General features: G+C 53.1%; 4 protein-coding genes across 8 annotated transcripts in view; all 4 read left to right on the top strand.

The window, feature by feature from the left end:
* Positions 1–5,894, top strand: part of LOC111144004 (ATPase 13A1) — a 16,268-nt gene extending 10,374 nt beyond the window's left edge. The window contains exons 17-26 of the mRNA XM_022498061.1: positions 216–324; positions 1,803–2,002; positions 2,089–2,185; positions 3,366–3,526; positions 3,599–3,713; positions 3,804–4,000; positions 4,812–4,954; positions 5,150–5,261; positions 5,345–5,488; positions 5,574–5,894. Coding sequence (XP_022353769.1) covers positions 216–324; positions 1,803–2,002; positions 2,089–2,185; positions 3,366–3,526; positions 3,599–3,713; positions 3,804–4,000; positions 4,812–4,954; positions 5,150–5,261; positions 5,345–5,488; positions 5,574–5,684 — 1,389 coding nt within the window. The 3' untranslated portion in view covers positions 5,685–5,894. The remainder of the gene's footprint in view (positions 1–215; positions 325–1,802; positions 2,003–2,088; positions 2,186–3,365; positions 3,527–3,598; positions 3,714–3,803; positions 4,001–4,811; positions 4,955–5,149; positions 5,262–5,344; positions 5,489–5,573) is intronic.
* A 1,774-nt stretch (positions 5,895–7,668) lies between these two features.
* LOC111144131 (GEM interacting protein) lies at positions 7,669–17,199 on the top strand. Of its 5 annotated transcripts, XM_022498286.1 has the most exons (21): positions 7,671–7,787; positions 8,725–8,809; positions 9,286–9,361; positions 9,474–9,531; positions 9,840–9,965; positions 10,049–10,113; positions 10,229–10,336; positions 10,756–10,836; positions 10,946–11,116; positions 11,205–11,342; positions 11,696–11,892; positions 12,209–12,315; positions 12,389–12,478; positions 12,825–12,902; positions 12,978–13,132; positions 13,355–13,543; positions 13,640–13,777; positions 13,879–14,075; positions 14,415–14,805; positions 16,199–16,262; positions 16,392–17,199. In XM_022498286.1, exons 1-21 carry the CDS (start codon positions 7,769–7,771, stop codon positions 16,763–16,765), a joined length of 2,907 nt encoding a protein of 968 aa, XP_022353994.1. In that variant the 5' UTR covers positions 7,671–7,768; the 3' UTR covers positions 16,766–17,199. The 5 variants fall into 5 exon arrangements, with proteins under 5 accessions (XP_022353996.1, XP_022353995.1, XP_022353994.1 ...); XM_022498288.1 differs by lacking the exon at positions 12,825–12,902 and having other exon boundaries at positions 7,669–7,787; positions 12,398–12,478; XM_022498287.1 differs by lacking the exon at positions 12,825–12,902 and having other exon boundaries at positions 7,670–7,787.
* A 1,515-nt stretch (positions 17,200–18,714) lies between these two features.
* Positions 18,715–21,613, top strand: LOC111144147 (lysophosphatidic acid receptor 2). Its single transcript, XM_022498311.1, has 2 exons — positions 18,715–20,006; positions 20,721–21,613. The coding sequence occupies exons 1-2, from the start codon at positions 19,265–19,267 to the stop codon at positions 21,032–21,034; spliced, it is 1,056 nt and encodes a 351-aa protein (XP_022354019.1). The 5' UTR covers positions 18,715–19,264; the 3' UTR covers positions 21,035–21,613.
* Positions 21,614–24,620: 3,007 nt separating this feature from the next.
* LOC111144185 (PBX homeobox 4) lies at positions 24,621–61,158 on the top strand. Its single transcript, XM_022498379.1, has 8 exons — positions 24,621–24,772; positions 38,233–38,306; positions 54,442–54,689; positions 54,962–55,152; positions 55,627–55,762; positions 58,228–58,384; positions 58,591–58,697; positions 60,937–61,158. The coding sequence occupies exons 1-8, from the start codon at positions 24,621–24,623 to the stop codon at positions 61,027–61,029; spliced, it is 1,158 nt and encodes a 385-aa protein (XP_022354087.1). The 3' UTR covers positions 61,030–61,158.
* Positions 61,159–67,798: the final 6,640 nt, after the last annotated feature.

Here is a 67,798-nt window from a genome sequence, read left to right as displayed (position 1 = left end):
AAAGGCTGTGGGTGTTCTCAGTCACATATACGTGTATCCATTTGCATAAAATGCTACCAGGTTGGGGTGGATTGTGGCCCCTGGAAGCCCATTCTGCATCGGAGCCAACACCTCTTTCTGTGGCTCTCTTCAGGGGGGCCTCAGCTACCAGGTCTCCAGGCTGGAGCTCTGACCTGCTGGGCCCTGCCCCCATTGAGCCTCTGTCCTCTCCGCAGGTGGTCATGATCACCGGTGATAACCCGCTCACTGCCTGCCACGTGGCCCAGGAGCTGCACTTCATTGAAAAGGCACAGACACTGATCCTGCAGCCTCCCACAGAGAAAGGTGAGGTACCGTGGGGCTGTAGGCTGGGGGGAACCTGAACCCAAGAACAGCCCCTGTCTGGTGGCCCGCCGGCATCTCAGGCCTGAGCGAAAACACCCAGTGTCATCCGGAACCTGTGACCCCAGCCTGTGGAACACAGCCACGCCTTGTCAGCACGCTCGGACCCAGGGCCCGAGGAGCTCCACACCTGCATGCCCAGCAGCGTGTGGGCCATCACTGGGTTTGGGATCAGGGACGACTGACGACCGGAGTGCTTGGTTGTCATCAGACCAGGCCGTGTTTCCTATCCTCATGCCTGCTGTGGGCCTGGCACGCTGCCTGTGCGAGGTGAGGGCTCCCCTCCTTAGCACAGGGATGCTGGCATTCTTGCTCGGCATGGCCAGACCCCAGGCAGAGGGCTTGGTATGTGTGACTGTGTTGATCTCTCTGCCCCATATGGGAGGCCTTATCATCCCTGTATCACGGAGGAGGAAACGGAACAGGTGTGCTGTTGGGGCCCCCACTTTATAGACAGGGAGATAGAAGTAAACTCACCCTACCTCAGTCACTCAAGTGACACTGTGACTAAGGATTTGAACCCAGATGTCCCGACCCCAGAGCTCACGGCTCTGGTCACTTCTGAGTACCCAAACTGGCTGCAAATGGTGGCCCAGAGTAGAGCCTACTGAAGGGCAAAGACAGCCCCAGCACCTCCCAACTAGTGGAGTGTGGAGTCTGTCAGATGCCGATGGATGGTGCCTGGCTGGAGAGCCACACAGACTGCAGGTCAGAGGAGGGTGCTAGCTTCTGGAACGATGCCAGGTTCTAGAATTTTCCAGCCCTTCTAGTCTGCACTGTTGGTCCCAGATCTCTCTCATCTCTGTCTCGGCTCCAGGCACTAAACTCTTGCGGAGCCTGGAGATTGTAGACAGGTGGCCCCGAGGTGGTTAGCAGGACCACCGATTGGCAGCTGAAGCTGCTCAGCAAAATGGCCACAGCAGAAGCCAGGTGGAGATTGGTTTCCCTCCTGGCCAAGACTGCCCGGATGAGCCACATAGTGCCGGAAGGCGTCCCTCAGTCCTGCTTTAAGCTCAGCGTCCGTCCATCTAGAAAGAGGAAGTGGCTGGCAAGCAGGGTCTGGCCTCAAGGAAGTGACTCAGGGGGCCCTGGCCCCGGAGGAGCAGGGTTTCAGGCAGGCCCCAGGCTCAGGGGTGCCTTGCCCCTGAGGTTAGGCCGTCTGGGTTTGAATCTGACCATCGTCTGGTCTCAGGCCAGTGGCCTAGGCTCTGGGTTCTCGAATCCTTTATAGCAGAAGGTTCTGTGAACGTCAGGGGTTCCTGGGGTCTAGGGTGCAGGTGTGGACAGGGATTGCTAGGGCTAAAGAGGGGTGAGGGCCAAGAGGATACTTCAGAGAGATGAGACTGGGGCGGCTTAGGTGGGGTCCACGTGAGGGGGACTTGCTGAACACCTCTCTCTGACCCTGGGCTCTGGCCCTGCAGGCCGACCCTGCGAGTGGCGCTCCATCGATGGCAGTGTCGTGCTGCCCCTGGCCAAGGGCTCCCCAAAGGCGCTGGCCCTGGAGCATGCGCTGTGCCTCACGGGCGATGGCCTGGCCCACTTGCAGGCCGAGGATCCCCAGCAGCTGCTTCGCCTCATCCCCCACGTGCAGGTGTTCGCCCGTGTGGCCCCCAAGCAGAAGGTGTGTACAGAGGAGGCAGTGGGGGAGGCAGGCAGTGCCCTGGGGACGGCGCACAGCCCTCACTCAGCCTGTCTCTGCGCATGTAGGAGTTCGTCATCACCAGCCTGAAGGAGCTGGGCTACGTGACCCTCATGTGTGGCGACGGCACCAATGATGTGGGTGCCCTGAAGCACGCTGATGTGGGTGAGTCCCACGAGCTGATGGACTGTCCCTTCCATCACTGTTCTGCCCACGCGGGCTTGGTGTCAGAGATGCGTCACCGAGGGAGTTCTTTGAGGAGGCAGTGAGGGCATGGGGCAGGCGCCAGTGGGACTGGGGATCTGAGGAGCTGTAGGCCTGGAAGGCACACTGGTATCTGAGCAGCAGTGCAGGGGTATGGGCGTGGCGGGCACCTGGGCTTCTGGGAGCATCGGGAGCCAGCGAGGCTCCAGGGGCAGACACAGCTGGGTTCAGGCCTCCTGGCCTTGTGTGGGGACCAGTTGGGGGGCTGAGGCCAGAGACCAGGGAGAGCTGGGACAAGTGAGGATGCACAAATGGGAGCTGAGGCATTTGCCAGTCCTCCATAGCCTTGGTTAGCTGTCAACAGAATGAGGTCAGCAGGTTGGTATTTACAGACCAACCTGACCGTATGTGGTGGCTCAGTCTGTTAAGCATCCAGCTCTTGACGGTGGCTCAGGTCATGATCTCGGGGTTGTGAGATCAAGGCCCGTGTCAGGCTTGGGATGGAGCCTGCTTGAGATTCTTTCTCCCTCTGCACCTCCCCTCCCTCCACCCCTCACCCCACCCCTGTTCACATGCACACTCTTGTGGGGACACACACACACACACACACACTCTTTTCCTCTTAAAAAAAAAAAGAAATCTATCTGATGTACTTAATAGCGTTTTCCAAGTCCTTAACTGGTTTATTAATTGACAAATACGTCCTAGAATATGATCCTTGGCAGTAGACATGGAAATCAGCATGCGTGCATGTGTGTGTGTGTGTGTTTGTGTGAGAGAGAGAGAGAGAGCGCGCGCGCGCACAAACGGGAGCAACAAGCAGAGGGAGGAGAAGCAGACACCCTGGTGAACAAGGAGCCCAGTATGGGGCTCGATCCCAGGACCCTGAGATCATGACCTGAGCCGAAAGCAGAGGCTTAACCCACTGAGCCACCCAGATGGCCCTGGAAATCAGTTGGGTGTATTTGGGTTTTGCTTTCCAAATGCAGAAAGTAAGGTAGATGCTCTCTGAGGCACTCTGTGGGGAAATCAGCTGCAATGGGGAGGTTTGGCTCCTGTGAGCAGACATCTCAGCACAGGGCCAGCAAGCCTGGGGTGACAGGCCCCTCTAGGTCCAGACACACTCACATACCTCCCCTAGGTGTGGCGCTCCTTGCCAACGCCCCTGAGCGAGTTGTTGAGCGGCGCCGACGGCCCCGAGACAGTCCTGTCCTCAGTAGCAGCGGCGGCCGGGCCCCGTCCAGGGCAGCCAAGCAGAGGTCAGGGCTCCCGCCCCCCGAGGAGCAGTTGGCCTCTCAGCGGGTGAGTCACAGGAGGTGGGGGTTACTGGCCCCCTTTGGTGGCCAGGTCTCACCCCTGCTGCCTGTGCCGCAGGACCGCCTGAGCCAGGTGCTGCGGGAACTCGAGGATGAGAGCACGCCCATCGTGAAGCTGGGGGATGCCAGCATCGCTGCCCCTTTCACCTCTAAACTCTCCTCCATCCAGTGCAGTGAGTCCCCCCACCCCGGTCCCTCCCCCAGGCCCATCCTGATGTGCCCCCACGCCCACACCTTCCTCCCCTCCCATGCCCCCGCTGCAGTCTGCCACGTGATCAAGCAGGGCCGCTGCACACTGGTGACCACGCTGCAGATGTTCAAGATCCTGGCACTCAATGCCCTCATCTTGGCCTATAGCCAGAGTGTTCTCTACCTGGAGGGTGTCAAGTTCAGTGACTTCCAGGCCACGCTGCAGGGGCTGCTGCTGGCCGGCTGCTTCCTCTTCATCTCCCGCTCCAAGGTGGGCTGAGGCACAGGCAAAGCAGGGGTTCCCTCCCCAGACCAAGAATACCCTCTGCCTCTTTGGGCCGGCTAGGGAAGACGGTTAAAGGCACCACCACGTGTCACCCGTTTGTCTTCCCAGCCATCCTCAGGGTGGGAATTGTAATCCCGCATGTTACAGATGGGGATCAGGGGACAGGCCAGGTGCACGCCGAAGCTCCCCAGAATGACACGACTTGGCCCCCAGCACTGTCCACCAGCTGGGGCCTCAGGTGGGCTACACAGAGCCTACAGGCAGATAGGACAGATGGGGAGATGATTATCAAGACCACTCAGAAAGCATTCAGTGTCAGTGGAAATACAAAGTGGGTCACAGGCTACAGGGGTCAGCCTCGGGATCATTCAGGGGAGCCTTTGTGATGCCCGAAGAGCTAGGTAAATTTCTAGGAAGGAGGCAGAAAGGGCATAGATAGGGGTGGGCTGATGCAAGAAGCATGCAGGGGCTGGAGGAGGTGGGAGGTGGGTTGTGTTAACCATGAACACCCACTGGGTCCCAGGGAGGGCTTTGGTTTGTTCTAGAACAAGGGGAGGGGGATGGATTTTAAGCACCCTGTGGCTGCTGTGTGGAGTGTAGGTCTTCAGTGAGGGTGTGGTGGGATCCCAGCTAAGGGGCTGGGGAACCAGCAGGGCCCTGGGGTCTGGTGCTGACTTGTAACCTCCAGGATTTGGTGACTGCTCTCTACATGAGTCTGGCTAGGAGGCTGGGAGTGGCAGGTGGGTAGGCCCAGGGTGAGCCTGGACCCTGAGCCGCCCCCACCCTGCCACTGCAGCCCCTCAAGACTCTCTCCCGAGAGCGGCCTCTGCCCAACATTTTCAACCTGTACACTGTCCTCACGGTCGTGCTCCAGTTCTGTGTGCACTTCCTGAGTCTTGTCTACCTGTACAGCGAGGCCCAGGCCCGGAGTCCTGAGAAGTGAGTGCTGTCCTGGCCCAGGCCTTGGGGTGGGGCAGGGTGCTCCTAGGGGCGGCAGTGTCCCGATGGTGGTGGGTACAGGAAGGCGAGCACGCAGATGTGGCCTGACCGGAGGGGTCGGCCAGGCTGAGACCTGGCTTTGTGCAGGGATGGTGCGGGTCAGAGAGTGACCCTGTCCCCTCTGTGTTGCTGCAGGCAGGAGCAGTTTGTGGACCTGTACAAGGAGTTTGAGCCGAGCCTGGTCAACAGCACCGTGTACATCATGGCTATGGCCATGCAGATGGCCACCTTTGCCATCAACTACAAAGTGAGGCCCCGCCCCTGGCGAGTTCGCCCTGCCCACTTTTGGGTGCCTATAGCACATGACTGTCCATCTGTCTTTCCCCACAGGGTCCACCGTTCATGGAGAGCCTGCCGGAGAACAGGCCCCTAGTGTGGAGCCTGGCTGTGTCACTCCTGGCAATCGTGGGCCTGCTGCTTGGCTCCTCGCCTGACTTCAACAGTCAGTTTGGCCTCGTGGACATCCCTGTGGAGGTGAGTGGCCCCGTGGGTGTGGCCCCAGGGCTCAACCTGGGCCTGTCCGCGGGCACCCAGCTCACCAGTGCTCTTTACCCCGCAGTTCAAGCTGGTCATCGCCCAGGTCCTGCTTCTGGACTTCTGCCTGGCGCTCCTGGCCGACCGTGTCCTGCAGTTCTTCCTGGGGACCCCGAAGCTGAAAGTGCCTTCCTGAGATGGCAGTGCTGGCACTTGCTGCCTGTGTTAGTGCCGCCGGGCAGGAGCCCCAAGAGGGAACACTGCCCCCATGGTGAGGTGGGCCCGGCCTTGCCACCAGGACAGACCAGAGCTGGGACCGCCCCACAGCCACCTGAAGGCCTGGCTGGCAGAATCAGCCCTGATCCGGCCCCTTTGGTAAATAAAGCCGCATCCACCATTTTAAGAAGCCCTGCCTCCACCTGTGTCTGCACTACTGGAGGGGTTGCGGTCCTGGCCCCCTCCCTGGGAGCCACGAGGTCATTAACAACAACCCCTGCCGTCCGGATATTCAGTGCTTAGATGGGCTGAGCTCCAACCCCAGAGGGTTGTGATATTTCCTAATTTGACAAGCGCCTCCCTACATCTGTGGTGTTTCAGCTTCATCTTCTCTTCTCTTAGGCACTGGTGGAAAGTTTTAGGATCAGTGGCATTTTCTTCTCTTCAGTAATATGTGAAATAACAGCACTCCTTCCTCTCACGTGTGTTAGATGTGAGGAAGTTCAGTTCAAATTGTTGCAGATGCTACTACCTCTGGTCACGTTTGCCCGGAGGGCACCATTCATCATCTGTCCGCCCAGCTTTGCAGCCCGGCTCCGCCCTTGTACCGACACCATCCTTCCTTTCAGAGGGCACGCACTCATTGCATCTCAGGAATTGTGAAGTAGGCAGCATGAAAGCAGAGTCATGGCTGTGGGAGATGTCCTGCCTTCTCAACAGCTAAGAACTTTAGAAAGTCAAGTTATAAACCTGTTTCTATTTATTTACTTACTTATTTATTTAGAGAGAGATAATGGGTAGGGGTAGGAGTATGGGTGGGAGAAGGAGAGAGCCTGAAGTGGGCCTCGATCCTAGGACACCGGGATCATGACTTGAACCGAAGGCGGATGCTTAACCGAGTGATTAACCGGGTACCCAGTAAATCTGTCTTTATTTCAAACTAGGAGTTCCACTAGGGGTATGGATGCATTTTTATGACTTGGACAAGCTGCGTGTGAGAATATGAGGCCTGGTATCCAGGCCCGGGCTTGAAGACAAACTGCCTCACCACCCTCACCCCCTCACCCTGAGGGGCTCACCACCCTTTCCCATCTTCACTCCTTGGTCATCCTCAGCAGTCTGTCCCTGTCCAGCTTCCCTATCAGGAGGACTGTATCCCATGGAAAGCCCTGGGTTCCAAAGCAGGAAAAGGGCAGGGACCATCAGTGAATGACTGTGATTATCACATGGGCCGTGAGCACAGACCAAGGTGTATGGAAATGTAAGGGTGCTGGAACCCACCAGGCAGAGGGACTATTGTGATCACTTGGAATCCCTGAGATAATTTGAGCCAACTGGGAGGCAAGAACTCTGAACTTGGGATTTGTTTGCTGGGAATGATTCTTGGGGTGCTCAGGGTGGAGATCTGTGACCCCCGTTCCTGAGAGAGGTGCTAGGGGCACTTCTGGCTGTACTGTAATGAGGGGCTTCAAGAGTCTGATCCAGTTTCCAAAGTCACTGGGGTTGCCCTAGAGCACTGGGGGAACTTAAGATCCCACTGGAATAAGGCCTGCCATCAGGCCTCTCCACCAGGGGGCACCATGGACCCAGTGGAGCCAATATGGGTTCAGGATGCAAGAAGCCCCTGGGCAGGGAAGTCGCTACGTCGCGGAGGATAGAAGATACAGGGATAGGCGCCCCGGACATGAGTGTGCTGGGGCTTTAGAGCCGCGCAAAGATTTGGCGGGGATGGAGCCATGGGGTGTCCAGGTCTGGGATGATCACACTGGAATCTCTGGTCCCACAGCATCTCCCCCTGTCTGTGCAGGGCGCGCGGTACGCGCTTCCGGGCCTCTGGGGCGTGGCCAATCGGCGGAGGTGTAGCTGGGGGCGGTGCCTCTGCTGAGCAGGGGCGTGTTCGGTCGCGGGGCGTCGCTCCGCTGGGCGGGGCTACGCGGAACCCGGGTGGCGGTGGCGGTGGCGGTGGCGGCGGCGGCGGCCGCGGCAGGAAATCGGGGCAGAGCCCCGCCGGCGCGAGATCCCGCCCCAGTCCCGGACCCCGCCGAGAGATCCTCGGGCCCGGCCATGGACGCAGCAGAGCCGGGTAGGCGGTCCGGGATATGGGATGCGAGAGGGACCTCCCCCAACCGTACCCCACTTCCTAAATTGAGTGGTCTCGCCTGCCCTTTCCGTCCAGAGAACGGGGAAAGGAGTCCCAAACGGGAGGGACGCCAGCATCCTCCACTGTGGGGACCCCCAAGCCGAGAGGGGCCCAGAACATCATTCCCTGACCCCCTCCCCCTTTGGAGTCTTCACCCCGGATGCCTGGGGGAGGGGGCCCAGGAAGGGGAAGTGGCCGCTTCTGCTTCTGATATTTGTGATGGGGGCAGGGTGTCACGATCGCTGATGGAGAGGCCGACGCGGCAGAATCTCCACCCGGCTCCTCCATAATCAGGGGAGGGGGCATTGCTGATCTGGAGCCCACAGAAGGGGGGCTGTGGCAGAAGTGTGGCAAGGTCTGACTTGTATTTCCGGCTGTCTTTGTGTCTCTGCTGTGCATGTCTAGTGTCATTCGGTCTTTATGTTCCTCTGGTTTCATTCTGCCCATATGCGTTTGTGCCACAGGCTCTGTGCCGATCTCTCCCACGTGTATTTCCATCTGTCTGGCCTGAGGTCCATGTGGTTCCATTGTCAAGCTGGCTCTCTCCCCAGGGACAGTGTGGCTGCATCTGGGGCATCTGTTTTGTCTCTTTGCTTCTGGGCCCATGTGTGTGTGGGTGTCTCTGTTCCTCCGAGCAGCTGTCCCAGTGCTGGGTTGTGCCTGAGTCCATCTGCCTGCCCCGAGTTGGCTTCACCTCAGGCAACACTGCCTCAGTCCTGACTCTGACATCAGCCCCCATCCCGGACTCTCTACAGGTCCAGAACACTCTCTGTCTCTCTCTTCCCAACCTCCAAACAGCTGGCTAAGAGCCATGGTGTCGGGGCCTCCGTGGGTGGAGGGAGGCTTTGATTGGCCCATGTATGACACTCCCCTCCCCCAGGGCTACCCCCGGCTCCAGAGAGCAGGAAGAGGTACAGTGACATCTTCCGGAGCCTGGATAACCTCGAGATCTCCCTGGGGAACGTGTGAGTCTGAGCCTGGGCCAGCCCCAAATCCCTAACCATTTAGGTGCATTAGGAACCTATAACATCTGGATCCACTTACCTAACAACCAGAGAAGTCTAAGATGAGTCCTTGCAAAACACCTGGAAAATCCCAAAATTCAGCCCCCAAATCCACTGGAAATTCCCAAAATGGTTCTAGGACCCCCATATATCCTTGTGACCACTTAAAACATTTGAGATCCTTATAATCTCACTCTGTGGACCCCAGATTCACCTGGGACCTTTCAAACTCAAGTCCCATTTAGAAAAAAAAAGGAAAGAAAACAAACTCATTTAATCCCCGCCCCCCCGCAGTACCACTCAGACCTCCCAGATACAAGAGATGTCCCAGAGGTGAAATCCAGGACCATCACTCACACTGCTCTGGGCGCCCCCCAACAACCCCTAGGCAATTCCCACTGGGTGGAGGGTGGCATCCTGACGCCCTTACCTCCCAGGACCCTTGAGATGCTGCCTGGAGACCCCGTGCTCTCAGGAGACCCAGAGTCTGACAAGACCCCCACAGCCAATGAGGTGAAGGGTGGGACCAAGGAGGCAGGGAGGAGGGTGTCTCCAGGGGGAGGGGCTCTAGGGGGTTGAAGCCCCTCCCCCGCTTGCTCCTGAATGCTGTCTCCCTCCCCCTCAGACCAGTGAAACCAGCCTTTGGAGTCGCCCCTCCACGGAGGGTCCGGCGCCCTTTACAGGTAGGGGACTTTGAGGTTGGGGAAGTGGGGGCAGAAAGGAGTCCTTCCTTCAGCTAGTCATCAGCCCCTGCCTGTTCCACACACCAGGGACACGGCAGTATACACAACAGAGCTGAGCCCCTGCCCTCAGGGAGCCCCAGGCTCGGTGGAGAAAAGGTATAAAATTGCAACTGGACAAGATCATAAAGGGCTGTTTTGGGGAGCCATAGGGTGTAGAATAGGGGTCACTGGTCTGGTCAGTCTTGGGGCTCAGGGAAAGCTGCCACAGGTCAGGGTTCAGAGGTCAGAAGTCCAACCTCCTGCCCCAGGGGAGGAGCTGGACTTGCGGCTCATTCGGACCACTGGCGGCGTGGATGCAGCTCTGGAGTATGCCAAGACCTGGAGCCGCTATGCCAAGGAGCTGTTGGCCTGGACAGAGAAGAGAGCCAGCCTTGGTGAGGGCCCCTTCTGCCCGACCCCAGGCCCCAGGCAGTGCCCACATCCTGCCCAACTCAGACCCCTGCTGTCTCCCCCCCAGAGCTGGAGTTTGCCAAAAGCATCATGAAGATCGCCGAGGCTGGCAAGGTGTCAATCCACCAGCAGGTAGCCATGACCAGACCCCTGCCCCAGGGTCTGAGCCCTCCAGAACCCCAGCCCTGACCCCCTAGATCCTCAGCATCCTCCAATGCCAACCCTCCCCCCACCCCCACCCCCTCAGAACCACATGCCACTGCAGTACATCTACACCCTGTTTCTGGAACACGACCTCAGCCTGGGAGCCCTGGCCATGGAAACAGTGGCCCAGCAGAAAAGAGATTACTACCAGGTGAGGGGGCCTTGCTGCCCTAACTATCCCATTCATACCTCCCCAGGGGGAAGGCACTTAGCATCAGTGCCATTTTGCTGATGAGGAAGCTGAGGCCCAGGGATGCTGAGGAACTTGCCCAAGGTTACCCAGCAGAGATTCAAACCAGGCTTCCTGTGCAATTGCAAAACTGCTTCTGTTCCTTTGCAGGGTTTGGGGGGGTGGTGAGGGGGGATGGGGCAAAGCGTTGAGTGTTCCCAGGAAGAGAGCTTTGGCATCTCTGGGTCCAGGCTTTAGAAAGGATGAGGTGGAGATCTGGAGGGTGGGGGAGAGTGCAGACCCTCGAGAGGGTCCAGAGGATGAAAGGCACATGGTAGAGGGGAGCAGAAAGACCCGGCATGGCCCTGAGGCAGTCCCCCCACATCTGTCCTCCTTGCCAGCCCCTGGCGGCGAAACGAACTGAGATTGAGAAGTGGCGGAAAGAGTTTAAGGAGCAGTGGACGAAAGAGCAGAAGCGGATGGTGAGGCCTTGGCAGGGTGGGTGGGTGCACACCTGCTGGGCTGACAGAGTAGAGGAAGAGGTGCTGATGGGTCCCCTTCTGTCCCTGCCCCCACCCCCCACGGCCCCAGAATGATGCAGTGCAGGCGCTGCGGAGGGCCCAGCTCCAGTATGTACAGCGCAGCGAGGACCTGTGGGTTCGCTCCCAGGCGTCCCCCGAGGACCCGGCACCCCAGGCCTCCCCAGGGCCCAGCAAACAGCAGGAGCGGCGGCGGCGATCTCGAGAGGAGGCCCAGGCCAAGGTGGGGACCTAGCCCCATACCCGGCCAGAGCTGCAACTCACCCCGCCCCACACTCTGTCCCACATGTGCCCTGGCCTGGTCTTCCCAGGTGCAGGAGGCCATGGCGCTGTACCAGATGTGCGTCCGCGAGGCCAACGCGCGGCAGCAAGACCTAGAGGCCGCCAAACAGCGGATCGTGTCACACGTGCGCAAGCTGGTGCTGCAGGGGGACGAAGTGCTGAGGCGGGTGAGACCCTTTCCCACTGCCACCCCACATTCTCCTTGGGCCCCAGTTGAAGGCCCTCTGCCCCTAACCCATCCCCAGGGCCTAGGACTCCTTCTCCCTAGGCGGCCAGTTTCCACCCTCAGTCCCTGACCACACGTCAGCCTCGGCGCCACCCGTATGGGGTCCTGTCTCCCTCTTCCCCCTCCTCCAGGTCAGGCTCTGACCAGGATCCCCCAGCTGCTACTCATTGCTCGCCCCGCCCCCAAACCCTGGCCGCAATGGCGACTCTAAAGGTCAGGCTCCGCCCCTCTGACTGCAGTTGGTCCTTCCCTCCCCTGCCCGGCTCCCCCCACCCCCGCCCCGCCCTGCTGCAGGTGACCCTGGGACTGTTCAGGCTCCGAGGGGCGCAGGCAGAGCGGGGACCCCGCGCCTTCTCCGCCCTGGCCGAGTGCTGCGAGCCCTTCGAGCCCGGCCAGCGCTACCAGGAGTTCGTGAGGGTGCTGCAGCCCGAGGCCCCGCCACCCCCTCCGCCGGCTTTCTCCTTCCAGGAGTTCGTGCCCGCTGCGCACAGGTGGGCCTCCCTCGGGGAACAGGGTCAGGAATGAGCCCCAGAGACAGTTGCAGGCTGTTGGCACCACAGGTTGAGTACTTGGGGGTCAGAAAACTCAAAGCCTCATTTCTTGGATTTGGTTGCCAAAGCGCTTTTGGGGGTGGGTATTCCAGTTCTGGGAGAGGCTGAACTTTAGGGTCACTGAACTGGGTGCTCACTGGTGTCAAGGCTTCCAGACACAAGTGCTTCGAGTTGGGTCCTCCTAGACGCAATGCACAGGTGTTGTCATCCCAGGGCAGTTTCCTGGTCACCAGAGCCCTCAAACCTCTCCTTTCAGCTCTCCTCTGGACGCAAGAAAGAAGCTCTCCTGCCCCCCACCACCACGGCTGGATGAAAGTGCCTCGGAGGCAGGCCCCTGGGAGGATGCAGGCACAGGCTGGCAGGGTGAGCACAGTGAGAGGGAGGCACGAGTGGTGCCGGGGCAGGGGTCCATCCTAATTGACCTATTCCGTCCTAGGAACTCCAGGCCCAACTCCCGGTGGTGATGCGGACAGTGTGGGTGGTGGCAGCGAGTCCCGGTCCCTGGACTCTCCCACTTCCAGCCCAGGTGGGGCTAGGAGCTGGCCCTAACCCTCCTCCAGTCCCCAGTCCCCGACCAGACTCTGACTTTCCATCTCTAACCTTTCAGTTGACCTTTGACTTACCTGCATCCCTGACCTATTTTCCTCACCCTCTGATCCATTCTCTTGAGCCAGCTTCTGAACCACCCCCCAGATTGCTGACCTGTTCTCCATCCCCCGTCACTGACCTGACTTTCCTCCTGACCTCTGACCCTTTCCCCAAGGGCATCTGTGGGTGGTTCTGGAAAGCCTAAAAACCAGGAATATCTCCTTAGCCCTGGAGCTTCCCCACGACCCCTGTGACCCCCGACCTCTGTGACCCTCTGACTCTAGGCTCTGGCACAAGGCGGTTGGTGAAGTTCTCATCCATAGGCACCGAGTCCTCAGATGACTTTGAAGAGCGAGACCCTGGTAAGGCTGGAAGCAAATCGGGTGTGGTGAGGGGTGGGCGGTGGACCAGACACCCCTGACCCTGTGTCCCCGCAGACCTGGTAGATGGGCTGGAGAATGGCCTAGGAAGCCCCTTCAGGAAGTGGACGCTGTCCAATGCGGCCCAGACCCACCGGCTGCGGCGGCTCCGGGGCCCAGCCAAGTGCCGCGAGTGTGACGCCTTCATGGTCAGCGGGACCGAGTGCGAGGAGGTGTGGCCTGGGCCCATCAACCAATGACCTCTTCTGACCCCAGTGGACCTCCCTGACCCCAGGCACTTCCCTGACCTGAAATCCCTATGCCCCTTCTGCCATTAGGACATGCCCTGATATAAGGATGTCCTATGAGTCTCCCCCACTCCCCAGAGGATCCCTATGACCTCCCTGCTCCTGCTGATCCCTGCTGACCTCCCAACCCTGTGACATTCCCTTCAGTGCTTTCTGACCTGCCACAAGCGCTGCCTGGAGACTCTACTGATCCTCTGTGGACATAGGCGGCTCCCAGCCCGGACCCCCCTCTTTGGGGTTGACTTCCTGCAGCTGCCCAGGGACTTCCCGGAGGAGGTGCCCTTTGTGATCACCAGGTGCACAACCGAGATAGAACAGCGTGCCCTGGGTGTGCAGGTGCTGCCCTGATTCTTGACCACCTCCAGTAGTGACCCAGCACTCCTGACGGCCAGTTGGTAAGCCGGATGTTTGTCTCCTACCCCTGCCCTACAGGGCATTTACCGGGTCAGTGGGTCCCGGGTCCGCGTGGAGCGGCTGTGCCAGGCTTTTGAGAATGGTCGAGCATTGGTGGACATGTCAGGAAACTCGCCTCATGATGTCTCGAGTGTTCTCAAGAGATTCCTCCAGGAGGTGGGTACTCAGCGGCTCGGGGGGAGGGGCTGGGCGGGCTTAGGCTGAGGACCCTCTGCAGCCCACCCACACCCATGTCCCTCCCGCCATTCCACCCCCAGCTCACTGCCCCCGTGGTCCCCTTCCACCTCTACGACGCCTTCATCTCTCTGGCTAAGACCCTGCATGCAGACCCGGGGCACGACCCTGGGACCCCCAGCCCCAGCCCTGAGGTAATCCGCTCGCTGAAGACCCTCTTGGTGCAGCTGCCTGACTCTAACTACAGCACCCTGCGGCACCTGGTGGCCCATCTCTTCAGGTGTGCACTGTCCCCGACCTTGAAATGTGACTTCTGACCCAAGGCACGGATCTGTGACCCCGTCCGTGGACATAACTACTGACCTCTGGGACTGATCCCTGATGCTGACTTCTGATCTTTGCATGTGTTTTCTGAGCTCTGTATTTTAATATGTGACTCTAGACTTTGGGTGCTGACCCCAAACTCCACTGCCAGGCAGGTAGCTGCTGGTCTCAAACAATGACTGGGACACTTAGCCATGACTGGGGCGGGTTGCCATGAGCCTGGCCTACGGCTCCTCTCTGACAGCCAGTGACCACATATTCTGTGCTCTGATCTTTTTCCTCATACCATCCCCAGGGTGGCTGCACAGTTTGAGGAAAACAAGATGTCTGCCAACAACCTGGGCATTGTGTTTGGCCCAACATTGCTGCGGCCACCGGATGGTCCCAGGACAGCTGGTGCCGGCCCTGTCACCTGCCTACTAGACTCTGGGCACCAGGCCCAGCTCATTGAGTTCCTCATTGTATACTACGAGCAAATCTTTGGGATGGACGACCTCCCCATGGCCACTGAGCCCCTGCCCCAAGACCCCAGTCCAGCCCCCGGACCTCTCCTAAACAACAACCCCCAGCCACCACCCTCTGACCTTGCTCCAGATCCCCTGCCCCCAGTCCTAGCATCAGACCCCGACCCAGACCCTGAGCCCCACGGTACCTTGGAGAAGCATCCTGAGGCCACACCTCCTGAGGTAGGAACCCACTGGGCCCATAGACATGGGGAGGGCCTTCTTTCCATTTAATCTTCTCTCTCTCCCATCTTCCTTCCATCACTTTGCCTTTAAACTTTCCTCTTTCATTCCCTCTCTCCCTAAAAGTGAGGAATGGAGTGGTAGGTGATAACAATGGAAATAATAATGAAGGAATGACAGGGTACAGCTCTGCAGAGTTACTAACATAGGTGATCATTTATTCCTGCAACAGAATATTTCTTGAACATATTCTATGTACCAAGCACTGTTGTAGCAGGCATTACAAATACAGCAGTGAGTAAATTATTCAGAGACCCCATCCTTTTGGTGACTGCATTCTACTGGGAAAGAAACCAACAACAAATAAGAAATATGGTATAATGTCAGTTCGTAGGACATTACAAGGTGACAAGTACTATGGAGAAGAAAAGAAAGGGTAGTGCAAGGTAAGAGACATGGAGGGGCACCAAGGAGAGGTGGAGAGCAGTGTGTAGCAGTAAATAGGATGCTGTGGCCAGGTCTCCTGGAAAAGGTAGATTTGAGCAAAGACTGGAAAGATGTGGGGGAGGATTGAGCCAGGTGGAGATCTGGGGAAGGGGATTTCCGAAGGGAATAGTCAGTGCAAAGGCCCTGAGGTGAGAGCATGCCTGATGTGTTTAAGGTGCAGCCCCAAGCTGTAATGAATTAGTGAAGAGAAGGTGGTAGAAAGTGAGGCCAAAGAGGGGTCTGTGGAATGCCATGCACCACGCACCTACTATGTATGGGCATTTTATAGGCCTCCTATTATCATTACCACAGCCCTGAGAGGTAGATACTGTTAGTGAAAACCATTTACAGATGAGACTCCTACTGGTGGCTTCCCTGTCCCTCAGATCCTGCTACACACAACATTCCGGAGAGCCTGCACCTCCCCCGCACGGTGGCCCAGAGCTGGCAAAGGGGCTGTCAGTGAGTGCTGGGTCTCGGAGCCATGGAATGGCTCAAAAAGTGCTCAGGACATGTAGAAAGAACTCCAGCTGCTGTTAGCATTTAGCTAAAGGATCAAATGAAGGATATACAGATACATTGAAAAGCAGGTGTGCAGAGTTGCTGAGCAGAGTAGGGCGGAGACAGGTAGGTGACCTGCTACTCATGCGGACATGGCTAAGTCACTCCCTGGGCTGGCTGGCTGCTGAGCGAGGGTGTTCCTTCCCACATGAAGCCCATAGCTGAGATTAGTAATACTGCTCTTCATAAGGGGATAAGCAGGATTACTATAAAGGGCATTGTTACCCCAGATACCAAAACTGCCAAAGACCTTTTACATATCCAGGAACAAACCCTCAGCTTTCCAAGAATCTCAAAAAACTGGGATTTTATTGTTGGGGTTTTGGTCTTGGGTTTGTTCCTACAGATTCCAACTCCACAAAGTGACCAGAGAGACATGGTTGAGGACACCAGAGAGGAGGGAGGGGAAGGTAAGTATGTTGGGGGGCAGCCCAGGAGTTGTAGGGGTGTTCTTGCCTGGGGTGGCTGGCTGAGAGATGACTCCCAGGAGATATCCAGAGGACTTAGGGGTCCTCAACAATGACCATGCCATCCTGCAGTGTCCAGCCAAGGTCCAGAGGACTCACTGCTGGGGACACAATCCCGTGGTCACTTCAGCCGTCAGCCAGTGAAATATCCCCGGGGCGGCGTGCGGCCTGTCACCCACCAGCTGTCCAGCTTGGCCCAGGTAGCTTCCAAATTGAGCGAAGAGACCCCTGTTGCATCAGTGACCCGAGGGAGTTTGCGGAGGCGGGGACCTGGTCCTCTCACCTCCTCGCCTGAGGGCAGCCCTCTGCGCCGCACACCACTGCCCAAGCATTTTGAGATCACCCAGGAGACAGCCCGGCTCCTGTCCAAGCTACACAATGAAGCTGTGCCCAAGGCCACCTGTTGTCCAGACCCCCAACCTGAGGAAGTCGAGGACCATCTCTGACCATCCCAGCATTCTGACTGAGGAGTAAAGGACTGAGAGGGTGTTCAGTGTTGCGGGGGTGGGGGTGGAATCTGGAGAGTTTCTGTAAGGAAAGACTACATGGCCTGGGAGACTAAAATCCTTGTTGGGACAATATACCAGGATTCCCCCGACTAGACACAGGTCACTGCCCATTAGGGCCACTCAGGTTCAGAGGTGAGTTGGGGTCAGTACTCAGGGTCAATACAAGTCCTGGGATCCTTGGTGTCCACTGTAGTGTCTGACTCCTGAACAGGGCTGCCTTTTGCTACTTTGGATGTGGCCAGTCCCCCACTTCTGCCTACTTCCTTAGCTGACCTCCGGTGACCAGCTTTTGGAAGGTGTGGGCAGCCCGGACTCGACATCCTGGTGGTACCCGGGGTCTGATGACCTGGGAATAAACTGGGTCCCTTATACCCTTGAGTGTCTTTCTTTGCCAGGCGAGGCTGATGGGAGAGATAGGTGAGGGCCGCACCCTTTGACACCGTTTAACCCACCAGAGGAACCAAGGCCCCCTTTCATTCCCAAACATCCTTGAGCACCTACAGGTAGTACTGGCTGGGCCAGGACACCAGGCTGAGGCACACCCGCCCGGCCCTCCCGGAGCTCCAGTCCCCGATCCGGGCCTGCATAATCAAACAAATATAACAAAGTGCAGATAACCGGGACAATGGAGCTGTGTGCTCTGGGCCGTGGGAGCCCAGGGCCGGCACAAGCCGGGGCCGGGCAGGGGGCTGCGGGACCCGGGCCGGGGACGGAGGGCGCGGGGGCGGGATTTCGAGAAACTTAAGTGCGGCTCGAGGGTCAGCTGGGGCAGGAGAGGTCCGAGGGGCACCGCAGGCCGCAGCGCGGGGCATCTCAGTGCTGGAGAGGCGGAGGCGGGGCGGGGGTCCCGGCGGTGGGGGCCCAGTCGGATCAGGGCGTGGCTTGGAACTCGGCGACGGATTGGATGCCAGGGAGCGGGAGGGGTGGGGCCGGGCGGGGGCGCGGACCCTGAGACCACCCGGAGCTTCGCCCAGGCTGTCCGAGGTCACCGCGGGAATTCTGGTGCAGTGAGTGACTCAGCCCCCGGAAGGCTCGAAACTGCGTGCGTGTGAGGTGGGCGAGGACGGGGGCGGGGGTCCCGCGCCGGAAGTGGAGAGGGGCGACTGAGAGGCCGGGAGGAAATGAGGGGGGGGCTGCGGTTCCGGGAGACCTTGTCCTTACCGCGGCTGCGGGGGCTGGGCTCCCCCAGGTGGCGGAGACGGGGCGGGGCTCCCCTAGGTGGCGGGGGCGGGGCGCCGCGCCCAGGCAGGGGCAGGGGCGGGACCCCGCCTCCCGTGCTCTCTCTGCTGCCCGCGCCCAGCGCACCCGGACGCTCCTCCGTTCCTGCGGTGGACTCCAGGCTATGGGTCTGGGGCCTACCCCGACCCTCTGGGAGGCCGTCGGGTCTGCGGCGTGACAGGCGGCCCAGGTGAGGCGGGTACTGAAGGTGGTGGGTGGGCGCGGGTCCCGGGGAGGGAGCGGCACGTGCCTATGGGGCCTGGGCACCGCCCCCTCCTCCCCTCTGCCCCAGCTCCTCCTCCAGCCAGCCTAGGGGCGCCTGGAGGCCCGGCGGGCCACCGCCTCCCTGACCGCCCCCTTTGTCTGGGAGGCCGCCAGGGTCCTCTGTCCCACTCGTAATGCCCAGATGCCCCGCCCGCTTCGGGAGCTCTCGCGCCCAAACCCGCTGCCCAACTTCTGGGGCAGCATCGCTGTCCGCTCTGGTGGATCTGGTCCCTGATGTAGGAAAGAAGGATGACCAAGAAGGAATTCTTGAGACATCTTTGGTACAAAAGGTGGTTTTATTAAAGCTTGGGACAGGACCCATGGGCAGAAAGAGCTGCGCTGGGGTCTTGAGGATAAGTGGCCCATTATATACTCTCAAGTTGGGAGGGGGTTAGGGATAGCCTAAGTCTCTAAGGAATTCTGGAAGCAAGGTTCCCAAGACCTTGAGAGGGCTAGCTCTTGTTGAGAAAAGGTCATTTATTACCATCTAGTAAAACCTGAGTCATGGGACCCTTCCAATGTCTACTGGTGGGCCATATGCTTGGAAGATGATTGCCACCATGTATCTTGGGGAGTTGAGAGATAAAGGAAATTTCCAAAGGAATTTTTTATGTTAAAGCAGACTTACAGGATGTTGAGGTGGGGGGGATGGTGATTGGGCCAGGATTGCCTTTTGCCCTTAGCAAAGTATTAACATCAAGGCAGTTGAGTCCCTAGAAGAATGTCACTCTGCTTGTTTCGAAAACTTGTCAGTGGGCTATTGATAATAAGGAAATTTAATAATTTTTCTTCTGCCTTTGTTTCCCACATCATTCACCAGCACCGCTTTACCCTGAGGCATCTGAGTTTGAGACCCTTGCCCTTCCTGTCCTGACCCTCCCCTCTGGCTGCTGCTCCTTCCTGTGCCCTTCCAACAAATGCCACCTGCATTGACCTCTCCCTCTGTGCCCCCAGATGGCCACCATGGGCCGGTGCTACTACAATGAGACCATCGGCTTTTTCTACAACAACAGTGGCAAGGAGCTCAGCTCCCACTGGCGGCCCAAAGATGTGGTTGTGGTGGCCCTGGGGCTGACTGTCAGCGTGCTGGTGCTCCTGACTAACTTGCTGGTGATCGCAGCTATCGCCTCCAATCGCCGCTTCCACCAGCCCATTTACTACCTGCTCGGCAACCTGGCCGCAGCTGACCTCTTTGCAGGCGTGGCCTACCTCTTCCTCATGTTTCACACGGGCCCTCGCACCGCCAGGCTCTCGCTGGAGGGCTGGTTCGTGCGGCAGGGCCTGCTGGACACAAGCCTAACTGCCTCGGTGGCCACACTGCTAGCCATCGCCGTGGAGCGGCACCGCAGCGTGATGGCCGTGCAGCTGCACAGCCGCCTGCCCCGCGGCCGTGTTGTCCTGCTCATCGTGGGGGTGTGGGTGGCCGCGCTGGGCCTGGGGCTGCTGCCCGCCCACTCATGGCACTGCCTCTGCGCCCTGGACCGCTGCTCACGCATGGCCCCTCTGCTCAGCCGCTCCTACCTGGCTGTCTGGGCACTGTCCAGCCTGCTTGTCTTCCTGCTCATGGTGGCTGTCTATACCCGCATTTTCTTCTACGTGAGGCGGAGGGTGCAGCGTATGGCAGAGCACGTCAGCTGCCACCCCCGCTACCGAGAGACCACACTCAGCCTAGTCAAGACCGTTGTCATTATCCTGGGTGAGTGAGGGCCCTTCCGCTGGCCCAGGGTTGCCAGAACCCTGCTGCCCTCCCCCTCCCCACCCCAACTCCCATGAGACACGGGAGGGGATCATTTGGGTGGGGAATGTTCTCCAAGGAGGTGACATCTGAGCAGAGACCTGAATGCTGGGGAAGGGAAGAGTTCCAGGCAGAGGGAACAGAAGGTGAGAGCCCTGCAGGACCGGGCCAGTGCCTCCAAAGAGGAGAGGAGGCCCGTGTGGCTGGAGAGAAGCAGGAGAGAAGGTCAGCACCGCCTCGAAGGGCACAGGCAAGAGTCAGATTTTGTTTTGAGTTCTGTGGGAAGCCCTCCAGAGTTCTTAGCCGGGAGTGATGAGGTCAGTCCGGCTGGAGAGGGGTCTGAGTCGGGGAGGCAGCAAGGTATATCCCATGTGGATACACTCCCTACCCCACCAAGAACAAGGAGTGAGTCTTCCCTATGAGCCCCTCTTCCCCCCCCAAGTAACTGGCCTGTCCCACAGTGACCTCCTTTCCCCCATAGAACAAATCTCCATGTAGAAGGGTCCAGCGCCCTGTCTAGTGTACCTGTTAGGAAAGGTATCCCTTTCTGGCAGACACATCAGACAAGGGTGTCAGGCCCTGCAAGTTTGGGCCTGACACTCCAGCCCTGAGCTCAGAGCTGGGGGTGCTGGGCCCCCAGAACCAGCCCCACTCACCTTGGGCCCCATCCTGCAGGAGCATTCGTGGTCTGCTGGACACCAGGCCAGGTGGTGCTGCTCCTGGATGGTCTAGGCTGCAAGTCCTGCAACGTTCTGGCCGTGGAGAAGTATTTCCTACTCTTGGCAGAGGCCAACTCACTGGTCAACGCTGTGGTGTACTCATGCCGAGACGCTGAGATGCGTCGCACCTTCCGCCGCCTCCTCTGCTGTCTGTGCCTTCGCCGGTCGCCCCACGAGTCTGCCCGCTATGCTCCCTCTACCCGAACAGGGGCCAGCACGCGCATCATGCTTCCAGAGAACGGCCACCCCCTGATGGACTCCACCCTGTAGCCAGCCTGGGACTTCAGTGCGCTGAGGCAAATGCCCTATTAGAGCCCCCCGTCTGCTTGTAAATGCACCGGGCTCGACCTGAGCTGCAGGACAGACCCTCAGTCCGCCTGGCACAGCTCCCCTGCCAGCCTTCCCTGGGCTCATGGCTCTGCCTGACGTAGGGCCTCAGGGCGTGGGGTCATCTTGGAATGCGCAGGAGACAGTCAGAGGGGGTTCAGGAATCTGTTCTTCAATCATCTCATGCCATGGGGTTTTTTAACTGACATTTTCTGGTTTTACTGCCCATCCCTGGTAAACTCTGTGGACCACTTCCTTGTCCGTGGCGGTGTGGGTGTTAGACCGGGGAGAGGAGGGCTGTCTCAGGCCACTTTGCCCAGTGCGACAGGGTAATGAGGCTCGCCCAGGGATGCACCATCTGCCCGAAGCTGATTCTTTAGGGGCATGGACTGAGGGGTGCTGAGCATGAGCTAGGAAAAGATTTGTGGCCTCTTGGAGCTTCTGGGGTCTTGCCTGTCCCAATTAGAATTGAGGGGGGTCTGTGGGGAGAGCATGATACAAGGAGTAAACCTTTCTTTCCACTGAGGTCTCCAGAGCATTTTCTGTCATCAAGTCAGATAGTCCATCTGTCCCTGTGTCCCAGAATTGTCCAGCTCAGCTCAGGCTATGCTAGGATCTTTTCAGCCCTGTTCTCTTTCCTCTTTGATCACTGCATGGCTGTTTTTCTCTCTCTCTCTTTCCCTTTAAATCCTATACACAACACGGGACTCGACCTCACAACCTTGAGATCAAAAGTGGCTTGATCTGACTGAGCCTCTCCATCTCTCCTTTTGGAGGTCTTGCATCCATTCTGTGTGTTCCCCTGCCTCTAACTCACCACCCCTATCTGTCTCTGTCCTCTGGAGCCCACAGTGGTCTCTGACCTGTGTGAGCCGTCTTTCTCCTGCCTGCCCTCTCACCTGGGTCCAGGTTATTAATTGTCAGCCGTTAATAACTAGGTGTAGGTCTACCCCTACACCTAGATTCATCCATACCTACAGGCCAAAGGAAGTGGAGCCTGTGGAGCAGGAAGTAGGATTTGAGAGCTGCCATTTCTCAAGCTCCTCGGATGTGCCTGGCACACTGATAAGCACTGTAGGTACATTATTTAATCATTACTTGCATCTTGTGCAGAGGCACACTTATTTTCACATGAGAACTACGACTCAGAGAGGTTGCCACCTGGCCTGTGGTTACACAGCTTCCAAAGGTCACAGAGATGAATCAAGGGACTAGAGACGCCCCCGGGGAAAGAGTTTTCGATCCCCACAATGTCCAGATTTGGTTACCACCCTAGTCTGATTTTCCTCACCTCACCTCGCAGCCCCCCAAGGCTTCAGACATGCCATGAGGAGCCCCCTCTCAGATGCTCAGAGATCCACCCTGCAGGTACAGTGTAGACCAGAATCTGGATTCTTCCACTTCACCAGGGAGAAGACAGAGTTATAGCTCTACTTAAGGTTCACATGCTACATAATGGCTAGAATGTGGACCCAGGCTTCCCATTAGGGGCCAGATTCTTCAACCACTAAAGCACATGTCGTGGAAGAATCAAAAACATCTTAAGTCCTTCAACATTATATGAGGCTAGGTTTCCCTTGGGAAAAACTCCCCCTGCCCTAAGACAGCTCTGTGTAGGCAAGAATAAACTGGGTTGCTGGGTACTTCAGGGTCCAAGATCGGCAGCAGGACTTCTAGGACCTGAGGCCAGAATCTCCAGAGATGGTGACCCAAGTGAGCCCTGTCCACCATGGGTCTGGGCGCAGGACCATGAAAGATGCAGTCCTTGCCTCTGTGGAGCTCCAGGCCTATTGGACAGACAAATTTGGGTGCCAAAGCCATTTCCTATGGGGTGGGGCCCTTGAAGGCCTCCCAAAGTCAGCTCTGTTTCATTTGCTTTTACATCAGCTTCCCCCAGGTTCTAACCCACACTCCTCTGGTCTCCTTTGCCATCTTGTCCCATTGTTTTTTTCCCTCTCTTGTAGATCTCTCCTCCCTTTAAGCTTTGGTCCCTAAAGATTTCAGCCCTGTGCCCCCACCACTGTTCTCTGAAGCACACCAAAATTACTCAAAACTTTTAGGTTTCCTGTGCAGGGCTGAACTTTTGCCCAGGGCAACAGCTCTCTATGGGCCCCACAAGTTCTAGTACTTCCTCTTAGTGGGGCCCAGTGTTCGGTTTCCTTAATCAGGGAGCTTTCGACCCACATCACTCATTTCCATTCCCTGCTGCCTTTTTTGGAGTCCTCCAATCCAATCACACCAGATGTTTTGAGTTTCTTCTCCATCAGCAATGGGAAGATGGGCTCTGCCCTGAAGTGGTCCCAGAGAGGCTGAAGAGCCTTTATGAGGCTGCATCTGGAATCTGCCCTCAGAGCAAAGAGGCTCCAGCAAGTCCCAATGACTTTGAAGTGATTCATGTCCAGTCCGTTCCCTTTCTCTCACATGACGATCCTTGTCAGATGCCATAGTTCTAATGGCTAGGAACAAAGACCTGTAGAGATTCGCTCTTACTCGGGGTACGCCTCAGAGGAGACCCTCAGGAAGCATCCTTCAGTAGTGGGTATTCTAGGACCTGATTGCAGTAGATGGAGAGAATGAATAAACCCAAGGTCATTTTGAAAGGAGAATTGATTTGTGCAGCTGAGAAAATCACTCAGCCACCATCACCTCACATTTCTACACCCCTCGTGGAAAACTCCAAGGAGGAAGAACCATTAGGCTGGGAGACCTAGAGATACATCTGATGGGGCTTAAACTGAGGGGACCATTAGGGGACTGAGGAGGGGTTTGGGACTCAGGGCTTCTGGAGATGAATGGTGGGTGTTGGTGGGGATCTGAGAATCAGGGATTTCTGAGAAGGAAAGGGTGGCTTAAGGGAAAAGTGGGGTACCTGAGAAGTGGGGATTTGCAAGAGATGTGTGGGTTCCTGAGGAGGTGGGGGGATCTGAGATATGGGGTCATTGAGGAAGAATGGGGACCTGTGAGGAGTGAAGGCTCTAAGGAGGCATAGGGGCTCAGGAGAAGTGGGTGCTATGGTGAAAAGTCGAGGGCGCTGAGGAGATGGGGGCGGTTCTCTGAGGAGGCTTGAGAGTCTCTCAGGACATGCGGGACCTCTCTGAGGAGGTGCGGCGGCTCTGAGGAGACGTGAGGGGCCTTAAGAAGGATTAAGGTCTCTAAGCAGGAATCCTTGCTCGGAGCAGGTGAGGGAGGCGGAGGTATGCGAGTGGAAAAAGGTGGTTGAAGGTGCGAAGAGCTGTTGCCTCGGCAACTCGCCACCGAGTCCTGGGCCGTTGAAAGGGGCCGTTGGGGGCGTGTCCGTGGGCGGGGCGCGGCGGCCCAGGCGGCAGCAGTTGGCTGGCGGAGACGGTGGGGCGTGTCCGTAGGCGGAACTCGGCCTCCTGGCTGGCGGCGGTTGGCTGGAGGCGGCGGCGAGGGGTGGGGCTCGGGGCGCGCGCGCGCAGCCCGCGGGTGGCGGTGGTTGGCTGCGGCGCCCTTGTGAGCGCTCCAGGCCAGGCGGATCTCCCTCAGCGCCTCCCCGGCCCCGCAGCCCATGGACTCCCTGCCGCGCCCACAGCGCCCCGCGCCGCCTCCGCCGGCCCCGCGCCGCCTGCCGCCCGGGCCCCCTCCGGGCCCCGACACAGGCGAGGTCCTGCAGCAGATTATGGCCATCACCGACCAGAGCCTGGAGGAGGCGCAGGCCAGGTGCTGCGTGGGCTCGACGGGGGCAGGGGGCCACCCAAAGTCGCGGCAGAGAAGGGGGCGGGCCCAGGGGCCAGGGCCAAGTCGGCTGGGAGGGAGCCCGAGGGGTGAGGAGGGTGAGGGGTGAGAGGCGGGGAGCATCTCTGGGCGGGGAGCGGGGAGGGGAGATGTGGGGGCACTGGGAGGACTGAAGGCGGGGTTCTGAAGCCTAGGGGACTTAGGAGGTTAAAACGCGACGGATTGAAGGGTTTATGGGGCTAAGCGGCGGGTGATGGGTTGTAAGGGCCCGTCCTGGGGCGAGAGGAATGGGCTTAAGGGGAGTTTGTGGGTGGGGAGGTCTATGGTGAAAGGCAGTTTCGTGGTTTATGGAATGTAAGGGGTAAGAGGAGAGCGGGGGCGGGGGGTGAGGGTAACGGCTGAGAGATGGGAGTAAGTGAAGGGCGGACAGGTAAATGGATGCATTAGTGGGACTTCTGAGGTGGGGAGTTCTGAGAGCAGATAACGGAGAGAGTTGTGGGCAGTGGGACTCAGGAATGAGGAGATGGGGGTGACTTGGTGCGGGAACCATCAGGAAAAAAGGTTGGTGGGGGAGCTGGATGGAAGGCCGCCTTTTTGTTAACTCAGCAAATATTTTTTAGACACTTACTGTGCGGGGGACACCCAGCTGGGTGCCGACATAGTCCCTGCTCTCAAGCTCATAGAGGGAGAGAAAGCAAGTAGCAAAAACTGAGAACACATTGTGAGAAAAGCTCTAAGAAAAGGCATAGCATGCTGTGGGAAGTCAGATGTAGAGAACACCGCACTTTCAGAGTCCCAGAGGTGGGAAAGACCTGGAAGAAAGCAGAGCCAGAGACATAAAGTCCTGAGTTCAGTTTGCAGACAGGTTGGAACCAGGACTGTGCAGAGCCCACAAGTCTCAGGAAGGAGTTTGGATTTTATTTCAATTGTGGTGGGAAGAATCACAGTAGTTTTAAGATGACCTGGCCTGGGGCGCCTGGGTGGCTCAGTTGGTTAAGTATCTGTGGTAGCCTCAGGTCACGATCCCAGGGTCCTGGGATCGAACCCCACATTAGGGTCCTTTCTCAGCGGGAATTCATCTTGCTTCTTCCTCTTTCTCTGCCTGCTGTTCCCCCATTTGTGCTCTCTCTCTCTCTCTGTATCAAATAAATAAATTTTTTTTTAAAGATTTTATTTATTTATTTGACAGAGACATCACGAGTAGGCAGAGAGTCAGGCAGAGAGAGAGGGGGAAGCAGGCTCCCTGACAAGCAGAGAGCCCGATGCGGGGGCCCGATCCCAGGACCCTGAGATCATGACCTGAGCCGAAGGCAGCGGCCTAATCCACTGAGCCACCCAGGCGCCCCTCAAATAAATAAATTTTTAAAAAAATCTTAAAAAAAGAAAGACGACCTGTCCTACCTACCTACCTCCACCCACCACTTGTCAGCCAGCCAGGAATGGTAGAATCTGCTTTACAAGGCAATCCATTGTGTTTGGTGCCTGCTCAAATTATTAGAAAATAGGCAAGGACCGAAGTCCTTTTGGAGGATGGGGCCTTGTTGCATGGGGCCTCTTTGGGGTGAAGGATGATCCTTGGGGATGGGACCAGGGTCTGGTGGTGTGGACAGTACAGCCACTAGAGCCCTTTAGGGAGGCGGGGTTATGCCAAAGCCAAGTGAGCAGCAGCCACAGGAAGGAGGAGACAAAAAGTGGATTTGGCATGCATTTGTTCTTCAGACTTTCCTTTGCTTCTTGTGAATTGTCCACTCTCTGCAGTTTCATAGCCTCTATCTGAAAAGTTCAGAGTGTGATCCTCTGCTCCCTTACTATGTTCATTCTACCTGTTGGAGCACTGTGCTGGGTGCTAGAGAAACCAAGATGGCTAAGATGTTCTCTGCCCTCTCAGGGCTCATACAGAAGTGGGAGTGTGTGGGAGACTAATTTATAAATAGTTGTCATAACAGGTGTGTGCTGAGTAGTGAGGATTCCTGGCACTGGCAGAAAAAAAGAGATGGGCCAGGAGAGGGTGCCCTTGTGTGATACCCTGTCTGCTAGACTAGTCTGAGAACAGGGGCTTTGTCCTATTTTCCTTTGTATTCCCAGGACCATGCATGATGCCTGGCACCTAGCATATAGTAAAATTTGTGGCACTGCAGATTCTATAAGGTTTAGGAGGAGCTGGGGGGGTGAGGGATGTGCTCTTCACACCCAGGAACCACAGAGGCAGCACTTTGGGTGGAGGAGCTTTGGTTTGTGGAGCTCCTTGAGTTCCTTCTCTTCTAGGTAGGGAGCTGCTTAAGGAGTGAGCTCTGCTCAGGTGTGGTGTTCCTCCAGTATCTGTCACCCCATTACAGCCCCAAGGCTGCACTTTTTTTCTTACAGCAATCCACACCTCCCCTAGATAGGCTTTACAATGGTGTACAGTCAGTCGCATCTTTCTTGCTATTCTTCAAGATAGCTTTTTTTTTTTTTTTTTCTTTTGGGCTAGGAAATTGAATAGTGGGGCATTATACATGCATGACAATGTGGTTGTTAAGTAGCTGTTCCCTGGTTTCTTTCTGAAGTAGAAAGACCCCTGGGACGTTTATTTTGAGACTTAGATGCTTCAGATCTCCCCCACTTCTTTGGATATAGCCCCAACAGTCATCCAAGTCCAGACAACAGTCTGAACTCAAGGCCGTAAAAGTCACTCAAGTCCAGCCAACAGTGTTCAGTCCTCAGGGGAATCACTTAACTCTACTCGGGAGCAAATGGCTTGGGTGGGTCTTTCCTCATAGTAAACTCTGCAGCCTGGTAGGTTATCAGCCTGGGAGAGGAAGCAGATTGTGTCTGTCCTGATCAACCAACTCAGTGAGGCTTTTGCAAGTCTTTCTGACCCTGCCGTCTCTCTCAGTGCACCTGCTGAATCCTTCATAGCCCCTGCAGTCAGTTTAGTTCAACTGTCTAGCAAGAAAGAATTTTTCGTCTCGCATGTGGGACCTTTCAAACTGTTTTGTCACCATAAGTGTGTTTAAAGAGGGAAAGCACATCTACTCTCCTTAAACCAGAATTCTTACTTAACACCTTTCTACATGATTTGGAAGACACCTCCAAGTGCTTGTGCATTATTTTGTCATAGCTAAATAGTCTTAGAATAGTGAACTGTATATTGTTTTTCCTTTGGGCTACGCAGTGGACTTGTAAAGGACTTTGGAATACGCCACCTTAGTTTAGATTCAGCCCAAGTCAGCTGGAGACTTTCTATGTAAGGGATCACCAGTCTTCTTGAATGATCTTCTGACCTTCAGCTATACCCTAAGCTCTTCTGGGAGGAGGTACAACTCTGCGTTTTCTGATTTCGAACTGATGATGTGCTCATTCATATCTTGTATGAGACAAGTAAGGCAGAAAATTTTCTCTCATTTGCCAAGGGTTGTCTGAATTATTTTGCATGGCCTTGTTTTTTTAGAATAAATTTTACAACATTTTACATTTTCTATGTAGTTTGTTTCTTTTGCTTCTTTGATTACCTTCATGAGGGGTTTATGAGGGTTATTAGGCTAGGGTTGAGGGCCCTCTGTCAAGACTCTCAGGCTCCAAAGTTCTTCCCTCCTCCCACTGTTCTTAACCAGTGTTTGGGTCATAAAAATCTGTTGTAAGCTCTGGGCCCACCCTCACTCCCCACCCGCAACAGTGCAGTCATGTACTGTACCCTTGAGGATCCTCAGACCTCAGGTGCCCCCTCCCCCAGTCTGGAAGCTGCCTCTCATCAAAGGCTGGGGGCTCATTTTTTTTGTCCAGTAGTAAGATTTCAAAGAAATCAGCATGAAAACTCTAGAGCTGAGGGGTAAATTTTGGAAACCTGATTGAGAAAGGAAGCAGAATGATCACAGTATCATCTGGAGATCCATGCTCCATACCTGATGTTCTGGGAGAGCAGCTGAAGAGGACTGGTCTTTCTTCAAGTCGTTCTGCATATTGGAACGACAGGTGAGTTGTGCTCCATGTTGCTGGATTGGCAGATGTGGCTGTAGTGGCCCAGTCTTGCAGGTATCCACTGATCCACTAGAGAGCTGTACTGTTCAATGTAGTAGCCACTCCCTGGATGTTTTTTTTTTAATTAAAGTGAATTAAAATTAAATACTCAGTTACTCAGTTGCACTAGCTACATTTCAAAAGTTGAGTAGCCACATGTGACTAGTGGCTACTGTATTAGCACAGATAGAGAACAATTCCATAATTGCAGAAAATACCAGACAGTGGTGCTTTAGAGCATCTCTCTGGCTGGATATGCCGCAAATTTCCCTGGGAACCTTACTGCAATGCAAGTTCTGATGTAACAGGTCCCTATGGGGCCCAAGAGCCCATGTTTCTAACAGGCTCCCAAGGGTACCAATGCTGCCGATCCCAAACCACACTTGGAGAGGTTGGGTTCTCAAGAGTGGAGATAATAGCATCCCATTTATTTCAATTTTCATAAATTAGTTTACCTAGTAGTTGGTTAATCTGACAAATGAAAGTTATTTTGGAATCTAAGTTACATTTGTAGACATAATAGATTTTAAATTAATCACAAGGGTCACATATTAGCATTGTTTTGCCTACTTAATATAGAAAGAAAATTAGAAATGAGCAAATAAGATTCAGGAAATAGTTGATTTTTTTTCTCTTAATGAAAATCTTGCCTTGGGGCCATCAGACCCTGTTGTTTCAGAGTCTGTTTACATTTTCAATCTAAGAAAATCAGGTTTTGGAAGTTCCAGGGTTGTTTCTGTATTTCCTTTACAGAGTCTATGAAATCATAGCCCAACTTTGTGTTTGTAGAACTTGAGTACAATAGAAAATGACTTCTGGGGAATGGGAGTAGGTTTTAGGACAAAAACCCCTTTATATATAGTGAATAAAGGGATGATGGAGAATGGCCATTATCATATCTGTTCAGGAGCAAGTCATGTGGTACATGGGATAGTGCGTTTGAAACTAAAAAATTTCTGGGTGCCTGGGTGGTTCGGTCAGTTAAGTGTCTGCCTTTGTCTCAGGTCACAATCCCAGGACCGAGCCCCACATTGGGCTTGCCACTTACAAGGGAGCTTGCTTCTCCCCCTACCTCTGCCTGCCACTCCCCCTGCTTGTGCTTTCTCTCTTTGTCAAAATAATAAATTTTAAAAATCTTAAAAAAAAAAAAAGAAACTAAAAAGATAATGTTAGAAGTTGGCTTTTAGGCAATATAACAGGTACTACAATAAGGCCCTTCATAGCTTTTCTTAGGGAGAAAAGATTTCTCTGAATTTATTTATTTTTCTTTCTTTTTTTTTTTAAGATTTTATTTATTTATTTGACAGAGAGAGGTCACAAGTAGGCATAGAGGCAGGCAGAAACGGAGAGAGGGGGAAGCAGGCTCCCTGCTGAGCAGAGAGCCCAATGCGGGCCTTGATACCAGGACCCTGAGATCATGACCTGAGCTGAAGGCAGAGGCTTAACCCACTGAGCCACCCAGGAGCCCTCTTTTTTTTTAAAGATTTTATTTATTTATTTGGCAGACAGAAATCACAAGTAGACAGAGAGGCAGGCAGAGAGAGAGGGGGAAGCAGGCCCCCTGCTGACCAGAGAGCCCGATACGGGGCCTGATCCCAGGATCCCGAGATCATGACCCGAGCCGAAGGCAGAGGTCCAAGCCACTGAGCCACCCAGGCGCCCCTGAATTTTTTAATTGGATTTTTACGTATGTGACGTTAGGTATTTTCTACTAGTAGAAATTTGCATGACTTTCTTAATTCCTCCAGTATTTCTACAGACTGACATTGCCTGTAATATAGACTAAATTCTAATTATTAAAAGGAGATGATTTAATTTTGACCTTAGAATTTATGCAAGTGGCAAGACATAAACTGTCAACTGAATGGTGTGCCCCTTTTCTCAAGGTCTGTGTCCCCATATTTAGTATTCCAGTTCTGTCCGTGAGCATTTGGCTTTCAGCATGCCTGTTCAAAGCATGTGGGGAGTCAGAGAAGGAATTTATGGTTTGGAATTTCCCAAAGCTAGATAGTGTTAGCAAGATAGGGTCTACTCGTCCGAACCTGGGAAGTCGAATTTCAGAGTTGAAATTTTTCTTTTTGTCATCCTTAAGGAGGTTCATTAGATCCCGGTCAACTTAGTGCCAGCACTCTGTTCTTTTTTTTTTTTTTTTTTTTAAGATTTTATTTATTTATTTGACAGACAGAGATCACAAGTAGGGAGAGAGGCAGGCAGAGAGAGAGGAAGGGAAGCAGGCTCCCTGCTGAGCAGAGGGCTCCATCCCAGGACCCTGAGATCATGACCTGAGCCGAAGGCAGAGGCTTTAACCCACTGAGCCGCCCAGGCGCCCCCAGCACTCTGTTCTTAACCTGCTTGTAGGTTTTAGCTTTGCTCTTAGGTTTGGCTTAGCTAGGCTTGGTCTAGTGCCAAAGGAAATTCTTGCTGTCTTTGGAGTACTTTTCCTAAGACTTGAATTTTGTTCGTTTTAAATTTCCTAAAACTATCCTAAATCTAGGGGCACAGCAAAACCCCTTTTGAAGTGGTTTCTTTAAGTAAAGTAACATGCAGAGTGTTTTAGAAAGTTTCACAAATGAGCAAGTACCCCTCATTCATTTTAGTGACAGTTACAGAGTGCCTCTGTCAGAACACAGTGGTTGATGATAGTGAAAACAATGATTTCCTTCAGGTAAACTTCCCAGTAACCATAGAAAGTGGGTGGTTCCTCACAGAGTTTCTAGATAAAGAACTAGGCCTAAGTAAGAACTTGCCTGAAGTCAGACAAATAGGAAGTGGTTGGATAGAGATTTGGCTGTTTTCTCTAGAACACTGGTGCTAACATGCCGCCCTCCCTGATTTTCCCAGAGCTCCCACGGGTTCACTAGAATATGACATCACCTCCAGCTCACAGGAGCTAGAAGATGATTGTAGGTGCTATGGCTGATTGGACAGCTGGGCTAAAGCTAAAGAAGATTTTTTTTAAAAATTTCATTCTCATGGATTTAATCTCATTTTCTCAGTAAAACTTCATTTTGTGCCAGGCCCAGGGATACAGCAGGGATTCCTGAAGGCTCACAGTTTCGGGAATGTCGGACATTGGAAGAGTATGGTGCTGGGGGCGTGGGGCCAGAGAAAGTGTGATGAGGAATTAGCCACATAAGGAATTAGATCAAGGGAGGCCACCTGGCAGCAAGATGAGTACGGATGATAAGACCCTAAAATCTAGCTGAAGTCAGACAGGGGGACACGAGCATGCCCCAAAGAGATGATCACATATCTGAATGCAAAGCTTTATGCAGCAGAAAAAGAAGGCACTGCATTCTAGGCTGGGGCAGGCAGGTCTGCAGGGAAGGCACCGAGCGTGAAGGCATGCAACATGGCTCCATTGGGCATGGGTGGAGGCTCAGCCTTCAAAGGGGGACTCAGATGGGGTGACTACATGCCGTAGCTGCTGTCCAGTGGAACATGGCCTTGAATTCCTTGTGAGACAAGAAGTGAGCATAAAGGTTTTTCTGTTCCTTGTATAAGTACTTCTCAAAGTATTCAAAGCTTTCTAGGGTATTGACCCTGGATCAGAAGAAAGCTCAATAGTCATTAGCTACTGTCTACCACCTCTTCTTCAGAAATGTCTTGAGACTTTCAGATTGAGCCCCCCAGTGGGTTAAAGTCTCTTGTTCTTCCTTCTCTCTAAAGCAGTTTTTCTCATGCATAACTTCCTCTTGCCCAAATCTAGTGTCCTTTGGCCATTATCTTTTTTGATCTTACTTCTCTCTCCTCATACTTCTGTTACTATTAAACCCCTTAATTATACTATACTATACTATACTATTAAACCCCTTAACACTTTTCTTCATTCCTAGAGTGGATGCGTACCCACTGTGTCCTCGGCCCTAGAAGAGAGACCAAGAAGAGGGGCTCCCAGCAGAGCTCTGTGTTCCCTTGGCTTCTGCTCTCTTCTTTGATGCTGGAATCTAGCAGTTCTCTCCCCAGATTTTGACTTCTCTATTTGCCCCAGTTTAAGTCTGTAGATGTCAGAGGTCTGCCTTCAGACTTTTCGTTTCCATCTCTGCCAGTTTGTCATACCTAACTTTTACCTTTTCTTCAGTTAAGTTCAGTGAGTCTTTGCTCAGCTAGTATGCCAAGTATGATGTGGGCCTAGAGTTTCTGAAACCAATAAGTTGAAGCCTTCCTCATGCCCAAGCCAGCCATAGTAAATGCTTTAAAGGGAAGAGGGGAGGGAGTAAGGAATCCAGGATAGGACAAGCCACCCATCAGAGTCTTGCACTTGCCTGGGTGGTTTTGTCAGGTAAATGTCCAACTCTTGATCTTAGCTCAGGTCTTGGTCTCAAGGTTATGAGTTCAAGCCCCGCATTGGGCTCCATGCTGCTGGGCATAGAGAATACTTAAGGGAAAGAAAGGGAGAAAGCAGGGAAAGAAGGAGGAAGGAAGGAAGGAAGGAAGGAAGGAAGGAAGGAAGGAAGGAAGACATAATAACATGACTGTGAGGCAGGAAAGAAGGTCCATAATGCTCCAACTGACTAGCAGTGATGAAGTAATAATTCTTGTGAACATGAGGTCAGCATGATAAATAAAAAGCAGAAAATAAAAAACATGCTTAATACACACCTTTTCTATTAGCACCTCCTGCATGTCTTTACTTTCCTTTATGATCAAATGTCAGAGTTTGGGCGCCTGGGTGGCCCAGTGGGTTGGGCCACTGCCTTCGGCTCAGGTCATGATCTCGGGGTCCTGGGATCGAGTCCCGCATCGGGCTCTCTGCTCGGCGGGGAGCCTGCTTCCCTCTCTCTCTCTCTCTGCCTGCCTCTCCATCTACTTGTGATCTCTCTCTGTCAAATAAATAAATAAAATCTTTAAAAAAAAAAAAAGTCAGAGTTTGTGGTTGCTACTTCCAGGTCCCCTCCCCCACCTATTCTCTCCCAACTTTCTCCTCCCGCTGCTGAGTCACCAGTGACCTTCATGTTGCTAAGTCCAAGGTCTTTCCTGGGTTCTTCTCTTGCTTTGCCTCCAAGAAGCATTTTTCACAGATTGCTCTTCTCTCATTGAAACTGTTTTTTCTTGGGTCCTCCTCACTGGTAGTTCAGTCGCAGTCTCTGTAGGCCCTTCTCTTCTTGACTTCTCTAAGTCCATGGGCCTTGGTCTGGGATATGGACCCCTCTCTATCTACACTCTCTTATAGTGATGTCCTCAAGTCCTGTGGCTTAAAGTGTCATCTCTATGCCCAGGACTCCCTATCTTTATATTGCTTATCTCCAACCTTCAGTCCTTGTCCATGTGCCCAACTACCTACCTGAACCTTCTCTTGGATAGCTCATAGGTGGGTATCTCAAGTGTAACCTGATCAAAGCACATCTCTGCTTTCCAGACCCTTCTTCCCTAAACCACGTGCCTTCTACTCTTCCCTATAGTGGTTAATGGTATCTCCTTTCATCTAGTTGCTCAGGCCTAAAGCTAGTAGTTATCCTTGAATCTCCTCTTTCCCCCAAAATCCCAGACACTTTATCAGAAGGTCCTGTTGATTCCATCACCAAAGTCAAAGATCTACTTTTTTAATTTTTGAAAAATAGGCTTCATGCCCAACTTAAGGCTCAAATTTAGGATGATGAAATCAAGTCGCATGCTCCACTGACTGAGCCAGCCAGGCACCCCAAGATCTATCTACTTTTTATGTTTATTACCATAACTCTAACTAGGCTAGCAGCATTTCTGGACTATTCTAGCTGCAGTAGCCTCTAGACTATGTTCCTGGTTCCACCCCTTGTCTTCCATTCTGGTCTCAGAGCAGCCACAGTGATCTTTTAAAAATGCAACTCACTTAAAGATAAGCAAGTAGATCAACGGAATAGAGTTGAAAAGGCAAAAATAAACCCATACGTATATGGCCAATTGATTTTCTTTTTTTTTTTTTTAAACATTTTATTTACTTGAGAGAGAGACAGTGAGAGAGAGCATGAATGAGGAGAAGGTCAGAGGGAGAAGCAGACTCCCCGTGGACCTGGGAGCCCGATGTGGGACTCGATCCCTGGACTCCAGGATCATGACCTGAGCTGAAGGCAGTCGCCTAACCAACTGAGCCACCCAGGCACCCGCCAATTGATTTTCTACAGGGATGCCAAAACTATTCAGTGAGGAAGGAATAGTCTCTTCAATGAATAGTCTGGAAAAACTGGATCTGCACATGAAGAAGAATGAATTTGAACCCTTACTTAACACCATATACAAAAATGAACTCAAATGGATCAAATACCGTGTAAGAGCTAACCCTGTAACCCTCTTAGAAGAAGACAAAGGGGATGCCTGGGTGGCTCAGTCAGTTAAGCAACTGCCTTCGGCTCAGGTTATGATCCCAGAGTCCTGGGATCAAGTCCCACGTCCGGCTCCCTGCTCAGTGGGGAGCCTGCTTTCTTCTCCCTCTGTCTGCTGCACCCCCCTCCCACCGCCACCACCCCAGCTTGTGCTCTCTCTCATTCTCTCTCTGGCAAATAAATAAATCTGAAAAAAGAGAAAAAAAAAAAAAAGAGTTGCTGCTTCCTCTAAGGAAAAAAAAAAGAAGAAGAAAACACAGGCATAAATCTTCTTAATGTTGAATTAAGCAACAGTTTCTTAGGTATGATGCCTAAAGTACAAACAACAAAGAAAGAATAGATAAACTGGATTTCATTAAAATGGAAAACTGCTGGGGTGCCCAGGTGGCTCAGTGGGTTAAAGTCTCTGCCTTCAGCTCAGGTCATGATCCCAGGGTCCTGGGATTGATCCCCCCATCAGGCTCTCTGCTCAGCGGGGAGCCTGCTTCCTCCTCTCTCTCTACCTGCCTCTCTGCCTACTTGAGATCTCTGTCTGTCAAATAAATAAAATCTTTAAAAAAATAAAATGGAAAACTTCTGTGCTTCAGAGGACACTATCAAGAAAGTAAAAAGAGGACTCAAATAATGGGAGAAGAGATTTGCAAATCATGTATTTGATAAGAGTCAGGTATGCAGAATATATAAAGAACTCTTACAACTCCATATAAAAAGACCAATAACCCCATTAAAAAATGAGCACAGGATTTGAATAAACATTTCCCCAAAGAAGAATGGCCAATAAACACAGGAAATAATGTTTAGTGTCATTAGTCTTTAGAGGAATGCAAATCAAAACAACAATGAGCTACTACCTCACACCCCTGGTGTGGCTATAATAAAAAGGACATTGGCAAGTGTTGGTGAGGATGTGAAGAGATTGGAACCCTCAGAAGTTGCTGATGGGAATGGAATATTGTGCAGCCACTTTATAAAAGTTTGGCATTTCCTTGAAAAGTTCAACAGAGTTGCCATGTGACTCCATGACTCTCCCTAGACACATGCTCACACAGATACTTCCACGTGAATGTTCATAGTAGCATTACTCACAATAGCCCAAAGTGGAAATAACTTAAATGTCCACAATTGATAAATGGATAAACAAATTATATCCACACTGTGGAATATTACATGGCCCTAAAATGGGATGACGCACTGGTAGACAACAACTTGGAAGAACCATGAAAAGGTGCTATGGGATAGGGGCCAGTCCCAAAAGGCCCCATACTGTGTGATTCCATTTGTATGAAATGTCCAGGAGAGACAAACTGTAGAGACAGACAGATTAGTGGTTGCTCAGTGGGTGGAGTGGGGAGAAGGGGGAATGACTGCCTACGGGAACAGGGTTTCTTCTGGGGGTGAGGAGAGTGTTGTAGAAATAATGGTGATTGTTGCACATCGTGAATTTACTAATAGCCACTGAATTGTATGTATACTTTTAAGAGTGAACTTTATAGTATGTGAATTACATCTCAAAAAATTGACACTAATAAAAAAATCAGTCCATGTGACGACAACTATGTAAAATCCCCATTGCTCCCTGTAATGGTTTTCTGTTGCCACTGTAACAAAGGACCACTAACTTAGCGGCTTAAAACACACAAATTTGGGGCGCCTGGGTGGCTCAGTGGGTTAAGCCTCTGCCTTCAGCTCAGGTCATGATCCCAGGGTCCTGGGATCGAGCCCCGCATCAGGCTCTCTGATCAGCAGGGAGCCTGCTTCCCTTCCTCTATCTGCCTGCCTCACTGCCTACTTGTGATCTCTGTCTGTCAAATAAATAAATAAAATCTTAAAACACACACACACACACACACACACACACACACACACACACAAATTTATATATCGCCTTCCATTTCTGTAGGTTACAAGTCCAACATGGGTCTCCCTGGGCTAAAATCAAGGTGTTCTAAGGACTGCCTTCCTTCTGAAGGCAGTAGCAGAAGAGTCTATCTCCTTGCCTTTTTCAGCTTGTTGAAACCACCTGCATTCCTTGGCTTGTACTTTCTTCCTCCATCTTTGGAGCCAGCAGCAGAATGTCTCTGACTCTATGTTACTCACTCTCTCTCTCTCTCTCTGACTGCAGCTGGAAGAAGTTGTACACTTTTAAGGACTTGTGTGATTGGATTGGGCCCATCTGGGTAATCCAGGCTCGTCTCGCCATCTCAAGGCCCTTAACTTTAACCACACCTCCAGGGGCCTTTTTCCCTTGTAACTTATTCTGAGGTTCAGCACGTGGATATCTTGGGGAGCCAGTCTTCTGCCGATCACAGTTCCCATCACAGGCAAACAAAAGCCAGAGTCATTCCCCTGACTGACAAGGCTCTTTGAGGTGGGCCCCCCTTGTCTAATTTCACTTCATGGCTCCCTCCCTCACCCCTTACTCTGCAGCATCTTGGGCTCTTAAAAAAACAAGTGTTTTCACTCAGCCTTTATACTGGCTGTTTCCTCTACCTAAATTATTATTGTCTTCAGCCTCTCTTTTCCTGCCTGACTTCTCCTTGTCATTCTGATCTTGGCTTTGATGTCACATCAGAGATGTGCAAACTCCAGTAAGCCCTCCAGCCAGCACTCTCGTTAGTTGCCACAAAGCACCCGCCACAGCTCATGGTTGTTTGTGTGCATGTTTGGTGTCTCTCCCTCCGTCTTAACTGTCACATGGGTGGGAACCTCATCTGTCTGTGTCTGTGACCCTAGAATGGTATATGGCACATAGTGGCTGTTCAGTAAATACTTACTAAATTAACATCTCATGACATGGGGGTAGGATGACTGGGGTATCTGCTCTGCATGTAGGGCAATAGTGCAAACTTTTAATGTAGGGCAATAGTGCAGCTTTTAAGTCATCAGACCTTGAAAGTTTCTAGCTTTTGATGAGTTATTTGGATTATTTAAATTTGCATTGTTTAAAACCCTACCTATAAAGGGAAGTGGTTTGAGTATTTGTATATTGCTCCATTTGAATTTTGCAAAATGGCATTCGTCTGAAATGCTTTTGTACCGTAACTTCGTAAGACCGACTTTCAACAGAACTGGCAGAGTCCCTATGAAGGGTCTTTATGCTCATGGACAGGATGACTTCTCTTTCTCAACATGCTCTTCTGTCTCTTTCAGAAAGCATTCTTTGAGTTGCCATCGGATGAAGCCAGCTCTCTTCAGTGTGCTCTGTGAGATCAAGGAAAAGACAGGTAGGCCATTGAGAAGACATTTTTGGTGGGTCCAGGACCTCGACAAACACGCCCCTCTGGTCCTGGCTCAGCCTGACCTGTGTCGTGGGCCGTCTTGCCTGTCACATCTCTCTCCGGCAGCAAGGGTTCACATGCTGCCTTTCTGCCTGGTCGTGCCCTGTTCTCTGGTGTATCACATCCTTGTATTTTGCAGTTTGGAACTGGAGAAATACTGTTGCCAGTGAGTAACAAGCAGCTGCTTTGTTCTTAAGTAAGACCTAAGAGGTACTGTGGCATTCATTTTGGAAAAGATGATAGAATTTGAAATGTAGAATAATAATGATTTTGTTTTATTTGTTTTAAGCATTCAAAGTAATCCCCATGGAGGGCTTTCTGCCACTGCAAATCCTTTTGTTAAAAAAAAAAAAAAAACACAAAACTTTATTTTGAATTAATTTTAGATTTGCAGAAAAGTTAAAAAAATAGGACAGCCCATTCTCCTGTACCCTTCTCCCAGCTTCCTCTCATGTCAACACCTTCAGAACCACAGTGCAATGATCAAAACCAGGACATTAACCCTGGTACAGTGCTTCTTGAACTGAACAACGGGCTTTATTCGGATTTCCCCAGTCTTTGCGCCAATGCCCTTTTTCTGGTCCAGCCTCCCACATTGCATTTAGTCATTCTATCTCCTTAGTCTCCGATCTGCGACAGTTCCTCAGTCTTTCTTCATCAACTGTGACCTTCACACTTTGGGTGAGACCCGCTCATTTTTGTGGGACTGACATTTGTGGGGAACCGTATTATATTAGTTCAAAGAAATACTTCATGGCCAATCTTCATGTTATTGTTCCCAGCCCAGCTAGCAGCCAGCATTTTATCTATTGTCTTTACCACTGCTTTCCTTTCTCATAAAAGCCAGCCTGGGCCATATTTCATTTCTGATTCTTTTACTTTCTTTTTTTTTTTTTTTAAGATTTTATTTATTTATTTGACAGAGAGAAATCACAAGCAGGCAGAGAGGCAGGCAGAGAATGGAGGAAGCAGGCTCCCTGCTGAGCAGAAAGCCCGATGCGGGGCTTGAACCCAGGACCTGGGATCATGACCTGAGCCGAAGGCAGCAGCTTAACCCACTGAGCCACCCAGGCGCCCCATGATTCTTTTACTTTCAAGTGCACTTTGTAACCAAGAAGGTTTTATTGTGCATTTGTTTTCATAGGTTACTTGTGCATGTTTAACTTTCTATTTTGAAATGATCAACAGATTTACGGAAATATTCCAAGAACAGTGCACATACATTTTCTTCCTGCTCTGTCCGGGAATAGGTTGCTGCCAAAATGCCCATGACCTCTGCACACCTGAGTGTGTGTTTCCAGCGAACAGGGTTTCCACCCCCCAGGATAACACTCATTGTCAGGAAGTGACATTGATATGCCATTACTGTAGAATCCTCACCTTATTCAAGCTTTGTCAGTTGTCCTAATAATTTATAGAAAATGGTGCAGGCCAGAATCTTGTCCTACACGTAGTTATCATGTCCCCTTGGTCGTCTTCTCTCTGTGACAAGCCCCATTTTTCCTTGACTTTCATGACCTTGATCATCTGGAAGATCACAGGCAGGATCCTCCATTTGGGTTTATCTGATGTTTCCTCACAATTAGATTTCTGCTTCCGTTATCCTTGGTACCTTTACTTATCTAATCAGTTGTTCCTTGCCCCCCATGTATACCTGATCCTCCTCCCTAATATGAACCCCTTTTCATCCCTCAGCCCCCACTCCCATCCCCCACCAGGTCACTGCTGTGACAGCTCCCATGTGATGCCCTTCTCACCTTTCTTGGGCTCCAACACCCAGAGTCAGCTCACCCTCCTCCATGGATGCACCCTTAGGGCTGTGACAGCCCCTGCTGAGCTCTCACTCAGGTGCCTCTCAAAGGTGTCTGAGTGTCTAATGGCCTGTCTTGTCCGTTTCGTATTTAAAGTATGGGGAGCAGATATTATGGCCTCTGGAAAGTTGAAGCACAAAGGCTGGGCTTTTTGCAGGTTTCAACAAGTTTACCCTCAGGGCCTCACACCATCCCTTCTGCGTTCTGTATGAACTCGACTGAGTGAGCAGCAAACCCGGGAGTCCTGTGGGCGGGAAGAAACTGCCCACACCAGCATGTGTCCATGCCCTGGAGACGCTGGCTGTGATTACATTCTCCTTAGTACTATTGAATTGTATGATGTCGGTCACCCTCATAAAAGAGCAGCTGGGGTCAGTAGCTCTTGCTAGGGTGTGCTGTCCCCCTGCCCAGCCCTCACCTGGCCTTGGGTAAAAGCAGCCCTTCTGGGGCTCCCTGCTGCCCCCAGTGGTTGGCTCTGTCATCGTAGCTCCTTGGATGTATGGGACCCTGAGGTCTTTAACTGACAATAACTTAGCTATGCAAATATGGAATTAAGCAGTAATAAAAACAATTTTTAAGGGGCACCCAGGTGGCTCCGTTGGTTAAGCGTCCTACTCTTGATTTCGGCTCAGGTCATGATCTCCCTGTTGTGAGCTGGTGCCCCATGTTGGGCTCTGTGCAGGGCGTGGAGCCTGTTTAAGATTCTCTCTCTTCCTCTCCCTCACGCTTCCTTTCTACCAACTGGCTCCAGTGTTGGGCTGCATAATGTGTTTTGGGGCGTGGTACCACAGGAATGGGCCAGCACTGCTCAGCTGTGAAAATTGCAGGCCATCTGCAATTGCCATGAACTGGGCTCCACATGGGCTGGCTGAGTTGTTAACTTCACTGCGGCCAAGTGTCTTTTCTCATCTGTAGGAAGTGCAGCTGTGGGTGTGCTGTGTGTCCAGCATGTGAGTGGCAGGAGAGTAAACAAGATCTCAGTTCTGCTTCAGTGTCTCCCAGTCTTGTGATGGGAGTGACTCAGTATTAGCCTAAGGAAAACTATTCAGGGTCCTGATCCTGTACACTGGCAGGAGTGGGTCACCCCCTTATTGGTGATCCTGAGTGACAGGTCTCCTGGGACTCCTCGTGCAGGGACAGAGCGTGTCTGCTTCTTGAGTTAACCCACATTCCTCACATTCCCTTCTGGCTGAAGTCTGCAACAGGCCTTTAGGGTAAAGGCAAAACCTGTGCAGACCATTTGAAGCCCAGTGGGCATTGTTGGAGCCTGGTTTGCAGTCGGGCAGTCCCGAGCTTCCTGGCAGTATTGCCCCACCCTGCTGGCAGCCTCTTATTTTCCTCTTGTTTTATAAATAAGCAGGGTGAACCTCTGGAGAGAGCCGGTCCCACCCCAGTAGGCTACAGCTGGGCTGTGTGCTGCCCTTCCACACCCCATCCTGGTTCAGAAAGGGAACTCTTCCTATGCCTCCCAGCTCGCACCCACCAGCCCCAAGTGCTATCCATGTCCCCGCTACTCTCACTGCATCCACAGGGGCTCTGGGCCTTTGCCATCTGTCTCCTCCAGTGAGCTCAGGGCCAGGATGTGCTGTGTTCTACGACGGTCCTGGTCCCTGGCACACAGTGCCATGTACCTTGGGTTTTTGATGAATGAAGAACTGTTCCTGATGACTAATACCTATTAACTGAAATCCTTTTCATCCTGTTCATTGTATGAGGTTCAGGAAGATTATGTCTGGGGCCTGACTTAGAACACAAAGCTATTGTTCACGTCACCCTGAGAAGAAAGCCATCCTGTGTGTAAACCCTGGGTTGGCAAACAGACCTGGAAACACTGCCTCACTACCTTCCACCGTCTCCTGGCCTGTGGAAGGATGCTGGCGTATCTTCCACATCAGGGATGTCTGGAGGTCCGTGCCTGCAGAGCTCTCTGAAGGCCAGGAAACTCCCCCACCCCGAGGAGTGCACCCTCCCTCCTGAATCCTTCCCTTGAGACAGCCGTTCTTCTCGGCGTCTAGAAGAGCTATCCTAAGAGAAAAACATAAACCATCTTTGGAGAGTTTCAGATTTAGCTGGGAGGACCAAATACTGGCCCAGTTCCTTCCTGAAGCCCTTGGGGCTAGATGCGTTACAGAATTCAGAATTGTTTGGATGTTAGGCCTGTTGTGATGATGACTTCTGAGGCAGAGCCTGCATTCCAAAGGTGACATTTAGCACCAGAGCAGGAACATTCTTACACGCTGGTTGGGTCAGGCTTTTCCTCCAAATGAACTTGAGTGCCAACTTCTGTAAAAACATTGAATCTTGGATTGTGGATGGGCAAGGAGCTTAGACTTAGTGTGCAGAGGAAGTGCACTGAAAAGCTACTGGTGTCTTGGGCAGTTGACTCAGGGACCTGCTTTGTCTTCTCCACGCAGTCACTATCCCCTGTGCCGGTCTTAAGTGCCACCTTGGTTTGGTCGGTTCTGTGCTTACTGTCTCCTGAGAAGTGAGAAGTCCTGGAGACCTGCGTCGGCCAGCCTTGCTCTTAGGCCAAGGAACCGTCTCTGTGCTACAGGGGCACAGATGGCTGCCTTTCAGAGGAGTAAATGTAAATAATGGATCATATAAGGGAACATCTTGTTATTTCCGGGCCACTGTTCATCGGCCTGGTGAGGAGCCATCAGGCCAGGGTAATTCAGCAGGACTTTTACCTTTGTTTCCCTTCCTTATCAGCCATTCGGATCTGTTGCAGTTGCAAATTCATGATCTTGATCCTGGGGTTGTAGGTTTGAGCCCCACATTGGGTGTGGAGATTGCTTCAAAATAATACAAATCTTTTAAAAAGCTCAAGAACCTGAAGGGTTTTAGTTGTGGGCGCACCTCCAAAAAAGAATGAGCCAGGAGCTTCAAGGCCTTAGTATGGACACAGATTCTTGGAAAGTCTATTACCCTGGTCAGGTTTTTCCTTACAGTTTGGCCATTGGCTAAAATGATCTTGTGCTTTTGTTTCTGGTTTGTTTTTTGATTCCCAACCTGGAACGCCAGCCCCCAAGAGCACAGTTATGCCCACAGTGCGGCCCAGTCCTGTGAGGGGCTTGGCTCACTGTAGGTATCAGTAAACTTGGAGATGGCATGAGAGTGACCAGTCTTTTTTGACACAAAATCCTCCTTGGTCTTGTCACTTAGAACTTGCTTAAATCAGTTCCTGGGATAATTCCTTTTAGGGTCCTTAGGGGCATTGACTGGTCTAAAAACCTGATTTCCAGCCTGGAAAATTAGGTAGGACAGGTTGAGGTGCGTATTGCCAGGCTGGTCACCTGTGTGGGATTTGGCAAAGTTAAGGTCACACCTTGGATGACGATAGCCCAACTTTGGAAGCTTCTAGGCCTTTCCCCAAGGCTCACATAAGGCATGGTCCAGTTAAATTAGGAGCATTTCTTTGGATGAGAAATGAAATTGTTTAATGTATCATCCATAAGTGTTGTTTAGCTATTGCTATTAAATATTCTCAAAGCCTCGTAGGAGAGCATGGACTAATTTTCTAGACCTTTTACCTGGCTGTGTTTTATATCGCAGTATTTTGCTGTCTTTTCCTTTTGCCGTATTGCCACATGCAAGCAAAACAAACCTAAACAAACAGCATATCATTTTAACTTCATACACTAGTTTATGACAGAACTGCAGAATTTAATAAATGCCGAGTATATTGAGATGAAAATAATTTGCATATTTGGTTGCGGTTTCAGTACTTCAATTGTGATGTATTTTTATTTATTTATTTATTTATTATTTATTTATTTGTCAGAGAGAGAGAGAGAGAGAGAGAGTGAGCACAGGCAGACAGAGTGGTAGAGGGAGAAGCAGGCTCCCTGCGGAGCAAGGAGCCGGACGCGGGACTCGATCCCAGGACCCTGGGATCATGACCTGAGCCGAAGGCAGCCGCTTAACCAACTGAGCCACCCAGGTGTCCCAATGGTGATGTATTTTAATTAAGGATTAATTAGAAATGATGGGAATTTGCATAATGTTATACTCCCTCTGTTTGGTGACTCTCCAGTGTGCATAGTAGCCATGAGTTCAGATGAGTGTTTATTAAAGGAATAGTCTCTGTAAGGCCCTATAGGAAAGAGAGTTTGGGGACATTTATTTGTCTAGAGTGCTGCTTAGCTGGACTGACCTGGGGACGTTGCCTCACGGGTAATGGCAGGCAGATCTCAATGCCAACAGGCTGTGTTCAAAAGCGTCCTCCCTTCGAGTTAAGAACTCAGGACCATGGGGCGCCTGGGTGGCTCAGTGGGTTAAGCTGCTGCCTTGGCTCGGGTCATGATCTTGGGGTCCTGGGATCGAGTCCCGCATCGGGCTCTCTGCTCGGCAGGGAGCCTGCTTCCCTCTCTCTCTCTCTCTGCCTGCCTCTCTGTCTACTTGTGATCTCTCTCTGTCAAATAAATAAATAAAATCTTTAAAAAAAAAAGAACTCAGGACCGCAAGAATATAAAAGGGCCCTTAATAGAGTCACGTGAGCACCACCCTGCCTGCTGTGGCCGGATAGTTAGAATGCCAATGTTCAGCACAGACACAACCTGGAGGCCAGTTTGGGGCAGGAGGGTGAGAAGGGTGTTAGTGAGTCCCTGCGCCACTCCAGTGATATGGGGACATCCTTTAGCCTTTGACTTGGTCACATCTCCTGTCCTGACCTTGCCCGTTTGCCTTCCCAGGCTCCTGGTCTCATCCTTTCCATCTGCACTTGAGGACACAGCCGAGGAGAGGCCTCCTGGCCAGTGTGTGACTTGCAGCAGTGCTTCTAAAGGGTGCTCGGTGTGTCCTGAGTGTGCCATGCAGTCTGGGGAGATGCTTGTTGTCAGGTTAAGCAGGGTTCTTTCTATTCGTGGTCTGCTAAGAGTTGTTTTGTTTTGTTTTGTTTTTAAGATTTTGTTTTCATGGGACACCTGGGTGGCTCAGTCCTTGAGCGTCTGCCTTTGGCTCGGGTCGTGATCCCAGGGTCCTGGGATTGAGCCCCTCATTGGGCTCCCTGCTTGGCAGGAAGCCTGCTTCTCTCTCTCTCCCCGCTGTGTGTGTTCCCTCTCTCACTGTCTCCCTTTCTGTCAAATAAATAAATAAATAAAATCTTTTTTTAAAAAAGGATTTTAGGGGCACCTGGGTGGCTCAGTGGGTTAACCCTCTGCCTTCAGCTCAGGTCATGATCTCAGGGTCCTGGGATCGAGCCCCGCATCGGGCTCTCTGCTCAGTGGAGAGCTCGCTTCCTCCTCTCTCTCTGCCTGCCTCTCTGCCTACTTGTGATCTCTCTCTCTGGCAAATGAATAAATAAAATTTAAAAAAATAATAAAAAATAGGATTTTATTTTTATTTTATTTATTTATTTTTTAAAAGATTTTATTTATTAATTTGAGATAGAGCAAGAGTGAGTGAGCACAAGCAGGGGGAGCAGCAGGCAGAGGGAGAAGCAGGCTCTCCACTGAGCAGGGAGCTGGACGTGGTCCTTGATCCCAGGACTCCAGGACTGTGACCTGAGCCAAAGGCAGCCACTTAACTGACTGAGCCCCCCAGGGACCCTTAGTGGGTATTGTTTTAATTAATTTTTCTTTCCTTTTTTTAATCTTTTGACTTGCAGTTTTTCTCCTTGAGGTTACTGTCATGACTTACATGGACAGATACTCATTTATGCTGATGATTTACACTGGCACAGTTTGAAAGCACCTGTGTGCAGAAGTAAATCCTCTGGGCTATGATTCATATATTTATGCACATACATGTACACAGATGCCACTGGCTCCAATTTGCTGGTCATTTAGTTAGACAACTAGTTAGTTGTGTGTCTCTGGATGAATGAGGCTAGGTCGTGATTTCCTTTTGAGCTCCCATCTTGAGGTCTCTGAATGGTGTGGCTTTTCCTGGGTCTCTTCTCTGTAGCAGTTTGTTGAAGAAAGGGCCTCTGTCTTCCTTGAGAGTTTGGTAGCCCTAAAATGGCCTGGTGGCCTTTGGGAGAGATTTCTTAGCAGAAGTTCCTGTTTCTAGAACATGATTCTGTGAGGCCAAGCATGTTCCAAGGAGCTGGGGTGATGACAGCAAACTAGTGAGTGATGGTCTTTAGTGAGCAGGGTAGTTTCACACAATGATAATGGAGGCAGACCTGCAGCTTCAGGGCCGTGGGTAGAAGTCGGCCTCTACCTGCCTGATGGCACATCTTCTCTTCCTTGCTGGGAGAGTCTCAGAGGCAGGAATGGCTTGGTACTCCAGGCCAGAGAGAAGCTATGTTGAAGTTGAGTGGGTGAGGGGAGCAAGCAGCTGTGGAGGATGCCAGGGAGCTTCTCAGGGCCAAGTTCTGAAGGACATGGGGCACTTGGGTTCTCTTGGGAGAGTCAGGCCACCTCCCATTCTTGCCTCTCACCATCCTTCAGTGTTTCCCTGGGCCTCCTGCTGGTCGTCCCACTGTCCTGGTCTCCCTCACCTCCATGCCACCGCCTCACATGGCCCAGCCCCCTCTTGCATGTACAGGTGCCCCTTCTCCCATCAGGCCTCTCCCAACCTGTCTGTCATCTCCTTTGCCATGCAGGGCCCCTCAGGAACTCAGAAACCCCATTCCTGTCCCTGTTGCCTTGGTTGAAATGTTCTTTCCTAGACCAGGGAACGTGGTCTTCCTCCTCTGCGAAGGCTTGCCTGAACTCCTTTGCTCCCAAAATCCAGCACAGCACCCATAGCCTGTGTTCTTGACACATTTGCCATGTCCCTGGGGTGGTGGTCTCAGAGTTAGAGGGGCCTGCCTCCCCAGTACGTGGATCTTCCCATGGGAATGGATCACTCTTCTCTAAAACGTGGTCCTGCTCCTCATTTAGTGTCTCCGCATCCCCTTGATGGGAGCTCGTGGAGTGAGCCTTTCTACTGTACACAGGACTTTCCCTCAGTTTCTTATCTCCAGGACCCAAGAATCTTCCATAGGGTCTTTCCAGGTGACAGCACCATCTCTACCCTGACACTGAAGACAATAATGATGCACAGAGACACAGGAATCCTGCAAACATTGGGAAGGAAATAGGTTTACTCCCCGAGAGGGTCACTTCTGGACCGTTCTTATGGAACCCCAGAGCTTGGATCTGAGACTGGAGCATCCCAGGGACGTGCCAGAGCTTCTGGCAGTGACCCGGGCTCGGTCTTCTCTGGCCTTGAGGAGGGTTTGGCTCACCACCATCCAGTACCAGTGGGAGATACATGCAAGATGAAGTTCTGGGAAAAGGAAAGGGAAAATAAAGCAGACATACAAAACAATAAGCCCAAAGTCTCATTAGATTCAACAGACAAAATTACTCCCATCACGTTGGTATAAAAGTTTCTACGTGTGTCTGTGTTGGCTTCTCCATGGACAGGTGACAAACCAGATGTCACGTTTTAAGGAGTCCTGATCTAGATTGGAACTGAACTAAACAAGCTAAAATCCTTTGTACTGCATCCACAGAAGAAGAGAGAAGGATCAAGAGGGAGCCCCGAGGAAAGGGCATTTGAAGGCCGTGATACAACAGTGTTGGCCTACCTGGTCCTGCACTCCTACAGGCTCTTCCTCAGGTGCAAAGTAGGCTCCATGATGTGCCCATTCTGGAGCCGGGATCGTTAGACCATAGTGTTGGGAACAGAACCCAGCTGCTCATTTGTTTACTCTTGTCTGGGGCTGTTTTGGTGCTACAACAGTGACTGGGCAGTAGTGACAAGAAACCTCAGGGCCCCCAAAGCCCAAAAGAGTTACTCTCCAGCTCTTTATAGTTTATGGATCTTGGTGGGAGGGACTCTGCCTCCAGAGCAAGGACCAGGAAAGTGGGTGAGGGAGGGCTATTCCAGAAGGGCGAGGCTGGCAGGGGTTTTCCAAGCTGTGGGAGGGAAGAACTGTAATGGGCTGCAGTTGGAGATGCTGGGGGCATTGCTGGGGCCCCCAGCCTGGGGCTTCATGGGGTGTTCCCAGCAGCAGCAGCAGCTCCCGTCCCCAGGCATTAAAGCTCAGAAACTGCCCCTTACCACCACCAACTGCCACTGACCCAGTCTGGATCAGTCCAGTTTTCATGACAAGGTGGGAAGGTGCCGATCCTCTGATCTCTGCAGCTAGAGCCAGCCGAGGGGTGTGCGTAGTTTACTGGCTCCCCAGGTGAGTGTGGAGTTAGTTTGGGAAACCACTGGCCTATCAGGTGAAATTATCCTGATTAAGAAAAGACTCCTGGGTCCCATGTACACACTCCATTGGTGTCCATCCTCAGGGAAGGATGTGGGGGAGACCCAAGAGATAGGAGCAATAGAAAGAGCAACCACAAGCCATTGAGACCTTCCCTATAGCTAGAGTTGTTTGGGTTGTTTTTTTTTTTTTTCCTTAAATAATTGGGTCCAGGTATAGAAGGTTATTTACCACCTGCCACCCCTTTCCATGTTCTCCAGCATCAGAGGCATTGTGTGAGGGAGGAAACACTCTCACAAAAGATGGCACTGGTTGCTGGGATGAGTACTTTGCCAGAATTGCTTGTTAAATTCCCTTATTACCTTTGCTTCTTTGACTGCAAGAGAAGTTGGGGCCAGGGGAACTGAACTCAAGCCCGAGAATGAGGATGGGAATGCCAACCTCAGCACAGGTCTCAGTGACTGCACTGGGTCCGCCCCAGAGGCTCTGTTCCTTCCAAGCTGTAGTGTCAGGAGACCACCCCAGTCCCCGCTGTTTCCTGGGGGCGGCAGCAACCACTTGTCACCCCAGTGCCCCCGCTTAGGCCCAGCACTTAGCCCTTAGCAAGGGATCAAAAAGCATCACAAGGTTTCTGGAAGCAGGAAGTCCCCAAGCTTTTCTTCCTAATAATTATCCTCACCCATGACCGCAGAGACACTGGTACTGCCACTTCCAGACCGGTGCTGCGGGCAGATGGATATGGGAGGTGGTATGACCGGATGAGGGTGACTCTGGGTGCTCAGCATGTTCTCAAGACTCTGGGTCTCTAGACCTCTAACCTGGAGGTCCCAGCAGCAGGCTTGGACTTTCTGTTGTCAGAAAGCAGTTCGGTTGCCACCTGTCAGTTGGATTCAGTGTGTCCTTCCATTCCGGGTTGTCTCAGCTTCATCCATCCGGGCAGCGTGTGCTGGAGACCCCACTGTGTGGGTGAGGGGGGCAGGCTTCTGAGGGTCTAGGGCCCTGCCCATTGAGGGCAGCAGGGAGGAAGGGAGGTCAGTGTTTTGCTAAGTCCTGCACCCTGGCAGGCTCCACGTCAGGCCTGTCCTGTACCATCCCATCCCGTCAGGCGCTCAGGTCACCTCCGTTCTCAGCTGGGAGCTGCAGCCCACAGAGTGACACATTCACAGCCACGTGGTCAGCCTGGTTAGGGGCATCTGAGGTGTCTGCGGCTCAACTCATGGATTAGACTTCCTCCCATGTGAGTGTGGGCCCCAGAGACGGCTCTGCCCAGCCTCCCACCTGCACACGGGAGGAAGCTGGAACATGGTCTTACTGCCAAGCAAGAGCACTCTTGAATGGGCAAAAGGATAAGCAAGCAGGATGGGGGGAGTCAGCGTGAAGGAGGCTTCCCCTCTGAGCCTTCCATCTCCCCCAGTAGCCATGTCTTTGTTCTGTTAAGGAGAGAAAAATAAAAGCAACCAATCATGTTCCCGTCTTAATCTGCTTGGGGGTTCCTAAACTATAAACATTTATTTTCTTCTAGTTCTGAAGGCTAGAAGTCCAAGATCAAGGTGCCTGGTGATTCAGTTCCTAGTGAGGGCCACTTCCAGCCTTGCAGACAGCCACCTTCTTGCCTTGCCCTCACACTGAGCTTGGGGAATGGGAGGGCTCTCTTCCTCTCCTTGGAAGGCCACAGTCCCAGGATGAGGGCCCCAGCCTGACAAGCTCGTTCCATCTTAATCACCTCCTCCCAACTTGTCTCCAGATACACTCACACTGGAGTTAGGGCTACAGTGGGTGAACTAGGGGGACACAGTTCAGTCCCTAACAGTTCCATATTATCTCTTTAAAAAACAAACGTAATATGTTGATATTCACAATTTCCTTTCATTGTTTGATTCACCAGGCTTTTTATCACCTTCAGTAAGTTGGGAACAGAAGGAACTCTGGCAGTTGGCCCAGGGTGTGGGTTGTGGGGGGGGCTTTATTTGAGATCCTACCTCCTCCTCTAAATGCCTCAAGCAGACAGTGTCCCTGAGCTGAGCTCCTGGTCTCCGAGGCCTCCCAGTCACCACTTGAGGGCCCCTGAGGGTGCCGAGGAGCACATCTGAGATGCTCTGGAACAGCCTACCAGTAATGAGCTTGTTGTAATTGGTGGTAATGAGTATCTAATGACCATAATTGGGACAGTTACAGTGCCTGGGAGAACAGGGGCTTGGTGCTGAGGGAGAGACTGAGCTGCGCTGCAGGGCGTTGGCGGAGGGTAAAGCGCACTTTGCAAGCAGCTAAAGTGACATCCAGACGTTTGCTCTTCGCAGCCACGTCTGCAGCTGTAACTGGTGGGGACCAAAGCAGGGGGTCACTTTTTTTTTTTAAGTTTTGCTTTTACTCATGTATGTACATTTGCAAAAATGTCTAGTCGTAAAGAACCGAAAGCTTGTAGGGCGTGATTGCTTTTCATAACAGCTCCCCAAGGCCTCTGCCTGGCTAACACCACGGGGCCCGGGGTACGACAGGCATGTTGTCTCCTTATTTGTGGACATCTGCATGGTTTCAGATTTTTGGTTTTTGTGTTTTGTAGTGAAATGGAAGTTTATTAAGTGAAGATACGAACAGAAAGGAAGGGGGAAAAGCTCTCTAGAATGAGAGGGGTCCCAAGTGTTTGCCTTCAGTTTTTCAAAATCAGTATGGGTAGCGGGCATCCTGTAAATATGGCCTCTGTCGGTGTCAATGTTCCTGTAGGACAGATTCTCAGAACAATAATTTGGATATCAAAGGATATGTACTTTTTCATGGTTAATCAGCATTTCAAAACTCACCTCCAAGAAAGGCTGCACCAGTACATGCCTGTAGACAGAGATGAGGAAAGGCTTGGGTATTCTCTGTGATTTGAGAATTTTCATTTGTGAAAGGCAAGTTCCGTGGTTGTTTTTTGTTTGTTTCTTAGTTTGTTTGGTGTATTTCTAAAAATCTTCAACGCTGGGTGTTATACTCAGCTCATGATAGGCTCCTAGATGCCTGCTCTTGGATAAAAAAACACAAGAAAGACTGCCCCATGCCCTGCAGCAGCCCAGAGTTACACACACACACAGGTGGCACACATAGACACACTTACCCTCGTGTGCACCCACATCTCTGCGTGTACACACATGCCTTCACTGAGCCCCGTGTTCCAACCCTCACCACTCCTTTCCCTAATTCAACTGAAGCCATGATGGAAGGTAAGGCGGTAACCTCTCTGTCCCTGGGCATCAGAGCATGCTGGGGACCCTCTGGGAAGCAACTGGGTCGTGTGTGCCGCTCTTGGCCCGCTCCTGATCCCCCTCCTGGACCATAGGCACTCAGGGGACAGCTGCGGAATAAGCCTGATACAGGAGCAGAGCGTCTGCTGTGCTGTCAAAGGGCCATGTGCATGGCCCAGCAGAGGGAAATTTCATGACGGTGAGTTTGGAAGGATGTCAGGCAAGTCCCTGAGTGCCAGGTGTCAGACTCTAGGTTTTAGCTGAGGGTGCCAGGAAGCTGTTGAAGTCTTTGAACAGGACTGGAAAGATGCACACAGTGTTGGAAGGTAGTCAGCTTGCAGGCGTGCATGATGGATGGGGCAGAGAGGGATTTCCTCCGAGGATCATGGAGGGCAGGGGAGGGGTGAGCTCAGCAGGACCCAGGAATGGCATTAAGGGAGAGGATGGATGGTGAATTGATTGAGGAGGTAGAATCAATAGGATTTGAAAACAGAGGGACCTGAGCAGGAGGGCGTCCATTATCTACTCTGGGTAAAGAGAGATTGGGGGGCCGGGGCCTGTACCAAGACCAGGTGGTGCAGGTTAACACTAGAGCCGACTTAGGGCCCATCCAGGAGCCCCAACTGCTTAGCTGAGCTGGCGTATTTGAGGATGGGGGCTATGTGCAGCCCTGGGAGCCCCATCCTGGTTGAGCACGGGAACTAAGATTCACTTCCCGTGTCCTTGGGGATCATGTAAGGTTGTAAGAGATTGTGGGGAACTGATGGAGGATGGCCCTCTCCCTCAGATCTTTCAGAAAGTGCCTCCCTGTGACCCAGCAGGACTGAGTCTCCCCACACACGAGGAAAATCCCTACAAGGATAGCTTTTGAGCTCCTTCAGTTTTCACAAGTAAATTTGTGACAGAAAGGCCAATCCTTTATGCAGGGAACAGGAAAGGGACAGGCAATACCTAAATATCTCTGCTAGGGCTCCACTTCTTTTTTATTTGTGCATTTAAGTCCATTAGTAGCCAAGACTATTAAAGGAGCCTGTTCCCAAGAAAATACTTCAAACTTTGTTCTTCTGAGAGGTCAGAACTAGATGGCCATCATCACCTCCTTCCCCATCCCTTGCCTCCCTCCCCTCAGGGTCACCCCTTCCCCCAGTGACTGTCCACCTGTATCTTTCTCTGTAGCCACAGACACTTCTGTCACTGAAGAAGCAAACAAAATTCAGCTCCTGCAAGTCTGCCCTCAGATCTGAGCCTCGCTCTGCAGCCCCTGTAGCAGCCTTTCCCTCCCTGCACTGCCTGGCTCCCATGGTCCCCTGGAGCTTTCTAGTGACAGAAGTCACTAGAAGTCACTTTCTACTCCACCAGACCCTGCAGCTGCCTGTACAGAGGTTAACGGCAGTCTCCTAATGGCTAAGCCCACGCTGCACCCCATGACTACTTCTGGTTCTTCCTGGACCCACCTGATCATTCTTTCACTGTCTCCTTTGCCTGTCCCCTAGAGCTGCGGGCACAGGTGGCTACATACAGATGTCCCAAACACACCACATGCAGATGACACATGAATATCCGTCTCCCACCCAAACTGGTGTGTCCGTCCCCAACTCCCAGTAAGCGGCTACCTTGCATCTGTGATTGGCCAGGTCAGGGACTCAGGCTGTGTCAGGCCAGGTCAGCCTTTCCTGCCGCTCAGCCCACTGTGCTTGGGAGAATGTGGTGCCACCCATGGCGTTGCCCACTTGAACCTGGGAGTTGCCCCGGCCTCTTTCTCTCACACCCATACCTCGTGGTCAGGGATCCTGGGGACTCTCCCTCGGGCTGCTCTGCAGCTGCCCTGTGTCCACCTGGACAGGGGCAACTCTCCCCATTGCCTCCCCTACCCCCAGCAGGTCCCCCCTCTCAGCCCAGCTGAGGCCCAGCCTCCCAAGTTTTAGGGCCAAATGTCTTGTTTCTCTTTTACTTTTTAAAATCTTTTTTAAAAAAGATTTTATTCATTTATTTGACACAGAGAGAGAGAGAGAGAAAGACAGCGAGAGAGAGAACACAAGCAGGGGGAATGGGAGAGGAAGAAGCAGGCTTCTGGCTGAGCAGAGAGCCCGATGCCATGCTGGATCCCAGGACCCTGAGATCATGACCTAAGCCAAAGGCAGCTGCTTGAAGACTGAGCCACCCAGGCGCCCCATCGTTTCTCTGTTTTAAGTCTCTAAGTGGATTAGTTCATCTTTTCTGGTTCTCTCTGGATCAAGCTTTTCCTTTCTGACTTTTTTTTAAAAGATTTTATTTATTTGTTTGTTTGTTTGTTTATTTATTTATTTATTTATTTGAGAGAGAGAAAGAGAGCGAGCATGGGAATGGGGAGGGTCATGGGGAGAAACAGCCTAACAGGGCTTGATCCGGGGACTCCAGACACTTAGCCGACTGAGCCACCCAGGTGCCCCTCCTCTCTGACTTTATAGCAACAGGTTCCCCCTCCGTGACATACATTGTCACAACAGATGCACAACAACACAGCCCTGCACAGACACCAGGCTGCCGTTCACCTTCATGTCCACACCTGTGCTTGTGTGAGCATCTGGAAATGTGCCCTCCCCTCCCTTCTGGACGCATGGTTCAGGGCTTCGGGTGCCACCCCAAACCTGCCCCGCCCAGGCCTCCCCTGGGTGCCCAGCTGTGGACTGTAAATTCTGCCCACACGGCTACGCTGAACAGTGGCCTGTGTGTGCTCCCTGGTCTGCCCTCCTGTGTGGCACCTGGACCACTGTCAAAGTGGGTAACTCGGTGTCTCTTAATGGATTAAAGGAAGCCTTTCTTTCCCCTCAGGGGTTCGGATATGATGCCAGCGCTAATAATCTGTTGTGGTTGTTCGCTCAGACAGTGGACACTGATTCGATCCCATCTCTCCTATCTAGTGTTAAGCATCCATGGCATTCAGGAGGAAGGGCCCCCCAGTGCTCAGCTCATGAGGTTGGATAACATGCTGCTGGCCGAGGGTGTATCCAGGCCGGAGAGGCGAGGAAGAGGAGGATCGGCGGCAGCGGCGAGCACAGCAACACCAGGTGGCTGTCCAAATGACAATAGCCTTGAGCACTCTGACTACAGGGCCAAGCTGTCCCAGATCCGACAGATTTACCACTCTGAGCTAGAGAAATATGAACAGGTGATCTTTCTGCATGGAAGAGTTTCTGTCATGTGAACGCGCATTTGTCAAAGCAAAACGTGGACCGCTAACCACCTTTCTTTTGTGGCACAGACCAGGGAGTAGATGCACTTGGTCTCACAGCAGAGGTGGCCGATTTTGTTGGAAACCCTTTGCTTCTCAGTAGCCAGCCTGTGTGGGAGCTGCAGGGGGTGGCAGGTGGCTGGTCCCGCGTGGAGCCCCAAGCCAGCTTGCTGGGTAGTCACAGGCTGGCACGTGTGTCCCCACCCCAGGCCTGCCGTGAGTTCACCACGCACGTCACCAACCTCCTCCGGGAGCAGAGCAGGATGAGGCCTGTCTCGCCCAAGGAGATTGAGCGCATGGTCGGTGTCATCCACGGCAAGTTCAATGCCATCCAGATGCAGCTGAAGCAGAGCACCTGTGAGGCTGTGATGACCCTGCGTTCACGGTTCCTGGATGCCAGGTCAGGCCCTACATGCTGCCCATGTCCCCGGGGTTGGCTCTTAAGAAGAACTGAATTGCAGCTGACTTGGGTTTAAGTTCTGGGGGCCTCCCAGCTTGTCCCGGGGCTCTGGCTGTGGCCAGGGGTGCAGCCCTTACACAGCCTCTTGGAAGGCGATCAGAAGTGCTGACCTTGGGGTCCTTGGGTGGCTCAGTGGGTTCAGCATCTGCCTTTGGCTCAGGTCATGATCTCAGGCTCCTGGGATCAAGCGCCACATTGGGCTCCCTGCTCATCGGGGAGTCTGCTTCTCTCTCTCTCTCCCTCTGCCCCTCCCCCTGCTCATGCGCTCTCTCGCTCTCTCTTTCTCTCTCTCAAATAAATGAAATTTTAAAAAAAAGAAAGTGCTGACCTCTAGGAAATCACAACGGAGACACAGGGGCGTCCCTAGAGGCCAGGGTATGTGCGGGCTGAGGCTGAGCAGACGGGTCTTTGCAGGCGCAAGCGGAGGAACTTCAGCAAGCAGGCCACGGAAGTGCTGAATGAGTATTTTTACTCCCATCTGAGCAACCCTTACCCCAGTGAAGAAGCCAAAGAAGAGCTGGCCAGGAAGGGCGGCATCACGGTCTCCCAGGTGATGGGCCTCCCTGCACCTAGGAGGGGGAGAAGGTCATGTCCGGTGAGGACACCCAGGGAAGCTCATTAACCGTGCGGAGCACGTGGGCAGAGTGCGAGGTCCCTGAGGGCGGCACCAGTGGAGTGGAGAGTGTAGCCCTCGGGACCCAGTACCACGCTTGTATCACAGGGATGTCGTGCTGTGTGGAAAGGAGCTGAGCGTGTGTTAGCGCAGGAGAGGAAGAACAACTTGGAGCAAAACGAGGACTTCACATGATAGCCCAGCTGTCATGCCGGAGCGCCAGTTCCGCCGTGCTGGGAGAAGTTAGGGTGCATGCGTGCTTGGTTGTTTCTCCGGCAGTCCAGACGTGTGCTGGGGTGGTGCGGTGCCGGGCTACATCTGACTCCATGTGGGGAGCGGGGTACAGACTGGAGATGAGACCTGGACAGCCTTGGGAGGCCCTGGTGGTCTGGCCCTCAGTGGACGTGGAGCCAAAGGAGGGGGAGCTGAGGGGAAAACCCAAAAAACATCTCAGAAGGTTTTAAAGTGGGAATGGCGAGTACAGGCAGCTCAGGAGGCAGGATCAGGCCGTACCCCAACCCACCACTCCTGCCCGTCCCCCAGGTCTGGTCTGGTAGGGGCTGACTGCGTGAATGCTAGCTCACTGATCATCACCACGCTGTGCGCTTGAGGGCGCTGAGTTTTCAGCCCAGTTTGGTGACCTCCAGAGCCTGTGCCCTTAGCCAGAACTCTCTGTCCCGGCCCTGGCCAAGTCCAGCTGCAATTTCATGACAGAAGCATGCAGGAGGCCTGCAGGGGCGCCCAGGCAGCAGGACCTTGCCAGTGTCCCAGTCACATCTGACTTCCTTCACCCCGGCACTGCTCTGGCATCCTCGGCACCAAGGCCGGCACTGAAGCCAGGGGCGCACCTCTGGGGCTTCAAGACCCCCAAGAAGCGTGAGGCACGGCAGCTTGATTACCACCTCATGCAGCTGTCTGAAGAGCAGCCCAATTCGGTTCCAGTACCTCTGGAAAGCAGATGGGTGTTGGGTCTAGACTTCATCCGAGGAGAAGGTCAGTTGCCAACAAATCTGAGAGGATATCTGAGAGCCTGAGCAATGCCCATACCTGCTTGAGGTGCTATGTTGGGGTGCTCCCCATGGAGAGGGCAGATGCTGGCCCAGGACCTCTAGCCCCCAGGCCCCCGATCTGCCCAGAACAGGGCCTGCCTTCCCGCCTTGCCCACACAGGCGGCTTGTTCTCTGCCCCCTGAAAATGCCAGTTGAGTTAACATGGAAAACTGCCTGCTGCCGTTCCTCTGCCAACTCAGTTCCACAAAGATGTTCCAGCACATTCCTTGTAGGTGGAGGGAACCAAGTGCTGCTCTGGCTGCCCTCACACCCCCGGAGCAGGCGGGAGGAGACACAGTGAGGGGCAGGGAGCGCACATAGGACTTTTCCCTTTCATGGCTAACACAGAGAGGATAACGTGGAGTGCTTGGGTAGGGACATTAAAGAAATACATTTTTAAACGAGAAAAGGTCATTGAAACCCTGCCACTGTTTATTTCTGTTCATTAAACCACACATACTTCACTCAAGGGCCCCAGGCCTTACTTTGGGGTATTTAAGTGTTTCCAGTCATGCTGGTCTTCACAGGAAGGTGCTGGCCCAGGGGCTCACTGATTCTGCCCCCAGGGGAATGTTCATTGTCACAACCCTTGGGTGGGTGGGTTGCTGCTGGCATCTGGTGGGTGGATGCCAGGGGTGCTGCTCAGCACCCCACAGCGCTCAGGACAGCCCCACTGCAGAGAATGTCCCCGGGGAGGAGTCCTGGCCTGGTCCTGGTGCAGGTTTGGAGTCAGCTAGGTTCGGCCCGCTCAGCCCTGGGGCTCCTGCACCTGCAGAGCCCACTGGCTTGCAGGATGGCTGTGACTGTAGCTGTCCCCAGCTGCTGCGAGGACTGGATGGGGCTCATCTCAGTACTCAGCTCCTCCCCACTGCCGTGTCAGCCATCCTCTGAGAAGTTGTGGATCCGATGTGGTCTTTCCTTAGACTGAATTCCCAGGAATGGGGTTGCTTGGTCCCCGGGGTTGGGTGGCTCCCTGGTTCTCACTTTCCTGAAAGAACAGTCCAGAATTTAGTCTGTTCCTGGCCCTGCAGGGAGTGGATGCTCAGCTCTCCATGTGTCAGACATGCTGTTTCCTTCCAGCTCCTTCCCATCCCCATTCCAGTAGCACCTGGTAAGACAGGCCAGCTCAGGGTGACCTCCCCCCACTGTGGCCATTTCCCTGGGCCCCTCGTTCAGTCAGCACCAGCTTCTCGGTCCCAGCCTCTCACCCAGACCCGGGGCTGCATGTTGCCACTCAGAGACGTTCCTCCTGCCTGTGGGAGCATGGGCACCTCAGAGAGAACCCACCATATGTTCACGTTATCTCATACTGGGTCAGCTTTTCCAGCAACGTCTTTCTTTCTGTGTCCATAGGTCTCCAACTGGTTCGGCAACAAAAGAATCCGATATAAAAAGAATATGGGGAAGTTTCAAGAAGAGGCTACCATTTATACGACTAAAATGGCAGTCGACACCACCAAAGTCGGGGGTCTGAGGGGCCAGGCTAGCTGCCCATCAACACCCAGCTCCGGTGAGTGAGGACCAGCCCAGGGACTGTCCTTCGTGGATGGCCACGCCCACTGAGCTGCACAGGAAGGGGCTGGGGGAGACCTTCTTTCTGGAGCCGAGGCCAATGGGAGCCGCATTCCTGGCTGAGGGGCTGGTAGATCCCACCTGAGGAGCCTCTGTAACTTTTGGGGCTAGAACACTTGTCCTGACACCTCACATCCCTTCTAGGTTCCTCTGGTCCCTTCCCGCTGACCAGTGCCGGGGATGCACTTATCACCCTGCAGACCCTGACCTCTCTCCGCCCCGCCCCTGCGGGAGGCGGTTTACAGTCCCAGGTGAGTCTCAGGGCACAATCCGAGGATGCCCTTGGGGTCTCTGACCCAGTGTTGGGGCAGAGATGCAAAGCCCAGATGGGTGGTGGGTCCTGGGAATGGGCCATCTTACCAGCCAACTCTCAGCCTCCACAAGGCTCCTTCAGGTCCCAGCAATGAGGAAAGGCCCACTGGGTGCTTGGTCCCTTGTCCTGATGATATCAGGTTGGCAGAACAGCCTCAGGGGCACGGCTCTGTGGGACCCACTTTGCAAAGACCTGTGCCCTTCACTTCCAATCCCAGGACTCAGTAACTCCCAAGTGGTGCGCCTGAGGCAAGGGCTGTTGCTTGTGGCTGTTGGGAACGAGCCCTCCCTCCCAGTGGGCATCTGTACCCTGGGGCGTGGAAGGGGACAGGTATCCGAGGCCCTGGCCATTGGAACGTGGAGCCCTACTAGGCTCATACTCTCTACCACGTCAGTGCCTTGGCGTTGCCAGCCTGCCCGGCATCCCGCTGGCTGTCGCCAGGGCTTCTGAAGAGGCTGCACAGACACAGCTGTGATGTGTCCGTGCGGGTGCACGGCTGTGTGGCATCTGGCCAGGCCTTAGCCCACCTTTCCCTTCACATGAGTGTACCCTCCAGTGTCAGCTGACCCCCCACTGATTTACCTGCAGCCCCTGGTTGATGCAGGGAATGGATACCCCCTGGTGCCATTTGGCAGGACCTGGTGCAGGGGAGAACTGTCTCATCACTATGGTAACCCCACAGCCCACCATGAGCCGCTGGGGAGAGCAGGGAGCTCTGGCACCACCAGGTGGCCCAGCCTCATCTTGCTCTGTGCTTTCCTGGGGCTCCGTGCCTCGGGTGTGATGGGTGTGAGAGTGGGGAGCTAATAGACTCCGCCCATCCTTTCCCCTAGAACCAGCCCCAGGAGATCTGGAGCTGCCTAAGTCTCGATGTGGTTTCCCTGGACCATGAGGCAGGGTCCTGTCCATCCCACAGAATAAGTGGGAATGTCCTTGGCCTGGTGTGGACACCCCGCCGGTTCTGGGGGGCACAGATGCTCTTTCAGGAGAGCCGAACCCGAGGGGTAAGCCTGCCCTGCCAGAAGCTATTGCCTCCAGCCTGTGACCTGAGGAACATCTGGGCTGTCCTTTGGCTGCCCTGACTAGCCTGTCAGCCCTCAGTCCTGCGGATGGACCCCTCTCTTCACCACTCATGGCCTCCTTTCCGGAACATAGCACTGTGGGTGTCCATTGAGGGCAGGATGTCCCCCTGAGGCCAGTGCTCATCCCAGCTGCTCCCAGATGGAGGCCGGGCACCCCCATGTCACAGGATGAGGCAGCCCCCTCAGGAAGCCAGCAATCTGTCCATCCGTTCACCTGACATTGGCATCTAAAGCACCCATGCCATGACCGCGCAGGGGGACACGTGGCGAGGAGAGAGCTGAGGCAGGGAGGGCCGAAGGGCTGGGTCTCAGCCTGGTGGGGTCAGATGAGGTAGAGGGCGCCAGCCGGAGGGCTCAGCCTGTTAAGGGAAAATGCTAGAGAGAGGAAGGGGAGGAGGAACTCATGTGGTCGCCTGCTGACTCAGGAGAGACCGAGTGAGCCCTCAGGGTCACTTGGAGGGTGTGACATCTGCACACCTGGGAGCATTTGGCTCCGGTGGAAGCCACCCCCACTGGAGCGAGTGTTGGGAAGTGGAGTGGCCCTGCCCTCGTGGGCTGCAAACAGGCCTCTCCATGGAGCAGACCGCCCACGGAGAGCCCTTTTCAGGGGTGTTTTCCATTGCCAGGGCGGGGGGGTATGTCCTGTGAACAAACATCCCAAGGCTGGGTGTACCCGCTCCTGTCCCTGAGGGTAGCAGCCGGGGTGGCTGCTACCCTTCTGGCTGCCCAGCCAGACCAGTGTCCGGCTGGGTTTCTGTGCCCTTCCGGCTCACTGCCTCCGGCCTCTATGGTTCTGGGACTGTCACCAGCTCCAGGCCAGGTTGGATCTGTTTCCCCTCAGAACATGTGGAAGCCTCGGCTGTGCCACAATGCCATATCAGTCCTTGACCGAAGCCCCGGTGGGTGTGGAGGCCCCTTCCCATTGGGGAAGCGCGGCCACCTCAGGGCTCAGGTGGCGAGGCCAACTGTGACCCAGCAGGGCCCCTCAGTCCCTCTGCTGGCTCCTGCCTCCTCTTCTGGGTTCTTCTTAGGGGGGTGTTGGGGCGGGACGGGCCATCCGTGGCCTTCTGATGCTCAGTCTCTTTGTCTTTGCAGGCCCGGGGTGGCTGGCAGGGAGCCGCCCCCACAGTGTCCACCGCTTCGCCTGCTGGAGACCTCAGCAGCGTCAACTCAGATGCATCTAATTAAGTTTTGGGGACCGGGTGGCTGGCCATGGTTCACGGGCACTCGAGTCTTTACTGCCCATGCCTCTGATTACCTCAAAAACCCAGAACTGTAGCAGGCGACAGGCACCATCCTTTGCTTGCCGCCTGGGATCTGAAATGGGCTGAGATGCTGCTCATTTTCTCAATTCATTTTGGTTTTTTAATAGTAATTTTATGCTAAGACTGTGAATTGTTTCTTCTAGGACTTGTCACAAATTCTCTCATTAAAATTTCGGACTTATTTTCACGTCGATATTGTTCACCCCAGATTTGTTCCCAGCGGTGGCCATGCCAGGCAGGCCGAGCGGCGTGGTGTTGGTGTCGTGGTTCTGTCAGCTCCTGGGTCCCTCCGCACACCGGCTCCCCAGACACTGCCTTCCCTGCTCTCTTCTGTCATCTCATTCTATATGCTCTCGATTTCCGTCTGCTGTGCACTCCGAACTTTGCTGGGGATTAGGTTTGTACTTTTTCCTGTTAATATAAGTTCTACCATTCTCTGTTGACATCCTGGCCAGGATTTTCTTCCAATGAGTGAAGCACCAAGGCAGGAGGCCCTCGGCCTTGGCGCTGAACATTTAGCTGGTTCCCATTTTGTGGCTGCATGCCCACAACGCCACTCAGCTCGGTGTCTCTGTCCCTGGCTGGGTCTGCTCCTGTGCCAGCTGGGGACCAGCCCTGCACTGCCTGCTGTGGGCATTCCCCCTCACAAAGTTTGACTTGGGTTTTCTATCATTTGTGGCTAGAAGGTGGCAGCTGACGCCCTCCCCTGCCCGAGGTGCTGGTCCTCAGGTCCAGCTCGCCTACCTCCTGGCTCCCTGCAGCCCCACTGACAGACCAGGGCCCTGCTCTAGTGAAATTACATTCCAGAGAGAAAAAGAGAATAAACATGACCAGAAGTCTGCGGGTGGGCTCAGGGTCAGACTCTAGGAGAAGGTGTCTTTTTCCCTTTTCTTTTTTTCCTCCTTCTTTTCTCCTCTCTTCCTTTTTTCTCTCTTCTCTTCTCTTCCCTCTCTCCCTCCCTTTCTTTTCTTTTCTTTTCTCCCTCCCTCCCTCTGTCCCTTCTTTCCTTCCTTTTTTCCTCTTCTCTTTCTTCTCTTCTCTTCCCCCCCTCCTTCCCTCACTCCCTCCCTCCCTTCCTTTCTTTCTTTCCTTCCTTCCTCCCTTCCTTCCTGAGAGAGAGCAAAAGTGGATACGGAGGGGCAGAGGGATAAGCAGACTCCCTGCTGAGCAGGAAGCCCAACTTGGCCTCAATCTCAGGACTCTGGGACCATGACCTAGGCCAAAGGCAGATGCTTAACCCACTGAGCCACCCAGGTGCCCCTCCCCTTTTTAAAAATTGTGGTAAAATATATGTAACATAATATTTGCCATTTTAGCCATTTTAAGAGAAGAATCCGGTGGCATGGATTACATTCGCAGTGTGATTGTGAAATCATCACCCCTCTTTAGTTCCAGAACGTTTCCTTCACCACACAGGATACCCCATTCCTACGAGCAGTCACTCCCCACCCCTTTCCCCCAGCCCTTGGCAAGCACCAGTATCCTTTCTGTGTCTCTGGACGTGCCTGTTCTGAATGTTTCCTATCAGCGGAATCATGCACTCTGTGGCCTCTTGTTGTGGCTGGCTTCTCTCACCGTCATGTTTGCGAGGTTCATCACGTTGTGGCGTGTGTCAGGGCTTCATTGCGTTTTATGACAATAGCCCACCAGAGAAGGGAGATCTGAGATGAGATCTTAGGGAGGTGAGCAGGGGAGCATGCAGAATGCACGTGGGGTGGGGGGGAGGCTGGGCACTGCCCCAGGTGCCCACACAGGTGGGAGGGATGAGAGGTGCCAGTCAGTGCGGTGGGCGCCACGGGTACTCAGGGCCTCCCAGGCCTCCCAGCTGTTGAGCAGAGAGCCGACCTAAGGGGGTGGTGGTCAGCGGGTCCTGTGGTCACAGGGTCAGGTGCAGGTGGGGGCAAATGTAGGCAGACATGTCTGACTTGCTGTTGAATGGGAGTGGGGTGGCCGGAGCCACAGGGAGAAAAGGTAGGATGCCATGCAGAGAAGATGGCTCATCTCTGACCGTCAGGGTTGGGGTGTCTGTCACAAAACTGGATGTATTAGTTGTGTTCCCCAGAGAGAAATGTGAGAGTCCTGAGAGGCCAGAATATAGGGCAAACACCAAGAGAGGGTGTCATGGAAGACAGAGACTAGATTTCAGGAGCAGGAGCTCTATTAGCAGGGAGAAGTGACGGCAGGCGGAGCAGCGAGCGTTCAGTGGGGCGATGGGACCCCCCACAGCTTCCAGAGAGAGTCAGACACGGAGCACTGAGCTCAGGTGCGGAGGAGATTCCCAGCAGATAGCCGGGGCTGTGCCATGTGGGAGGGAAACCGGGGCAGCGAGCACTGGGAAGGTCTTGGCAGTGGGAGAAGGTGGGATACGCCAGGACAGGTCGTCTGGGCAACGGAGAGGTGGGAAGGAGAGGTGGAGGGTGCCGGCGTGGTAGACGGCGAGACCCGGCGCTCCCGAGGGAAATAGACAAAGCTGCGACTGGAGAGTCCCAGACTGGGACTCCCGCGGCTCGGCCTCCGCTCACGGGCGCCCTCTAGTGGCCACCGTGCGAATTCGTGCTTCTCTGGGCCGCAGGCCTGGAGCTGGGTCTTCTGGGGGATTTTTTTTTTTTTAAGATTTTATTTATTTATTTGATACAGAGAGAAAGAGCACAAGTAGGCAGTTGAGCAGGCAGAGAGAGAGAGAGGGGGGAGCAGGGTCCCTGCTGAGCAGAGAGCCCAATGCGGGACTCGATTCCAGGACCCTGAGATCATGACCTGAGGTGAAAGCAGAGGCTTAACCCACTGAGCCACCCAGGCACCCTTCTGGGGGATTTTTAATTTGAAGGAATACCTTAGCTCAAATTCTGCACATAACGTCGCATTCTATTAACATTTCCTATTGCGCTATGCAAAAACGCCTAGGGGCGCCTGAGTGCTCATGCTCTCTTCAGTCAATCAATCAATCTTTTTAAAATGTGGCCACACAACAATAATCGAGCCACAAATCTTACAAGAGTACAGAGTACAGAGGAAGCACTCCGCACCCCTGAACTGGCCATGCAAGGCCATGAGCTCTGATGGCGCCTCCATGCAACAGGTGGGGACGTTGGGGCTCAGAGGCTTCCTGACCTGAGTCTGTGGGCCCCAGTCAGATACCAGCAGAGCCAGGCCTGTGATCCCGAAGGCAGTACCCCTGGAGCTGCTCATCCAGCAGCTGCTCAAGAGGGCAATTTTCTAGATTCTATGAATATTAAAAACGCACACACCTTTCTCCTCACCAATTTCTCTTCTAAGAATTTTCTACAGCTACATGTCTACAAGTATACAAATGTATGTATATGAGAAATGCAAAATGAATGCATTTCTCACATCTTTTGTAACTGAAATATTGAAAATTGGGGCACCTGGGTGGCTCAGTGGGTTAAAGCCTCTGCCTTCGGCTCAGGTCATGATCTCAGGGTCCTGGGATCGAACCCCATATCGGGCTCTCTGCTCGGCAGGGAACCTGCTTCCCCCTCTCTCTCTGCCTACTTGTGATCTCTGTCAAATAAATAAATAAAATCTTTAAAAAAAAAAAAAGAAAAAAGAAAATAATTGTCAGTTGAGGGGCACCTGGGTGTCTCAGTGGGTTAATGCCTCTGCCTTCAGCTCAGGTATAATCCCAGGGTCCTGGGATCGAGCCCCGCGTCAGGCTCTCCACTCCATGGGGAGCCTGCTTCCCTCTCTCTCTGCCTGCCTCTCTGCCTACTTGTGATCTGTCAAATAAATAAATAAATCTTTAAAAAAAATTGTCAGTTGAAGACTGTTTAAATCAATGAATTGTTCTCCAGTCATGCAGTGGAATACTATAAAACTGTTAAAAAGGCAGGAGTGACTTTTCCTCCATGGTGCCTTAGTGTAAAGAGTAGGGAGAGTGGCAGTTTGTGTACATTTTTGAAATGGGGTGGAGGAGACTTTTATCCAAATATCTCTGGAAGGAGACACAAGTCACAGCTGTGGCCTCTAGGGAAGGAACCAGGGGGCTGGGGGTTGGCACGGAAGGCAGTCTCTTGTTTCTCCTTATACCCTTGGGCAGTTTGCATTTTATTTTATTTTAAAGATTTTATTTATTTGACAGACACACAGGGAGAGAGGGAACACAAGCAGGGGGAGTAGGAGAGGGAGAGGCAGGCTTCCCACTGAGCAGGGAGCCCGATGTGGGGCTCAATCCCAGGACTCTGGGATCATGACCTGAGCCGAAGGCAGCTGCTGAACAACTGAGCCGCCTGGCAGTTTGCATTTTAAAAATTCCATGGGAATGGAAGCTGGTGCAACCACTCTGGAAAACAGTAGAGAGGTTCCTCAAAACGTTGAAGATAGAACTACCCTATACTGAGCAATTGCACTACTGGGTGTTTATCCCAAAGGTACAAATGTAGTGATCCGAAGGGGCATGTGCACCCCAATGTTTATGGCAGCAATGTCCACAATAGCCAAACTATGGGAAGAGCCCAGATGTCCATCCACAGATGAATGGATAAAGAAGATGTGGTATATACATACAACGGAATACTATGCAGCCATCAAAAAAGAAATCTTGCCATTTGCAATGATGTGGATGGAACTAGATGGTATTATGCTAAGTGAAATAAGTCAATCAGAGAAAGACAATTATCATATGATCACTCTGATATGTGGAATTTGAGAAACAAAGCAGAGGATCACAGGGGAAGAGAGAGAAAAATGAAACAAGATGAACCAGAGAGGGAGACAAACCATAAGAGACTCTTAATCCCTGGAAACAACTGAGGGTTGCTGGAGGGGGCTGGGTAGGGGGGAGAAGGGAGTGGCTAGGGGATGGACACTGGGGAGCGTATGTGTGTGGTGAGCGCTGTGTATTATGTAAGACTGTTGAATCACAGACCTGTACCCCTGAAACAAATAATAGATTATATGTTAATTAAAATTTAAATTTAAAAAATACAAAATTCCAAAGAGGCTGGTATAGAGACAGGAGTTGGAGCCCTTGAAACTCTGACCACTCTTCTCAGCCAGTCCTGCTCGTTGTCCTCCCACCAACCTGGGGGCTTGTTGGTGCATGCATGATCAGGGGTTTTACCTGAGAGGGGACCCATACAGAGAGGGAAATGGAGGCCACAGCTCAGAGAGGAGATGATGGTGGGGGTGTCAGAGGTCCAGCTGCTGTGTCCCACCAGCTACCACCAGGGGTCGCCGTGGCCCGCAGACCCTGCGGGAAAGCCCAGAGCTGGGGGTCTGGAGACCAGCCTCTCCCAAGGACATGAAACTCCCCCTCACCTTGGGGCTGTGCTGTCCAAGGGCGGATCCACGTAAAGGACCGGGCTCAGCGCAAGGAACGGGGCCTCGTTCGTCACTATTACTATGATTATTACTCAACTTGTCTCTTCCCGCAATGCGTGTCTGTGAAGCGGGAATAGAAAGCAGGGCTCCGTAGGAATCCTGTGAACACATCGGCGCAAAGCACCGAGGACGATGTCCACGTAAGAGGCGCTCTCGGAAGGTCTGGGCTATCTTGTCTGCATTTCACCAGAGGGGCCACTGAGACAGGAACACAGGAGGCCGCTGGTCTGACCAAGATCCGCCTGGCTGTGAGCGCCAGAATGAACTTGAGGGTGGACTCCTCCCATCTCTCTGCCCGTTTTCCATCCGGCCGCCAGAGGGCGATCTTACAACGTGAAATGGATCCAGGCCTATTCACTTACTCAGCCGGCCGGGTTTCCCTTCCCTCTCAGAATCCAATTCCCCCTCCATCTTATCCCCCCCATTTTTTTTTTTAAAGATTTTATTTATTTATTTGACAGAGAGAAATCACAAGTAGGCAGAGAGGCAGGCAGAGAGAGAGGAGGAAGCAGGCTCCCTGCCGAGCAGAAAGCCCGATGCGGGGCTTGAACCCAGGACCTGGGATCATCACCTGAGCCGAAGGCAGCGGCTTAACCCACTGAGCCACCCAGGCGCCCTTATCCCCCCCATTTTTGACATTATATCTCCCTTCTCCAACCTCCTCACTACCCCTCCCAAAACTCTTTTCCACCTCAGGGCCTTTGCACTGAGCGCCTGCCTGAGCGCCCTCCCTTCTTTGTACTGAGCACCTGGCTAACTGCTCTATTGCTCCCTGAGACTTTCTTCTGCTCCCAGCCCACCCCCTCACAGCCGTTCTTCCCAGGCCATGTGACCTCTCAGAGTCTCTGACTCCCTATTGACTTCTCCCCAGGGGAGCCAGCATCCTGGGACTTCAGCCTAGTGAGGGGCCACTGAGATGCTGGGGGCCTTGTTCTACCTTGCACCTCATTCTCTTCTAGGGTAGAGATGGGACAATTCCAGCAATTGCAGGGCCCCCTCAATTGCCCTGAAATCACGGGGAGGAGAGGAGACTTTGTGACCCTAGAGACAAGGCTGCCCCTTTCTGGCCTCAACCTTATGACTGCCTGGTGGGTGGGGAAGTCGTGGGAAGGCTCTCTCCTCACCTCTGTGAGGAGAGCTGGGCTCTGTGTGTGGGGAAGGTCTCTGACTTCAGGCACCTCATGTTGGTCCTGGGTCGAAGTTTCCCACAGCTTCTGGTTCAATTTCTTGATCTCTCCTGGGCCAGGGCAGAGTTAGGGACTCAGCAGGCACTTGGGTCTCTGTCCACCTAGACCTGGCCCCTCACTGACCTACCCTTCTCAGAGACCTCCTCTCCCCCATTTCTTTTTTTTTTT

This window comes from Enhydra lutris, unplaced genomic scaffold, assembly GCF_002288905.1.
Source record: "Enhydra lutris kenyoni isolate GAN:26980312 unplaced genomic scaffold, ASM228890v2 scaffoldscaffold10, whole genome shotgun sequence".
Classification (NCBI taxonomy): domain Eukaryota; kingdom Metazoa; phylum Chordata; class Mammalia; order Carnivora; family Mustelidae; genus Enhydra; species Enhydra lutris.
The sequence above is the reverse complement of the archived record's forward strand: the minus strand, read 5'-3'. Positions and strand labels throughout refer to the sequence as shown.

Coding starts and splice junctions, on each gene's coding strand:
- LOC111144131 (XM_022498285.1), top strand. CDS start 8,656: ATGGTGTCGGGGCCTCCGTGGGTGGAGGGAGGCTTTGATTGGCCCATG. Junction 9,362..9,473: donor AGACCCCCACAGCCAATGAG/GTGAAGGGTGGG, acceptor CCTCCCCCTCAG/ACCAGTGAAACCAGCCTTTG. Junction 9,966..10,048: donor AGAGAAGAGAGCCAGCCTTG/GTGAGGGCCCCT, acceptor TCTCCCCCCCAG/AGCTGGAGTTTGCCAAAAGC.
- LOC111144147 (XM_022498311.1), top strand. CDS start 19,265: ATGGCCACCATGGGCCGGTGCTACTACAATGAGACCATCGGCTTTTTC. Junction 20,007..20,720: donor GACCGTTGTCATTATCCTGG/GTGAGTGAGGGC, acceptor CCCATCCTGCAG/GAGCATTCGTGGTCTGCTGG.
- LOC111144185 (XM_022498379.1), top strand. CDS start 24,621: ATGGACTCCCTGCCGCGCCCACAGCGCCCCGCGCCGCCTCCGCCGGCC. Junction 38,307..54,441: donor TGAGATCAAGGAAAAGACAG/GTAGGCCATTGA, acceptor TCTCCTATCTAG/TGTTAAGCATCCATGGCATT. Junction 55,153..55,626: donor TCACGGTTCCTGGATGCCAG/GTCAGGCCCTAC, acceptor GGGTCTTTGCAG/GCGCAAGCGGAGGAACTTCA.